The sequence below is a fragment of the Dreissena polymorpha genome, chromosome 14 (genome assembly GCF_020536995.1).
Source record: "Dreissena polymorpha isolate Duluth1 chromosome 14, UMN_Dpol_1.0, whole genome shotgun sequence".
Lineage (NCBI taxonomy): Eukaryota > Metazoa > Mollusca > Bivalvia > Myida > Dreissenidae > Dreissena > Dreissena polymorpha.
Genome location: NC_068368.1, coordinates 71,214,495 through 71,286,583, shown reverse-complemented (window position 1 = coordinate 71,286,583; position 72,089 = coordinate 71,214,495). Strand labels below are relative to the sequence as shown.

General features: G+C 33.2%; 2 protein-coding genes across 2 annotated transcripts; both read left to right on the top strand.

Annotated features, from left to right (window-relative positions):
- Positions 1-16,613: 16,613 nt before the first annotated feature.
- Positions 16,614-52,551, top strand: LOC127857467 (multiple epidermal growth factor-like domains protein 10). Its single transcript, XM_052393861.1, has 13 exons — positions 16,614-16,705; positions 18,252-18,337; positions 18,507-18,749; positions 25,769-25,972; positions 26,514-26,705; positions 27,088-27,303; positions 30,466-30,591; positions 31,004-31,153; positions 37,946-38,080; positions 38,245-38,379; positions 39,876-40,013; positions 40,288-40,425; positions 52,373-52,551. Exons 2-13 carry the CDS (start codon positions 18,277-18,279, stop codon positions 52,549-52,551), a joined length of 1,917 nt encoding a protein of 638 aa, XP_052249821.1. The 5' UTR covers positions 16,614-16,705; positions 18,252-18,276.
- A 187-nt stretch (positions 52,552-52,738) lies between these two features.
- LOC127857611 (receptor-type tyrosine-protein phosphatase kappa-like) lies at positions 52,739-61,848 on the top strand. Its single transcript, XM_052394093.1, has 18 exons — positions 52,739-52,854; positions 53,320-53,441; positions 53,689-53,810; positions 54,017-54,104; positions 54,444-54,517; positions 54,670-54,706; positions 54,923-55,020; positions 55,205-55,330; positions 55,754-55,902; positions 56,101-56,236; positions 56,418-56,567; positions 57,160-57,253; positions 57,431-57,504; positions 60,018-60,155; positions 60,254-60,379; positions 60,814-60,974; positions 61,291-61,429; positions 61,574-61,848. The coding sequence occupies exons 4-18, from the start codon at positions 54,095-54,097 to the stop codon at positions 61,643-61,645; spliced, it is 1,584 nt and encodes a 527-aa protein (XP_052250053.1). The 5' UTR covers positions 52,739-52,854; positions 53,320-53,441; positions 53,689-53,810; positions 54,017-54,094; the 3' UTR covers positions 61,646-61,848.
- The last annotated feature ends 10,241 nt before the right edge of the window (positions 61,849-72,089 follow it).

The following is a 72,089-nucleotide window of genomic DNA, read 5'->3' as shown; positions in this document are numbered from 1 at the left end:
CAGCTCTTGTTTGTATCATGTAAGCGGTATGTAGCAAATCAGGTTTAATCGAAATTGTCGACAAAATCATTATAAACGCTGTTTAAGTTTTGTTTTTTTTAATTGTTATTTTATGATTTTGATCAATCGATTTTTATTTGTTATATATTTCTTGCTGTTGTTTACTTTTCTTTTTAGAATGTATACATTTTCTTCTGAATCATTAACAATATTTAGTCGTTTTTCCAACCGTTGAAAAGATGAATTTTAAATAAAATTTTTTTAGTTGTTTGTTTAATTGTTTCTTGAAGTACAGAAATCAGATACTGCATAGGTGATTATTTATATTCAAAAAACAACAAAAAAAATACACGAATGTAAATGTTCAACATTTTGTATATTAACATATATTTTACATGCGAGTTGGGTGATACAAGAAATGTGCATCTAAAATAAGTAAAAACAACTGAAATATATAGTGTCCGAATTTCTGAGGTTTATTATGACAGAGCCTACATGGACACAATAATTGTATTGTAAATTCCAATGGCCGGAATTAGAAGCATCCTTTATTCTATTAAAATTAAAAAATGTGTTATAAATCTGTTATCATGTGTTGTTGCTACACAAGGTGCAATTGGAAAAAAATACGCAATGGTCGGTATATGTTTATGCCAGTATTGTTAGTTTGTCTACAATTTAAAATCAATAGAAAATCAATTCATGGCAAACATTCTATTGCCAGAAACGAACAGAACCTTTATTATCACCTGTCGCAAAATCAACAAGTAAATCATAGCATAATTCACAACTTAAATGGTTCTCACTCTAAATCGTGAACGCAACTCATGTGTAAGTATATGATATCAGTAAAAAACAAACAGAAATGTCACGCTGAAATTCCCCTTTTATCAAAAGGACATTTATCCAATTAAATATCTTACTTACGCAACGAGTTAAATATTTATTTAGCACGTTTCTCCGGCTTTTGATAAACACCCTACTTAAGCTAGATACGGCCTATTCCTGAATCACAATTCCTTTCTGAATAACATAAACACCAGCATTATGTCGTGTTCATTTCAATATTTCATGTCGTTGTTTGGTTTATATTGACTTTACAATACTTGAAATTTCACAGCATTTTAATCACTTTAAACGAGCTGTATGGCTATATATTCTGTATTTATTTATGTATCTTTCATATTTACAAAAACACACATGTTATTCATTTAAATGATAATACCCATAAGCTAATCTAGCCTGTACATCACGTATATTAAAGAGAGCCTATAATAACCTCGATATTTATCAGTTAACATAACAACTAAGAAATGTTAAAAAATCACTCGTAGAGTAAATATATCAAATTAGCCCAATATGTGGTTAAGCATATCATATCATCCTTTAACAAAAAGATTGCAGTACTTCAAAGTCAAATGTTAGAATAAAAATAATATCATCATCTAATATTTGCCTGTGGTGCATTCTGGGTCATAGGCCGCAAACCAGCTATCTTCACGCGTCTCGGTTCAGGTCGAATCTCTAAGGCTCACTTCAACTCCTTTTCATCTGTATCGCATCTGCATCCAGGTATTGGCACCAGTTGTTTCTAGGTTTAATTGCATTCGTCTTCATGCAGGCTTGCGACGGGTGTTGCCTATCCACACAAGCGTCTTTAAAGGATGTATTCTTTAACGAGCGGTTGCTATGTTCTTCTCCATAATTATTCGGTGATATTGTCTAATCTCGCAAAAAAATCGGAGGCATGTTTGATGAAGACCGGTTTTCTTCATAGTGACCATATTCGCTGGATTTATTATTGATGTGTTCCTGTTTTGAAATTACAAGTAAAACCAAAAACATATGACATTATCTGGTACGATGCAAACACTTTAGAATAAATAAAGAAAACAAAATCAAACTTCACCGAATAGTTTCATGTCATAATATGATGTACATCGTCAAGGTTTCAGAGAGGGGTGGTCTTTCATAACGTCTTAATATATTAGATTGATACAAACCACAACTGGCCATAATACTCAAGAATATAAGCCAAACGATTTTATAAATTGAAGTATCAATGACTCAAATGTATTTTTTTAAATTTCCTTGATAAGCGTATTATGCTTTTTAAGTGGACCATTTTAAACCTACTTATTTAAGCTCGATATCATGGAAAGACTAAAGCTTATTACAACACTCACGAGTCCGTTTACACGGTAGAAACCGTACTTGGTACTATTAAGAGTGATAAAAAACAGTGCCACGTAGAGGATCGAAGCTGTGACTTACCAGTCGCTAGGCGGGCACTAAAATCACTATGCTACTGCGACCTTTGTAGTGGTTATTCACAGATTCGAGAATAAAACATGCACTTTGTACTTGCAGTGTACATGCAATACAAAAAGTGAATTCTAAGGCATATCAGACATGTAAATATAACACATATACATTATATTTGGTTAAAATCCTCTAAGTTGGTGGTAAGCAAAATCTAGGGCAGTAAAGATATACAAATTTCATGATATAAAAATATGCTGCAGCGGAACAACTCGACAAACATAGCTAATATTATTACCCTTGAACGAAAAGTGTCACTTTCTTGTTCAGGTATGTCATCGTTCAAGATTGTCAATCGGATTAACAAGTCAAGCAGACTTTCGATACTACTTTCCAATTTATTGTGCGCTTTTATCAAATTTAAACATAATCAAGTGTCACAGGTATATGGGCATGGTTGTATTATTAACCTGCCATGGCAACTCTAACATCTATAAATATTTGAAAAGTTCGACTCGGACTCATCTTGTATTTTCACGTGATACAGTGTTAGATACGTACATATCCAAGTAAATCAGCTTTTGTTTCATACCTCGGAAATGAGGTCATATTAAGACCTGAGTCAACTAGTCACTGAGTCACTGCATTGGTCAATGGGCATCATTTAAATGTGCTATTAAAATTCCTTCTACTTCGTCGCATTTCCAGATTTTAATAGATCATAATGCAGACCAAAGCAAAATAAAACAACACTGGATTAGTTAGTGCGTAGCGCAAGCACTTTGCATAGCGAAAGTCATATAATAAATTGAAGGTCCACAGTAATTTAAAAAACTTGAACTGGGCAATTATACGAGCTTTGGTTTATGGTCAAGATCAAATAATTATACATAATGCTAATTTACAAACAAATTAACAAATAAAACACGTATTCACGTGTCTATTGAAATAGGGAACACTAGATTGAAGCTTTAGGATAGCCAAGCCGTTATACATACCCACAAACCGTTCAATAGTATTAAATGACCGCACTCGTCAGACAGCATGTTTTGCTGTTATTTCAGGTAAGATTTACAATCTTCCACAAATACATTGTTAACTCGGTATATTTATAGGAGGGCAAATTTCTGTTGTATATATTTGTATTTTATGTTTAAATAGATTGCCTATGCTTGAGAGTTAACGTCATCTGAACAGTAAAATTGTGTGTGAAGTATTCTATTCAAACGTCTCTTTTGGGTATTCTATTTTCATTTTCTGTCTGCATCGATACATTTAATCGGCATCATTTTAGACGTTCTTTGGATTTTAATTTATTGGGGACTATGTATGAGGTTCAGCCAGCCTTCAAACTGGTTTAGACCATCAATGCTTCGCATAGGGTATTCCAGGGCGGTGATAATACATTTTATCATTTTACGTTTGTGGTTTATATACTGATATAACAAGAACGTCTCTCCTCAAACATTTGTGTTTTATTTTATTGTATTAGATTTTGTGTTCATACTTCAAGAATCGGCTTGCATATGTTTTGGATAAGTACGACATTTATACTTGTCTGTATTTGCATATATATTATTTACTTCCTGATAGATTATGTCGGTATTTTTGTTTTAAACAATAGTCTATGCGAAGAACGATGTATTTATTATTATTGAAATATTATGTCAAAAGTGAAAATAATAAGTGATAAAAGTTATTTTAATATAATAAATATTAGTGAAATAAGTTATTCTATTGCAAAAATAATGTTAATTAAATATACTGTTTACGTTTATTATTCATAATTAGATTTTTGTAAAATACACCATGCTATTACACATTCTTCATGCGGATTTATATCATTTACTGTTTTGATGCATTATTAAGTGAATATTCAAAGAACAACATAAAATAAGAAGAAATATACATTTGAAATTATCTGTAGGTCACTATTATATATTATTTGATTAATCCAGGATTCTATTAAGTATGACATCGGTATAATAAGTTCGTTAATCTAACCCTTACAGAAACATCTCTTCACAACGTGTATCGTTCACTCCAAGCATTTGAAACGCAATCAACAAACATAATCTTTTAGATATAATTTATCATGGCTTAAATTCCCTGTCCTTAAATCACGTTTATTCAGAGAGATATCTGTATATGGACAACCATTCAACTATTTGTTTGGGTATCTCCTGCCTTTGATAAATATCCGTCTTTATCTAAGTTAGGTCTCTTCCTCAATCACTGTAAGGAATGTTTAAACGATGTAGTCCAATACGAAAATTTGCTTTGCTTATTTAATCCCTACGCCTGTCGATTTATGATTGTTAAAGTATTTATCATTTGTTAATGAAACACTCTCTCATAAGTACTACAGCTTAGTTTAAATTCATCTTTCGTTAGCCGCATGCTTTTTTATCTTCTCTTTATACGGTGTTAACTCCCGCAATGTGCAATCACTTGAAGTGTTTGGTAAACATAGAAATATTTTTGCAAATTAATCTGAAGGTTACACTCAATGAAACCACTGTGCATCGAAACATGAATTTGGTATACTTTCAAAAATATATAAAATAAACTTAAGTAGTTCTTGTTTCTAATATAACAACTAAGCATTTAAGGGACAGGTTAATAGTTATGCAACATGACACTTACTCTATCAAAATGACATTCCCTAAAAAAGAATGAACATTTAACATTCAAGCTTCGCTCACATTTGAATTTAAGATTGAGAAAATCGTGGTTTCTAGATTGGTATCGAGCTAAATGCTATAATTCGTAGGACGCAAACCTAGCCACTGGATCAGGTTTAAATTTGGGTGGCTGATTGTCATCGACCTGTGTGTTTTACCGAATTCCAAATCACATTTAGCGTTTTGAAGGGCATACATTACTCAGCACCGTACATAGACAAATTAATATAATTAGCATTCACAACATAAAGCAAAACATAAAATCACACACATCCAAATTGCAAGGTGTAATCATTATTTAAAACGGACAGGAGTATCCTCATGCAAATCATGTAACGCACGCCATTCAAGTTGCGGGGTAAGCTTAACGTCTTACAATATTGAGGAAGACAACTATAAAACAATATCCATCCAAAGTTTTCACCGTTTAAGGTTTGCAAAAATAGGCTGTTTCACATATATATAATTTCTAACAAAGTGCAATGTTTAGTTTAAACATGTTTATTTCTTTTGTCAAGTACAATATATCAAAATACACAATACAATAGATATCAGCAAAGGATTGAAACGAAAGAAATAATTCTTATATGGTTTCTCTCCTTGGAATTATGTTTACACATTATTGGCAGTGTATTAGAAACAATATAACTTAGTTGATGCTAGACATAGGAAATGTGAGTGATACATACACGTAGGTTTTGAACAAAAAGGAAGAAAACACACAAGAACTTAATAAGAGAAAAAATAAGGAAAAATAAGCAAATAGGCAAGTAAGGATGAAGGATTGTGAATGCGAGAACTATGGTAAAAAAACCAGCAACGACTAATCGTAAACGGATTGTTAAGAGAATCGCCGGGATTCTTTTATAAATTGTTGGACATGTAGAAACATTTCAGAGTTTTCAGTTTCTTTAAGATGTGTTTTACCAAAAAGGATAATATCAAGCTCAACATCGCTTGCTATTCCAGTGAAACTATTCATTAATCTAATACGTATAGAGGAAATACGACAGGAAAGTGGTGATTGGACTCAATATCTCCACAGGAGCACAATGGGGATGCGATGATATTTTTTGCGTAAAGGTGTTAATTAAGTGCACTCGATTTAGTCCTTAGCCGCGTATGAAGTATTTGGAGATAACGTTTTCCTACATAAAAGTACGATGGTGTTTTAATCAATTTTTTTTTAAGATTGGATTTAAATATATTCAACGATTCGCTATGTTTAATTTCTTCTGGTAATATATTTCATTTTCGAATGACTGCTGGTAGACAGGTATTATAGTAGAGCGTTGATCTTGATTCGGATGAGCGTAATTCATGTGCATTACGGAGATTATACCTAGTAGCAGCTCGGACATGTTGAGGTACAAGGTCGGTCAAATACTGAGGGGTAAGTGCATTTTGCATTTTGTAAAAAAGTATTAATTGATGTTTGTCGCGTCGATCTTGAAGCGGTTCCCAGTTAATTTATTTTTGCAATTCATTTAATGATACTAATTTAGATGCTCCACATGCAATTTGCGCTGCTTCGGTTTGAATTTTGTCAAGTTCATGTTTTTCTGCTTGAGTGCAGTTATCCCAAATTACGTCTAAATATTCTACCAACGGTCGTATAAATGACGTATAAATAGTTTCGAGTGATTTTCGATCAAGTTTAAATCTCAGTTGACGCATGATATTAAACCGACTCCATGCTTTATCTGTTATGTATTTTATATGGATGTGCCACTTACAATCGTTCGAAAGAAAAATTCCAAGGTGTTTGTGAGAGCTTACTTCCGGTATTGGCGTTGACAACATTGTGAATTGGTAGGTATTTGGTTGTTGCTTCCCGGAGAAAGTAAGTGTTTCAGATTTGGAAGGGTTAAATAAGACATGCCATTTTAGTGCCAAGTCAGATATTCGGTTTATATCGTTGTGAAATATTGACTTTGAAGTGTTTGGGTCTTCTATGATAATGTATAGGGATGTGTCGTCGGAAAAAAAAAGAATGTTACTTTGAATGTCGTTTACAATATAATTTATGAAAATAAGAAATAGAAGGGGACCTAATATAGAGCCCTGAGGAACGCCGGCCTCTAGTGAAGCCCAGTTTGAAACTGCGCCTGGAAGTACTACACGTTGACGTCTCCCATTAAGATACACGGATGCCAATAGCATTCAGTTAATGTAAAAGACCCAGGTGCCAGACTTTATCAAATGCTTTACTAATGTCGAAAAAGACAGCTTTAACTTCTAAACCGTTGTCGAGGGCTTTGCAAAATGTATCGTAAATATAAGTAAGTTGGCTTGCGGTTGAATCACCAGGCAAGAAGCCAGACTGAAATGGGGTTAAAATTTTGTTATTAATTAGAAGATTGTACACATGTTTAAATATTAATTTTCGAACACTTTTTCGATTGTAATAAGCAATGATATAGGACGGTAGTTAATCGCTAGTTTTGGGTCACCTTTTTTAAAAACTGCTTTGACATTCGCTTCTTTCCAACAGCTTTGCATTATACATTTGTTGATTGAAAAATTAAAGAAGTTACATAAGAAGGTGGACAATTCGACTCTACATTCTATTAATATACGGTTACTTATACCGTCAGGTCCTGATGCTTTATCTACAGAAAGTGTTTTGAGAATATCATGAACATTAGTAGGAGTGATAATGAAGGACTCAAGCAAGTTAGAAATCGGTACATAAGTGAGATCCAGTAAACTATCGTTATAAATGTCAGTTTTTGACTGACTTTGAAAGAAATTGTTAAAAATGTTCGCCTTTTCAACACAATCAGTTACAATTGAATTACCAGCAGGATTAACGAGTGCAATATTTGAGTTTTTAAAAGGTTTGTTGATAAATGACTTAAGAGGTCTCCACCAGTCCTTAGACATGTGGTTATTTTGTTTGAGATTTTCGCATTTGGTGGTCTATAATATAAACCAAATAAGACACGCGTTTTACTCTGCAAATTTGGTTCAATCCAAATACATTCTAATGAGATAGGTTCAAGATCAGATCTGCGTTCATAGTGGATAAAATCTTTTATGTATAGAATGACCCCGCCGTTGCTATCGTGTGTTCGATCTTTGCGCTCGGGGCGGTGATATTAGGGGATAAGTAGATCGTCATTTTCATTAGTGTTATTAAGCCATGTCTCAGTAAACGATGATACATCAAAATTCGATAGTTCTGCTGTAAGAATATCCATTTTGTTAAAAATACTTTGCACGTTATACTAAATAAATGAAAAATTATAAGGCATTGTCAATAAGTCAGTAAGTGTAGTTAACTCCGTGAAAGAGGAAGATTGGGAACTAATCGATACTGGGTCTGGATTTAGTTCGATATCCCCAGAAAGCAACATGGTTGTATTTAAGTGGTATTATGGGCATCTAACAGTTTATAGGTGCCTATCGCAACCGTTGTTTATTTTTGGAGTTTTCACTTCATATACACTTTTATTTGTTAATGCAGCATCAACATACTAAAACATAATCCCGGAAAGAGAAAATAATGTATTTGAATATCAACCGTACTTTCGTTTGACAACTGATCACGCATGTACAATGTGAACCTTAATTTAGTTTAAGTGTAGATTCGTTGATACGACACAAAGAAACCATTTTGTTTTACGGATCATTTCGGCTTACGAACTGGGTGGGTCACGTAAAATATATAATATAAAATATTTTTTTATACACAACTTGTAGCAAGATGAGTTGCAGATAATTGGTCAGTAACCATATTTTAACTTACTCTTTTGACCTGTTAATTCTTTTCAGCTCAATTCAACAGTTAAAAATGCCCATAATATCACTTTAAGCCATGTAACTATAAAGACTTTTAAAAGGACAAAAAGTGTTTTCCTTACAAATATAACATTAGAATAGGAGCATTTACTAACTATAGCGCGTGTATAAGGCAGTTGAATATGTCGGGAAAGTAAGGATTGACCGCTGATGTTTAGAATAGACGATCTAGAGCAATTTCGCCATTGTACAACGTTATTAAGACAAGTAAATTTAAAGTTGCGAAAAGCAATCCGATTGGTTTATATCTTGGTAAAATGTTATGTGTAATCATCATGACACATTGAGAAAGGTTAGTGCACTATAACAAGATTTACAAAAGTCCAAGACTCGTCAACATATCCTTCATCCTGAGAACAATGAAGTAAGAAAATATAGCAAATAAAATGGTTCTAGAGATGTAAGTGAGTTGGTAAGGGGTCATTTTGTAAAGAGAATGAAGTGTCGTATACATAAGTGGACGGTATAAGGTGCACTAATGCGTTGAAGACATAAATAAGTATGCTATAAGGGTATTGTACACTTACGATAAGCAGTGAAAGCACATAGTTACAAAAGCAGAACATACACAGCATGGATACAAACTCACGGCGAGACACAAGACAGAATATTTGGATTGCGTGCAACAAGCATAAAAAATATTGTAGTAGTTAGCCAATCAAACAGTTTTACAGTTAAAACAATGTAGTATGAGTAAGCCAATCGGACAGTTATTCAGTTGCAAACACATTAGCATACTTTTTTTTATTTATGTATTTATACATATTTATGAAGCGGAATTTATTTAATTTAAGTTGTTCATGTTTAAACAACAGAATGTAGTATGAATAAGCCCATCAAACATTAATTCAGTTACAAACACATTAGCATACAAATTTGTGAGACTTAATCAATATATTTGAAGTTGTTCATGTTTATTATATATTGTGTTAATAGTAGGATAATTTAATAAACATTTATTTACAAATAGTAGTATTTTAAGTACAAAAAAACAAGTGCAATGTATGTTTACTAAACACTTTTAAATGTATTAATAAATTTAATTTGATCATGCATAATGTATTGAAAAGTCGTAGTGATCAACTTCTTTGCTTACCGTACATAATTATAGTACATGTATATTAAATCTTGAATTACCATTGTATTATTATTTTACTGTTGTCTCTGACGCACTGGAAAAAGTAAGTCACTATATTCGATTTAAATAAACATGAATTACTGATAATAACAGAAACATCGCTTAAATTAAACCATTGCCATTCAATGACTCATCGGGCCGCGCAGTCGGTCACTTTTTTTTCAATCTCCACGCAGAGTTGTCGTTCCTTGCTCTCGCATACAATCTCTGCCATCACAAGAAAATCCTAGCAGATTTGTTTGGATTTTATTTTATTGGTTTAAGTATTATATAATGAAAAGTAGTATCATTTTCTTTTACATTTTGAAAATAGTGTATAAACTTAGGTTCATAAAAAAATACCTAAATGTAAAAAAAAAGTAAAAATTACAACGGTAAAATCAATGTACCGCGTGACTAGGTTATCATCACGCGGTTGGTTATGAAGGCAGCTATGCTGATTACCGTCAAATGTCTGCGCGGAGGTTGCTGTTTATTCGCAATCTATTATGGGAATATAATTGTTCACTTGACCGCGGATCAAACATATGACGAAATCAATAACACATATATGCGACTTAGAAAGCACATTATACATGTATACATGATGAATATGTGTTTTACAGACTTATATGCAATAAATGTAGTAAGAACTATCGGTATGTACCACATGTATTTTTTTGTTTAGATAATCTATTAACATGCCCGTCATATATGCAGATTTACCCAACGGACTTCCATCTGAATATTTAGTTTAATAAAATAAAAACTTAGAAAGAAACATCGAAGTTGAAACCTTTTACATGCAATTATGATATGTGACTCTGTCTTTATATAGAATAAAACACAAACAATCACATGAACACCTATCGCTGTTCAAGAAGGCTATAGTTTCGGACTTTTCCAGAACCTTGACGAATATCCCGCTCTCCGGATTATCAGCAGAAGGGAACTGGGAGGCGTTTGGAAGTCGTCTTTCAGTAAGCTTCACAATGGGATCATAGGAGACCTTCTTTCTAAACGGCTCAAACCAGAAGACGAATGTCTGCTTGGTCCCCTATGTCTCTAGCGTCGTAAAACCACCTGGCATCGTCTTTTTCTCGGAATGATCGCTGCTGTTTGTTTACATAACCTTATATTCGTCGTAAAGGAACCAGTTTTCGGAAATTCCGAGAGATTTAGAATTAGAAAAGTAATTAAACGTATCATGCTTACGGTGATGGTAATGGCGATAATTATGATGATTGTGTTTGGAGTTGTTGTGGAAGTGATTATATTTACGATGGTGTTTGTTATAATATTGATGCTGCTGATGATGATGATCATGATAATGATGAAGAAGAAGATGATGATGATGATGATGATCATCATCATCATCATCATGATTTATGGCATTTTATGGTCCAAAATAAGTATATATGTTTGCCCCCCATGTAAGACTGTAAAATAAGATGCGATAACATAGAAATTTTAATATCAACACTCGACTCAGACTGTAAGATTCTTCGTTAATTTATTTTTGAATATTTTTTTCCATGAAATAATAAAGTGAAGGCACAAAGTCGATAAATATTAAGCTAGGTAATCAACTTGAAAAAAGTAGTCCCTTATTTCGATAGTAATAAAGAATGGATTCCCTGAGAATATTCAAATCATTCATCACTTGTAATTAAATAGTAGTATATTCATTTTCATATCATTTGATTTTGAATATATAATTGAACATGTTGATCTGGGTTTGTTTTCAGAATAGTCCATTTTCTTTTAAAAACATAATATTAGCAATTACTTTATACTTTTCATATTACATAACATAATAAGAATTGTTGACTGTAATACACATCATTCAAAATGCAATATTGTACTTTTTGTTGTCTTAAATGGTTTTATTCTGGTATTCTAAAACTTTTAAATGGGTCCCGGCAACCTGTTTCATTAACTGCGGGACACGCCGTATATGATGTGTACTATAAGAACTGGAGCGGTTGACAAGTGTAGCAGATACAATGAAAACTGGAAGAATGACAAAATGGTGCAAAGATAAAGCTAAATGCCGAACAATTTGATGCGCTTATTGCTATGTTCTTTTTCCATATATTTTACCATGTAAATTAGTTGTATGTGATTTTATTTATTAAGTTGATGTTCATTTTGCTGGTAGGCTGGTGTTTTTGCCCGATAATGTTGTTTCGCAACAGCTAATGGCATGTAAGAGAGGTGCCGGGGTACGCCAAAAATAAGCAGGGGCAAGTATATATCATCTCTTTCACTTCGATAAGAATTGTGTCCACATGTGTCGCTTCTTAACTTACCTGTGTTGTTCTTCTCTGTTTATGATGGGAAGTACTATTTCATTTTGCGCCATTGTCTACTTGAGACGATTTCACTTGACACATGCAAAGTTCTATATAATGTCGTTAAGAAAGTAACTTATATACGATCGTTATCTACATCATTAAGTTCAGTTAAAAATAATAATCTTCCGCATTTGGTGAATAGACAAAGTCCACCGAAAATAGTAATTCTTGGTTTTGTCTTCGAGTGTTTTCAGTGAATGTAATGTTATCACGTTGAAACATCGCTTATTATGACAATAGAAGCCTCATTTAATTCTTCCACGGAATTTATTTAAGAGTATGCAAACACTTTTTAGAATGCAGCTTTAGTATTATATAATAAAGATTTTAGCAGAGATATTAGAAAACGTATTGTTTTCTTATCGCTATAAATAATATTAATATACGATAATATATATGTGTATGCCCCCCAATATACTGGAAGACATATTGTTTTGCCCTGTCTGTTTGTTGGTTGGTTTGTTAGCGTCAAACTTTAACATTAGCCATAACTTTTGCAACCTTGAAGATAGCAGCTTGATATTTGGCATGCACTGTATCTCATGCAGCTGCACATTTTGAGTGGCCAAAGGTCAAGGTCAATATCATCCTTCAAGGTCAAAGGTCTAATATATTGGGGACATAATAGTTTTACGGTCTGTGAGATAAAAAAAAATACACCTAGCGCTTTAACCACACACATCTGTGATCGCAAAAAAGTATTTCGTAACAAAATTGAAAAAATACATTACAAATGTACATTTACATGTTAACGTTTAACGGGTCTTAGCCGTAGTGTAGAAGTATTGTACAGGTTTTAAAATTAGGTTGTATTCTGAAAATTATAAAGTGGTTAACATATGGCGTCATCAGAATTGTTAGGCTATTAAAATGCTTTAACTTGATCAATAGAATCTCATGACATATGTTTTGTAACTACCTATAATCTTATGGAATAATGAGACCTAACGTAAACTAATTTTTATGAAACCATTATCTTGCGTACTTCCTGTTGTCTCCCTCCCTCAAACTTGAAATTGTAATATCAACTCAATTATCTCCTAGTACATGTAATCAAAGGTATTTGATAATGAAATATATACATTTATTTTAATTAACCATGTTATTCTATACCTGTCTACAGAAAACTTTGCAGTAAAAATGGGGTACTGAACTAAACGTCTCGATTATTATAAGAGCAATGTAAAAATTGTGGATTTAATTTAAAAAGAAATCAGAGTTAATATTTATAATTTTTCCTGACAATTGAAATCGACAGCTTTGCAGGCCTTTTATGAAAATATGCAATTTCGGGGAGTACGATATGTGTTAGTATATACTTTGTATGGCATTTTTCTCAAAATAAGATAATCGGTAAACACGTTTCGAAGTTTCAATAAGCGTCTCAATCTTAAACATGGTATCGTCATACAACTAAAAACTAAACACGAAAACACACTTTCACTAACTATTTGTCATGATTGTTATGAAATCGAGGATGCATTATATCCTCAGACGCGATCTAGCTTCAAGATTCGATTATAATTTCCGGAAATACCGCCTTGACATTATTATTCACAACCTTACTTAAAAAGAATGCTTTAAAGAATTGCTTTGCTAATCTAAGAAAAAAAAGTGGTGCTACAACGTCTTTGCTAGTTTAGTTTCTTAGATAATGTTGTTGCCAAAGTTTTTTTTTCTTTAACTAACAGCCTGTTATTACCTGTTCACTGCCAAAAGGTTCATCATTAGGCTGGTGACCGTCCGCTAAAAGGATATGGAATTACGCTTAGTTGGTATTGTAATTATTAATAGCTATCTTACATAATCCTTGCTCTTGTCATTTTATAACAGGTGTTTTATCGACAACAGGAGATATATAACATTTATCAGAATTAAGCGTTGATTGGTATTGAAACATGTGAACATAAACAATATCACAATCATTTCACAAATACGAAGGTATGTTTGTCGAATATGTAAGGCTTAACCGGTTTGAAATAAAGCGAACTAACGCATTAAATTGTCTTATTTTTTAATATGGTTTATTGTGTTTTTACTTTGGGTGAATGTTGCAATAAGCATAAGAGCAATGATTATTACTATCACAACCTTTTTTAATAGGTACAATTCAAAGGTGTTGAGTTCTGATAAAGAACAATGACTTTGTATTAAAGTTTTAGCACTCTAATACGACATTTTGATTTTCTGCCAATGCTAGTGCTATGGTATTCTGCATTCAAAATAAACGTTTAAGCAAATTTACCAAATAATTAAGGATCCTCATGCATTCTAAGATGAAATCCCTTTATCCTTTTACCCCTTTTTTATCATAACTACTTAAATACAAAATTACCACTTATGAATCCAAATATTAATAAAGCAAGACTAACTTGGTTTTTTAATTGTGTTAAATATGTAGCAAATGATGACAAATGATTTATAAAAAGTGGCAGAAATAAATATAAGCAACCAAGAGTTGACATCAGTTTCACCTGTCACATTTTAAAATCAAGCTTTACTTGCAAGGGTTCCCATGCTTGACCATATCAATATGTCATAATGATTGTGCAATTAAGAATTTTAAATATTACATACATTTATTCAACGTGTTTATATACGATTATTTTTTACTGCTTACATGTTTGAAAAACATTTAGTACATTATTTGTAAATAATAGCTATCGGGACTAAAATTGTTGTTTTTTTCTCATTACCTACGCTTCTATTTTTCTCCTCTTATCGCACTAATCCCATTTTTATTCGAACTATTAGTTAACCAACTATGTGCGCTTAAAATATGCAACTTAATATAACCTCTATGGATAAGAACTCGATAAGACGAAGTCTTCCGTTCTTATCCACATCAAACGTGTTTGTATACAAATGTTGTATGTTTTGTACATACGTATATATGTATTCTTGTTTGAATAAATATGTTTAAACTAAAATGGTTGATCAGTTTATATTGCTCGTCTACACATTGATACTCAGAATAACATAGTTTCCAGAATAGTTTAATTGAACATTTATTTTGATTTGTGAAAATGATGGATAATGCACTATCAACTCGTATTGTAAAAAAAAACCAATTCGTTTACATGGGACCTTCACAAATCAAGAAGAAATTAATCATCAAAACCTTGGCATTAAAAAAACTTTTTCTTAAAAGACAGAGCGAATTTTGACTTTTTAAATAAATGTACGTGTTCACACTTTGTGGTTGTTGCTTTTTTAAGTCATTGCATGTATTTATTTATAACACTATGCCATTTTGAATAGCCTAACAAAAGCATGATAGCAAAAACAAAACACTTGTATAAAAATAGTTTACCGCTCAGGAGAATCTAGCCTGGGACTGTTAGAACGTAAAAACGTAAATTTCACATCTACAGCAAAGAGCTCTTTGACATCGTGAGGTAAATATTTGCAGAAATATCTTGTTTTGATTTTTACCAAATTATCGAGTTCTAATGCACAAACTCGGAAGCCGTTCGGGGTAATGGAAATTTACGAAAAACGCTATATTTCACGAAGTTCATTAACGGTTTAAAACCTTAAGAAAATGTTTGTTTCTACCGTTTATTCAGGCTTGCGTTTGATAAAGTGTACATTTACTGCTTTATGATTTATAGGATTGTGTTTATTTAAAGGGGCCTTTTCACAGATTTTGGCATGTATTGACGGTTGTCATTAAATGCTTTATATTGATCAATGTAAACATTGAATCTATAAAGCTCCAGTAAAAAAACACAATAACAAAAATTAAAGTAAGAAAAAAGGTAACCCTCAACGGGGCTCGACCCACTGAACCCTGGAGTCCTGGAGTTAAAGTCAACCACTTAGACCACTCGGCCATCCGTGCTCATACCATGAATGATGTATTTTATACTTTATATATGCAATCCTCGTAGTATCACACAATAAAAAGAAAACAATAGAACTCTCCAAATTATTCAATCGTTCCGCGTTGCAACGCTTTATAATTTTTCAAGAATATTGATCGGCAAAAGATGCACATAATGGATATCTTAGAGCATGGTAAATGTTCACTATTACTATTTCCTCACAAATATCATTACTACAACGAAAATGTGCGAATCTGAAACATTTTTTTTATTTTTGTCGATTTACCAAAACGTGAAAGGCACCTTTAATTATCATATACTAAAAGACTAATAAAAACAATACCCCGCGTTATGAGAACAGTAGGTACGCAACCAACACTTAAAACTATCAGAGCAATGGTTCAATAATTTTGCATTCACATCCTTCAAAGGTTCTTCAACTTCAAGTACTACGATATAATTAATACAGCTCGTAACGTGTGAATATTGACTTAGAGATAGCTTATCTGCTCTTAAACTTCCTTGTTATTTTCGAGGTCGTATATTTTGAACATTGGTAACAAAACTATCGGACAGTATATACGGATGTGTTTAAGACAGTGTTTGTTTTTGAATTATGGGACTTATCGGAGCTATTTGACATGTAAAACACAGGTAATTACTTTAATAAATTCAATTATATAATAATTAAATAATAAAAAAATATATTAAATGTAAAAAAAAATATAATATATACTATTATTTATATGTATAAATATAAATATAAATTATATTATATTTTTTATTACAAACAAATAATTATTATGTTTGCGAGTTCGCAAGTTCGATGCGCACCTTAGCCTTTTTTAACATGATTGTAATTTGAGGACATAATCCCTACTCTTACTACATTGTATTTTAAATGGTTATAACATATACAGTTGCAATATGTTAGTTTATACATTGTATACGCCGAGCGAACGCGAGATTGGCTTCTGGCAGCTCATGAGAACTATGTTTTGCTTCCGACGCTGCCCGATTCCAATCTCGCGTTCGGTCGTAAATGTTCGGATATCGTCGCGGGAAACTCACATTGAATGCATTGTCAGACAAATAATAAAAACGAGCATTTTGTATCTCATAATATTTTGTTACCATACCAAATCTAGCGTTGACATTTTGGCTATTGCTATAAGGAGCACGTATTGTGTATGGGTTAACTTTATTTTACAACATTTTTAACAAAATATTCGTTGATTTTGAGTGTTTGTGGGGCTTTAATATTATGTTGGCATAGTGTCATTATTACATATGTCTGAATTTATTCAAACGTCTAATCATACGGTTATATACAATGGTGCTAAGGCATGTTTCAAGTTTTATATTTGCTGGCTTTAGTGTGCAGTGAAGTTGATTCATATGCAAATTTGTGTATTTTAAATTAATATTCGCCAAGAACAAACATGTGTCAAACATGCAAAACTTTAAATTTTATTTTGTCGTTACAGCAACCATTTTTTCATGTTCGGAATCTTTTTAATATTTTTTGAAGAGGGCCATACGATATAACTTTGTGTGAAATTATAAACAAATCTAACAAAAGTGTTATATAAACGTTGTTTCGCCACATTTACATTTTTGAGCTATGTTGGCATTTTGCATAATTGTATGAAAGGCAAACATGTGTGTCAATTTATTTTCAACTATGACCATTTTTTAAGCAACTGACGGTGAATAGATGGTAAGCAGAACCGTATGTACATAAATGTTGGGATGATTGCCCTTCAATGAAATTGTATGTACATTGTTATGGTGATTGGCCAATAACAATAGGAGATACGTCTCTTCATTCAGACATTTAATGCAATGGAGCAAACACTTTCGAATAGTTATAACAAGCGGCCATCTTATGACCATTGTTGTTAAATTATTTTCAAAGCTTTAGATCTGGTTTAAAAAATTGTGTTTATACATATTTCTATAAAATTGCAGCCATATTGTGAAGTCAAGCAGATGTATTTGCAAGTGTTTGGTAAAGGAGTTTGTTCGTTTTCAAATGAGATTTGGCAAGAATATTGAATCGCCTGTGCATGTTTAGATAAAAAAAGTAGACATTGAGTAAGCGTAAATTATGTATGTTCTAAAATTAATTTTGTTATTTAATGTGTGGATTATACATCTTGAACCTAACTATCTTAATCCTACCTTTATTTTTATTCAGTTTATTCACCAAAACAATTGCTGAAATGAACAACTTCGCAACAGTCATTATCATATTCGGGTGTGTTTTAGTGTGGGCATATGCAGGTATTTTATCATTTTATCGTTTTGTTTAACTTTAACATTATTGATTGTGTACAGTAATTTAGTCACCATGCAAACATTTCATGTTTAAGTCAACACCTCAAGTAGTATCAATGATTGCAATATCCTTGCCATTGTTCGCTAGTTTTTCAAGCGAATTCATTATCTGCAGATCGCGAATTGATACAATACTTAAGGTCAAGCGGCAATGAAATTACTATCACAAACGGCGGGGACGTGCTTTTATACGGTAACAAAAAATGGGAATCGAATCGAGTTATAGATGGAAGTATTGGCGATGCAGCCGACTGCAGCTGTTGCGCTGCTTTACATCGCCCAGCTTGGATCAGCATAGATTTCCACAAGCCTCATTCATTTTCCCAAATAGTAGTGTATGGTAGAAATGACGCATCAAGTAAGTATGAATCGTTCAGTTGTGCTTCTGTTTCGTTTGTGAAAAGGAAACAAACAACAAAAATTGTGTTGTTTATTCTTACACGATACGAATATTGTTTTTTATATACAAAGCAAATTTATCATGCGATAATGACTTGCGGGGAAGAATGAATATATAACGATACGATATAATAATATAATTAAACACAGCGTAAAATTTAAAAATCGTTCAGTAATACCTATGTTTGTCAGTTTGTTACATTTACTATAGTATTGACGCCGTATTAGATCTTTGATTTTCATAAATAGATCTGACGTCCTTCGCTCATTTCTATGATTGTTCTAGACTTAGGATTAAGAGTTTTGTTAGACGGTAATATGCAATTTTGATTGTTACACATAAATCTGACATTATTCGGTCATTAATATGATTATTATCGACGCCATGTATTTTTTTTATTATTAGATAAGTAAAGATTAATGTTAAAAAGTAACTCGTGTTTCGCACTCGTTATTGAATTTCATCTAAATTCCTGACCGTGGGTTATTCGACAAAAACTGTTATACAATGTATTTCTTCTAAACATCGAAAATATTAACAGAACAGAACAGAGCATAAAAGTTTTTTTTTATTTTAGCATGACTTAAAATGTAAAGTGCATCCTCATGTACATGCATATCCCATCCTAAACAGCATGTTTGTGAAGTACATGTGTGTGTATACAAAACATGCATCATTTCGGAGATCAATTTACATAAATACGAAATAAACAGGTTTTCATGCAACTGTTGTATTGATGAGGTGAATACATAGTGGACACATAATGTCAAAAGTATTGTAATAATTGTAGCAGTATACTACATTATTATGTACCTTATTTCTGTAGTGAAATAATATAATTATTTCAAACTACATTTATAAGGTATTTTTATACATTTTCAACATGAATTAATAGAAAAATTCATAAATATTATATCAGGATACATATAATTAAATAAATCAAACGTTGTGGCTGTATTTTCATTCGAAATTAAATAATTTGAGAAATATAGAATTGGGAAATGCTAATTGTGTAAAGGCTATAAGATATAAAAGAATACAGCTACCTTTGTTATATTTATTGTTTAAGTATAATCCCAATGAAGACCATCTTAAGGAAAACGAAACCATAGTTGATATATGGGGATATGTTTCCTTGGTGGAACATATTATTTAGAAAGCAATCCATAAGGTCTTAATGTAATATATCTAAATGTATATACAAGCGATAATCATAACACAAAGTCGAACATCTATGCAAAAAAAAGTATAAATGTTATATAGAGATATAATTGCACGTAGATAATTAATTTATATTTTACGATTTATACAACAAATGCGACAAAAAACTTATTAAACAATTATAAATGACTTTAATATTTAAATAACAAAATACAACAACAAAAAACATACACATACAAATTACAATGCATATTTAACAAGGCTATGGTACAATTTATTTAGGCATAGCTTCAGTATTTCGTTTGCATGACTCGCCAAAATATTTCGAAATAATTTCTAGTTGCACAATTAATTTGGAAAACCTTTGATTATAATTTTGATTTAAAGGGTACGAAGGGAGTAGTATGCCATGCGACATTTGAAGACAATTTATAATGGTTTTGTACTGCCACAACCTAAAAGGAGCCATGGACAATACAAAACATATTAACATTTTTCTAATTTTCTACGCATGTTTGTATAGATATGTATGTTATAATTGAACCTATATTCGAGTTATTTTATAATACGGAAGTTCCCCATGTAAAGAAAGATGGTCGCAAAAGCAACAAAACAACTGCCCAAAATGTCGACAGCTATATATAAGCGTGTTAATTTACTGTATAACTTACAAACGCCTTGAATATTTTAACAATCTATATTACAGAATAACATGCTTATCGATCAAAATGAAATAAAAAATGTTATTATCAACAATGATCATATTGCCGGGTTTAAAAAGAAATAAGGTAAGAGCGATAATCATCATATGGCAGTTAATCATACACAAGTCAAATGTGCGTAGTCTCACCTTTTAGCCAATTGTCCAGTTTAGTGCATATCTGTTTGGTCACATTTTTTCATTATTCAAAACCTACATTCAATCTTATAGAATGTGTTATAAATATTAGTTTTGCTTAATGATTATATCATTGACTCAAACTTATCACAGTTTTAATTATAAGCCGATATGAATGACCAAGTGGCCTTGGCCATCTTTACCTAATAAGGTCATCACCTGAGTCAAGGTAATTTTGTCTAACGAAACAGGATTGAGCAGACGTTTTATATCGAACGAATCAGACCGTATAATATATTCAGCATGGTTAAAGATAGGTCCTGTTGAATTTATAAAAACATATACAAATATATTAATACAAAGTCAGCTTGACAAGACATACTTAATTATAAAAGTAATATTCTACAGCATTATCATTCCTATTTACTATAGTATGTGAATAAGAATTTTTTAAATTAAAAGCAACCAATGAATTATCAAAAATTATTACCGTTTATGAGGATGAACATACGATTCTTAACTAATTTTCCGTATTTAAAAGTGATTTTATTTGAACAAATTCGTCTTTAACAAACGCATTTTTGTATTTAAGCGTTCATTTGTGTCTTTATTTGTAAATACATATATACCGACGGATGCTTGTACTAAAACAGTTGTGACTACACTGTTTATATCCGAGCAATATCTAAATACGCATATGCATTGATACTAATCTTCATTATCTTCAATATTAAAACACAAATACTACCTTTCTTTAATAACTATATTTATAATATATAGTACAGTGTGTATTCTAAGAGTTAGCACACTGACTGAATGCCAGTTTGCTAAAAATATACACAAACCATACATGGGAACTTTGTCAAAGTTTAGTTACTACGACATTATAAATGAAACATAAGTACAAAATAAATAAATAGTTGAACAGATGCTGAAAAAATAAGGCAGTGTATTTTGACACAATTAAGAAGGAGGCCTTTGGCTTATACAATCTTCTGTCAATTGTTAATAAGACGATAATTAATACGCAGATAACGTGCAAAAACATAACTCCATAAAACTGTCACGTGATGTCAAAAAGAAAACATGGATTTTGCAATACACTTGGTGCAATAAGATCAGGACAGTTGGATATAATATTTGAGGTTACGGTTAAAGAATCATGTATTGCGTATACATAGTTAAGTAGAGTATATACTAATTGGTACGTGTACAGTTAGGAAACAATTATGAAAAATAAACATGGTTTACGAGAAAAAGAGAATACAATGGACAACAATAAATACTCAAGATATGGCCCTTCAGAAAAATATGATAAAATCAATGAAAATGATTAACGTATAAATGGACATATTCAGATAGTGTTAAATTATGTTTATTTGTTTCGTCTTTAAGAACAAAGAGATTGAGTTTAATTGTTATGGGTCGGAATTAAGACAGGTAATCAAATAAACTAACTATGTAATCACAATTGAAAGCTTACGGGAAGGAAACATGATATTTATGTTCGATTTCACCACATTGACTATAACGGGTTTTCATGATATTCTTCGAATACAAGTGCTAAGTTACGCTGCTTCAATGCATCATAAGTCGTGCATTATAAATATTAAATGTTCAATACCAGTTATGCCTTTTGGGGCGTTTCTATTTAAGGTTTGAAATTTAAAAAAGTGACGTCATTTTTGCTGAAAGGAACTGACATACGATGCTATGGTGTTCGCTAATGAAAATCAGTTCTATTTCGGAAGGGATAAATGAAATCAAAATATAAAGATGTACAAAAGTATACATTTAATGCAAATGTTTTTATTTTTTCGAATGTTTTTTTTCATGACTTTAAAATGCATGCAGTTAAATTGAAGGATTTGATTTGCAATCGGAGATTCTGAAACACTGGACTCTGTCGTTAGATAGTCATATAAACTGCCTGAACTCTGCTAAGACAAATTTCATACATTTATTAGTAATCCATATTAAAACCTTATGAACTGTCACAAATTAGATCATCTTTACTTATTTGCAAAGTTCTCTTAGCTTGACAGATTTATTTCTGTATAGCGACTAAATTGAACACACCAAATTGGAAAGATGCGGTATATTTGTATTTTTGTTGCCAAATAATTATATAAATATATGTATGTAATATTCTTTCAACAAAGTAACTCCAATTGTACCTGATGATTTATGTCGTGTTAATCAGATTTTGTAAACAAATCGCACACATAGTGTTTGTTTGTGTTTTTCGAGTTTTTTGTGTTTGTACTTTGATAGAATATATCAAATATTGTCTTTAAATTATATGCGTCTCGCGTAGATTTGAATTAGTAAATAGTTATTTTTAAAAAGATTTTAGAATGATAGCTTTGTAAACAGGCGAGTCGTTCATATCTTCATTGTAAATGAAAGGAGGCATCGAATAAACTAAGATGATGAGATAGTCTGTACACATACTCTCCTAGAAAGAGTATTAAGGTAAACTTTCTTAACTGATTTTATCAGAAAGAAACAAAATGGTGCTGAAGACAAATGCGCAAGTGATTGACCATATTTATTAGCTTAGATGTCTTGTATGCTGTTTTCGATCACTTAGGCCACTATAAACCAAGTAAAATAATTTGTTCGAATGGTAACATTTGAAGTTTGACTATTTATATAAAAGTAGTTATATGCTGTTTGAATTGTGTAGTATATACCTATATAAGCATTAAAAACAGTGTTCAAGGTAAATGGTGCCCTTGGTCACTTATAAATATTATCATTATTTATAATGAAAACTTCGATTTTTACACTGAAAAATTGATCGAGAAACCCTTTAATATTAAAATAAAGCAAATGGAATATTAAAAGCTTTCTGATTGTTTAAAAAATGGGTCGCCGACTCCGACAAAACGCTAATAGACGATCATTCGATGATAAGATCGATTTTAGTTCCACTGGTTTCTGTTCTGCAGTTCAGTGATCAGTGGACCGATCTGTTAAAGTTTTGCTTTTTCAAGGATTTCTAAATATATCGAGGTTACAATCGCCGCTGATAATAATGTCATTATCAAAAGCAAGAAAAACGCAAGTACAACACGAAGATGCTCTTCATATTAACATTTAGGCACACATTTGGCGCTGGCTCAATGCGTGTCATAACATTGTCGAATAAGAAAATAAGGATCTCGCGTTTGGTATATTAAGCCAAGCAGGCTCAACAATAGGCACGATAGCTATCTTACGGAGCATTCCAAACATAGGTTATGAAAAACGATTGTAGAATAATTTGCATAGTGCAAGATTTGTTATATAATAAACCTTAAATTAAAAGTTGAAATATTTGAGAAAAAACATTTTTATTTAAAAATAGCCTTAAATTATAGTGTCGTTTGTTTTCTATCATGTGACAGATTAAATAGTAAGCAAAATACAAAGACCAAGATTGTAAGGAACATTAACACATTTTAAAGAAAGGAACATTTCCTCACGCATATAATTAACAATGTCTAGTAAATTTCACAAACATGAATGTTTAATCACAAACAAAACAGAAAAGAGCAAAACAATAGAAGATGTAACCACTTATTTTATTTTAATAAATACCGCGAGTCAAGTGATGTCGCAATACAACTATTGTCGAGATATACATACAAGTATCCTCTTTCTCTGACATTGCGTCCCATTCTATGAGCAAGTATATGACGCAGTGGCATACTTCACATTCAGTGACAAGACCGGTCCTAAATAAAATGAAATTTTGATTACTGTAAAACCGTTAAATCCGTGTGGTACGAATTTTCGTGGATTTCGTTGGTCCACTGAACCACGAATTTAAGTAACAACGATTATTTATACATTTTTAATCCGAAATCGGTCATTTCCGAACGTCATTTCCGACATTTTCTTGTGTTGTCAGTTATCCGAGATATTTGATTTTGTAATAGTTATTTCACTTCAGTAGGTCACATTATACTATATCTATCAGTTTTTCTTTTTTTTTATTCATCATCGTTAATGTACGTTTTATTAATCATGGTAAATAAATATAATAAATAGCATTACCAATGTAAAGAAAAACAAATTTCTTTTACGTGACGTCGTAAAATAAACAATTTGCAGATTTATCATATATGTCAATATGCGCAAATTAAATTTAAAAGAGACATAACGGTTTTCACACATGTATTTTGGGGACCTTATCACTCAAGTGTTTCTACTAGGGGACCGATTGCGCTGAGAAGTGCAAATATTCTCAAAACAACATCGATGGCAATTAGCTAGCTGGGACCCACAAATGCGCCGCTTTATCGCTCTTATCGACAATTATCGGCAACACTGTCATGCTTCAGTGCACATTAACCTCAAGTTTTGCTGTCAACACAGATTAGCAGATTATGCTTCGTTATTACTCTGGTTGTTTTAATAAAAGTATAATTATTGCGACGGGCAGTCTTCCCCGAAAATTTGAAATCCACGAAATTACGTGTCAACGAATTAGTTGTTTTTCATTAAACCACGAAATTTCATACCGACGAATTTCTATACGTTTACAGTATTCAAATTTCTCTTGTTAAATGTGTAAATAGGCTATTCAATATTAAACTGCGTGACAAATTGCAATTACGTTTTCTTTTTCTTGTTCGAAGCAAACACATAATGTTACAACAACTTTACCCTATATAATGTGTGATCATGCCGTTGCTATAAAAGTGTGATCATATCGTTACTATAGATCGATGATTATGGTAGAGTATTAATACACACATCAAAACAAATTTTTACCAATCGAGTATTTATCTGATACATACAAATAGGAAATGCCATATGAAACGAGTTTTAAACCCTCATAAAACGGTTTGGTTTCGTTGCTGGTGATGGTAGTGGTGGTAATTTGTATTTAGTGGCCTACACATGTGCTTGCGCCATGTATGGACTTATTGTATTGCTATTGTTTCATGTTGATTGAATTGAACTTTCTATTTACATAAAATTTCAGTCACCCAATCACAAAATCTACAAATTACCATCGATGATGGCTTCGTGACGTTTCAACAATCAATTGATGTCAATACTACAGGAGTATTTGTGTTAAATGCGTCTGAGTCGCATCAAATTGTTCAATCAATCAATATTTCTTCGTACAGTAATGGCGTCAGTGAAACCATCATGACCGTTTGCGAAGTAAAGGTTTTTCAAACAGGTAAGGGACCTTTTGTCATCATAATGTTCTTATCATAAATTGAATGTTGAGATAGGCAGACAATCAAATCGCCCAAATGAATTGTATGCATTTTTCCATTCTATAAAATATATAGAAATCCGTTCCAAATATCTTTTCATTTGGTACCATGTTGGAAATTCAGTATCTGATTTGTATTCATAAATGGGATAAACTAATGAAAAAATTAATCATGAATCATAACTTTTGTATACCATCTGTTAAACAAAATCAATTCCTAATTTTGCTGTTATATGTATATCTATTTAAAAGTATAATAAATAAGGGTACTTGTAGTTACAATGAAACTATGTGATTGTATATTGTGTGTGTATATTGTGTGTTTTGGGGTCGGTTGCCTTTACTAACTTGAATAACAGTGTTTGAGTTTGAGTAAGATAATTCAGAACATTTTAGTTGTACAATTCATTTTCTGAATGTGTAAATAACCGATAGAAGTAAAGTTATTTTTAAGTATATGAGCATGAATTTACAGTGTGAGTGTAAATGGTTTATTCGACAGTCAATAAAACAACACAGTCATCAACGTATGGAGAGTGTTATGCAAACAATGCCCTTAACAACATAACGTTTTCCACCCTCGGGGAGATATGTAAAGCGTGTGCCGTGACAGACGGCTCACAAATACCTTGGTGGGAACTTGATCTTGGCGATGCACATTTACTCAGAGAATTCAGGATTCTTGGACGAACTGGTAAAATAATTTGTGTACGTAATAGTTGAATAATCAAGAAAGTATACATAATAAATGAAGCAAATGAAGCCGAAAATATAATTCTTTGTTGTTACAACATTTTAGTCGTATAAACGAGATAACTCTCATAAAGTCAGGGTTTCGACATAGCTTCCTACTAGTGACCATATTCTCTTGTATACTAGCAACTTGCAACCTAACCTGATGCTTTATATTGACCTAGCTATTACGATGATCTAAATTGTATTCATTTTATGTTTTTGGCATAAGTGTTGTTATATAGGTAGTGAGTAAGAACATACTTCCTCTCTTGAGAAAGTTTAACTGAATACCATATACTGAATACCATATTTTGTATAAGTATAATAATTATTTGTTACAGATCAAATTAATTCTGGACAGAGCACAGACCTTAATATTTACATCAGTAATAAAACACTGAAAGGGCTAATTGACAACTCATATGACAATCTTCATTGTGAAGACACCCCGTGTACAGTTCATTTTGATCAACCGAGAGTCGCCCGTTTTATTACAGTCAACCATCCAAGTAATTATCCTGTAATTACACTTTGCGAGGTTTACATAGATGCTGGATGTAAGTTGTTCTTAATTGCGTAGGAAATGTTGTTTGATGTTCCGTTTGTATTCTAGAAATTACTTTACATATAATAATAAAATAATATATATGTGTATATATTATTTATAAATCATTTTCATAAATATTGCATGGGAATTATATTGTAAACGAAAATTAGCTGCACGAGTGAATGATTCCTAGCGTGTTTAACATTTAATTTTGAATAATTGATCTCGTCTAATAGCGTGCAAGAGTCTCGATGATGTTGGTTGAATAACGTGTTGAGCATCTTCCCTTCTTTTAATAAAACTGAATTGAACGTTAGCAATACCACAAAAAGGGTGTACATCCAGTTATACATATCAACGTATGCGTAAACGTTTAGCCAGATGAGATGTTTGATTCACTATAAAATTCGTTTTTATTTATCTAAGAATTCAGTGTATAAGCGTTTAAGCTTACATAAATAATAAAATATAAAAATAATTTAACTTGATGCTTCTGATTTTGTAACGCATTTAAAATTCAAAAGCCAATTTTGAATGTTAACTTTAAAGAAAAAATATTTATATTACATTTGATTACCGAATATCCCACGTAAGAATTACGTCATGCGTGCGAATAACGAGTGTTTTGATAGCAAAAGCATATTTAATCCTGATCGTGGTTAATTCAACAAGTACTAATGATAGAAAAAATATTATAATTTCGATTTTAACACTAAAGTATTGTTCATTTTCTGTATATTTGAAGTAAAGACAAAAGAACCATATTTATCGTTAATCCAAGCACACTCCTGATCTCGTTAAAGTTGCAGCGGTTTCTTTGAAGAACAGACACTCCAGATATATTAATTTTAATGACAGGATATATTGACATATACAAATATGTTAAGTGTTTTTCGACGTCCGGTTACTGCAATGATTGGTTCAAACGTTGCTCAGCTTAACTTGGTCAATAAAAGTTCCAAAGAGAATGATTACTTGTCGCGATAGTGGTCTGGTAAGATTTCCTTAAGATTCTTCGGCTTTTCCCAAAAGCCCAAGACCTGAGTACATATGAAACTCCTTTTAAATAAACTTAAAATATGGCCATTACCTCTTTATTTAAATAAAAAGCCCCAACTATCGTCAGTCTAGTAAGTTAATTCGTTAAGAGTGTTGGGGAAAATGCGGAATTACTTCATTATCCCCACGCTTTTAAACGCTAGGAGATATTGTATTGATCTCCACTTTCTTAATCGTCAGTTCGGCCACCAACTCCTTCTACACTATTAGCACCAGAACCTTAAAACTTACACACATGGTAGCTATGAGCATATGTGACGGTGACGGCGACGGAATTTCGATCTGACCCCTGGGTCAAAAGTTATGGGTAAATAAATGGGTAAAATGGGTAAAACAAATACTCCTTTTACTAACAACATGCGACGCACATGATAATAACTTTTGACCGAGGGGTCAGATCAAAATACCAAATAGTGCACCGTCGCCCATATGCTTATAGCTACCATGTGTGTACGTTTCAAGGTTCTAGTGCTAATAGTGTAGGAGGAGAACCAGTTGAGAACCACACCCACCCAGAATTTAGTTTTAACATAACTTCTTCATTTATTCTCCAATTGACTTCAAATTAATACTGAAAATCTCTTATGACAACAAGGTCTATCTCAACCATCCATGTCCACATTATCCACCCCGGGCCCCAGCAACATAAGCGTTGCCCACCCAAAATTGCCTTTTAATATACCATCTATGCGGCGAGGGGATACGCGTCGGCCTCTGCCGCGCCACTTCTAGTTAATTTTGAAATAAACTCGAAGTTGCTAACCAACTTTATGGCATGTATCCTCAGTTGTCCTGTCCGTGTAAAACGCTATTATATTGTGTGATGTCTACTTAAAGTATTCTATAAAATATCTATTACGCAGCCTTGTTCTAATGATTTTAGAAGATTTTAATATTATTCTACTTCATTAAGAAAATTTACATACAAAATATCCATCAGCCATTAAATTCTGTTTAATATTTCTATAAACAAAATAACATGTAATTTGTATCGGCTATATGATAATGATAATAACTACAGCGGTAATAATAACATTATTGTTAGAAAAACAACATTCGAATGTATGGGCAACAGCAATAACTGTCAAGTGTTCATTACTTTTGAAATGGGGTTTCGAACTTTAAACAGGCATATCTAAGAAAAGATAACTACGCTTTTTCTGGAAGGGGAGAGAGCCAAACCAGTCACGTCAACAAGTATTGCTTAAGAGCGCATTAGCATAGTCTCCCGAGACTCAGCTATGACAACAACAACGTTAAATTTTAAACACAAAATAACATTTTCGTCGGTTTTAAGCTGTTCTGGTAAAAGTGCCACAGACATATTTTAAATATATATGTGAAAAGGGATATTTTTACTGCAATAACAATTTGGGCAGTAGCGTTTGCATGAACTCATTACTTTAACTGCTGTGATACGAGCACAATCCACGTAGTTTGTAAAGTATTAATGAAGCTTTTAAATGAGAAGGCCAAAGTTATGCCAATGTCAACGCCACACAGCTTGTTCAACGTTTGGTATAGTTTGACACTTAACATCCGTTTTCATTTCAAATATATAATATAATATTTATGTCGGTTCGTCAATTATTCAGGGACCTATGTTTTCATGAGCACACTGCTATAACTTGACCTTTGTATTGAGGATGAATTATTCTACAAAATATGTTTATCTGCGCGCAACAACTAATCCATTAAAAAATAGGCATCAAATTTGCAAAATTCGTTGCTACAATTATTTGATCCATTATGTCGGCGATGTTATCGATTTTGCAGTGAATGTAGCATGCTGATTAACACAGATAACATAAAAAAGGTTCATAACGTATGTGTTACGTTCATGTATGTAATTAAAAAATTAAAAAAACAACATAATTTTAATGGAATACGTTATAACAGAACTGTGCGTGTGTATAGTACTTGAAACGTGTTTAAATGGGTTAATTTTACTGTACAAATTTTAAAAACATTAGGATCCGTCCATACTGGTAATTATCGGCGAAATACCCACATTTGATTTCCTTCTTTTTCGATGTAATTATTGTAAAAATTGTATTAAGTGTTGTATTTACCAAACATGTATGTAAACGGACTTCTTTGTTGTTTATCTCAGATTGTCCACATAATAAATTCGGCGATAAATGCTCTCGCACTTGTCATTGTACGCAAACGTGTGACGATTTAACAGGATATTGTAACACATGTAGTCCTGGATGGATGTCTGCAACTTGCGAACAAGGTAGTGCGACTTCGTTTCTACACAATATTGCAGATACATTACGCGGAAGTGTTCATACTTTAACAAAGATATCAATGAACAAGTTAATGGTCACAACTATTCTGAACGTACAATTCTGTGTGTGTGTGTGTGTGTGTGTGTGTGTGTGTGTTTTTTTTTAAAGTTCTCTCTATATGACACCTGGTGTTATATGTATCCGGTCATTTCTAAAACAAAACCTATTTATTTAAACAAAATGGTTTTATTGTGGCTCAAATGATTGAATTTATCTACTTAAATCGCGTGAGAAATATCATTTTTATGTTCACAAAGTTTTTTTGTTGTATATGTTATAAAAACATTTAACATACAAATATTAATTATAATGCAGTAAGCATTTGATAGTGCTAAGTGGATCTACTTATTTTAACAGCTTGTCCTAACGGAAAATACGGTATAAACTGCCTCATGAACTGCAGCAAACAGTGTCGGAAACCAGGTGTCTGCCTCAATTCAAACGGCAGCTGTATGAGCGGTTGTACAGAAGGATACAATTACACTGCATCACCATTGTGCGATAAAGGTAAGAATTGATGTCCATATTTAATATTAACAGCTTTTTTCAGCTATAGATAAACTTTCAGATGACTTATTGAGATGTATTGATCGTTCTAAGGAAAACTGTACATATTTGAATACATTATATATAGGGTTATTGTTGCGTTGGGTTAAAGGGGCCTTTTCACAGATTTTTGCATGTTTTGAAGTTTGTCATTAAATGCTTTATATTGATAATTGTAAACGTTGGAACTAAAAAGCTCCAGTACAAAATCGAGAATACAATTTAAAAAAAAGAAAAAAAGTAACCCTTAACTTGGCTCGAACCTCTGACCCCTGGAGTCCTGGAGTAAAAGTATGTACCATGTAGACCACTCGGCCATCCGCGCTCACACAATGTACAAATTATGTTATACTTTATATAAGCAATCCTCGTAGTTTCACAAAATATAACGACTACAACAGAACGCTCCAAATTATTCAATCGTTTCGCGTGGCAACGCTTTATAACTTTCAGGTGTTTAAACCGTCAAAGATGCATATATTGGCTATTTTAGAGCATGGTAAATGTTCAGTATTACTTTTTCCTGATAAATATCATAACTAAAACGAAAATTTGCGAATCTGAAACAACTTTTTTTTAATTTTGTCAATTTACCAAAGCGTGAAAAAATATGTATCCAGAAACAAGAGTGAATTTGTTTTATTTACCGAACGCAACAGCTTTCTCCTTATGTTTTCGTTTAGAACATATAAAACAATAAAACAACACTCGAGATAAGCTCCTCCGCCATGCATTCTAATTTGTATTTGGATGCCATACACATGCCAATATATATTATTATAACGATTCTTCTATAATGTGAAGTGGCAAAATTTTGAGCTTTTTTGTTTATAAAATTTATGAATTCAGAGACTAAGATTTTTGCATTTTTATGTTAGAAAGCATTTAAATGTGTTTAAGAAATAACTTATACAAGTAGAAAGTACAGGTTTTTTGTGAAAAGATTGTTGCGTTTGTTCGTTATTCAGTACAACACATTTTTGGTTCAGAATCTAGTTTACGTGGAAGTTTAAATATGTATTTGCATTTGCTTTCAATTCTTTGTTACAGTATGTTTATCATGGTATAAACATGATCACAATAAAACGTAATAAATGTATTCCAACCGTTATAGAATGCTATCGTGTTTACCTCACTTGAGCTCAACGTGCTCATGGTGAGCTATTTGAGTACCTTGAGTTCCATCTTTTCTTCAATCTACATATTTTAATAACATATGCGCAGAAAGAAATTTATGAAACTTAATAATAAGGTTTTATAGTTGTTTCCCATGAACAATATTCAAATGATTTCGTTCTTTTGCTTAAAAATATCACGGTCCCAAAATGGGGTTTGGAAATAGAAACTTAAACAATCTTGTCCAATGAAACTGCAAGAACCAGAGGTTTCATTTGTGATGGCTTTGAATTTCGGTCACTTCATAGCTTTTTTAAGATCTTTCCTAATAGTCGAAAGTGGCCTTGAACTTATTTCCTGGACTTTTATATGGAATACCATACAAAATGTCTTGGCTGCTACTGCAAAGCCCGAGACTTTCGTATTTGGTTTGTTGCATCATTTGGAGATTGTCTACAATGTTTGTTTCTTTCAAATTATGACGTTAATGTAATCACCGGATGTCATCAGTTTTACCTTTAACGTTGAAGTGGAATCTTGTAAAGTTTTCTTGTGTTAAGCCATGTCATTTACGTTATGTAGTACCATCATCTTAAGATTCTCGAAAAATAAAAATAAAGCCATTTTTGAAAGCTTACATCAACCCACTGTTCATATTCATAATACAAACAAGCAGCAAACTCAATTTGTAATATGCGCTCTGAAACGATAATTCTCAGGGCTTTGCTATCTAATATTAAATATAAGACAGTTGCCTTCCACAAAAGTGTTCCAAATTATGCCTCTGGAGTTGAAACTTGCCACGAACCAAGAGAATAATTTTTATATAGACTTATAGAGCAAATTATTTTTTATACTACGCTTTTATAACAAGTCTAAGAGTTGCACATATTGGTAGGTAACATCGTTTAGTGGATCTCGAGTAAAAAACAATCAGCTACAGTTTCTCAGCAGAGCTTTCGATGATTCTAAGTGTCGTGTGTTTGGTTTCAGTCACGTAATTTTAATTTTAATACTTAACTAATTTATGAATGCATATTGATTACTTGTTAGAGTCAAGTAATTATTTATTTATTTGTTTTTGGTATATGACACTTGACATATTGTACTAACCATGCGATGCTTATAAAAGTTCTGAGAGTCGCAACGGGTATTATATATTTTATATTGTTTAATATTGCAGAATGTTCTGGTCATTTTGGACTAGATTGTGCATATGCATGTCACTGCAAAAATTTAACGGAACGATGCGATCATCTCACTGGCATTTGCAACTCCGGATGCACTGAAGGATGGGGTGGTGCCAACTGTAGCATCGGTAAATTTGTGTTCATATATGAAATAATTTATAATTAATTCACTTTATAAATAAACTCCAAAAGAGGAGTTTTGTTTAATATCTTTTTATTTTTCTGATTCGCATATTGTGTTAGTCATGTAATTTTTACTGTGTATTAAATAATTATTGACAATAATATACTAACGACTTTCTTTTCGGTTTCATCTATAGATCTCAACATAATACCTTCCGGAAAATACGTGGTCAGTGTAAATCAATCAAGCACATATAGCGATTGTCATGCTGATAATGCAATCAACGGGCAGTTTGGCAGCAAAGTCATGTCCGAAACTGAATTATGTGAACAATGCAGCGCAACATTTGGTAAAGAGGCTCCGTGGTGGTATTTACAATTTAACAAACCGATTCTTGGTAATAGCGTGAGGGTGTTTGGAAGAACAGGTGAGTATAACGCGTACCAACGATTAATTGCATGATAAATCATTCCTTAGTGGAATTCGTATAATATTTCATGTAACCTAGGCGATCTACAACGCCAGATCGCGATGTGTTATGCTTTCTGAATTATATCATCCATTGTAATGTAACGTTACCTAAGAACAACGTGATCCAGGCGAGCTATTGGGATACCGTGATGTCCGTCGTCTGCCCGTGAGTCCGTCTATGCGTCCGTAATATTTTTCTTCAATATATAACTCCATCTTCTGAACCGCTGTGTACAAAAGTAACGAAACAGCACAGAAATGTGTATGGTGACTTCTATCAAAATTCTTCGGTCCGTTGTTTTATAAGGTAATGGTTATCATAACAATTTGAAAAAAAAACTTCGGCTCTTTTTTCCAGTAAAACTGAACCTCCAATATTTTCAATATATTTGGTTGTTAGCATGGTATTGAGGTCTTTTTAACGAAATTTTAATCCAATCCCTTTTTAAACCGGTCCGGGGTACATTTTTGACATCGAGATATGTATTTTTAAAGTATTAAATAGGAGATAACCTTCAAACATCATCTTTTCTAAAACAACACAACCAAATGGTTTCATAGTTGGTATCTAGCATTATCATCTAGAGGTATTTTACAAAGTGTGTTCAAATTATACGAATAAATAAACTCGCCCATTTTTACAAATTGTACAGGGAATTAATTAGTAAATTGTCTAGTCTGAACCGTTGTGGTTTTATACATTGCATGAAGCGCCATTAGAGGCCCTCAAACATTCGTTTTATTTATGCAACACGGAATATACATGGCCTTGTACCGAAGACCACCAGCTTTAATTGACTTATATATAGCCTACTTGTGCAATATTCGTGTGTGAAACGACCAAACGACCATGGGTTGCCCTTTTTGCACGTGTTGTCATCTAAGGGACTACTTTGAAGTCTGTTTAAATTATGCACATGGCGTTTAAACTCACCTCGCCCCTTGGGTCATCAATTTTCAATTAAATGTTGTGTGCACAACCTTGATGCATATTCTTGTCTTAAATTTCTATCCCATGGGATTTATAGTTAGTATGAAGCATAATCTAATGTGGTATCAAGTATAGGTACCGAACTTAAATATGTTCACATTCAATTTAAACTGCGGTCGTAAACTAGCTTTGCCAGGGGACTGTCAATTGTGTAGGCAATATCTTTGAAAATGTTCTTGTCTGGTACCGCAAAGATCAATTTTTATTTATTGGGTATTTAACATAATCTCCATGCCCTGATTGATATTTTTCATATTATGCATCTGGGGTCAACATTGGAACGCCCCGGAGGAAAACTTGTTTACACATACGTTTTGGGGAAAACTTTTTTTTAAAAAGCTGCTTGCATTATGCGGCCAATCCCATATTTCGTATGTTGGGTCATCTTGCGATCCTCTATGAATTGTGTTCAAAAGTGGTCTTTCGCGATGGGTCACCAGTTGTTCGTTAGGCTATTTTGGGAAAACACTGACATCGGCATTAATATCCGTTATGCACCATAAACTTAAAGTATCTTACACATAGTTTTAAGATTCACTCATAAAGGAGCAATGTAATAAAATCATTTTTTTAGAAACAGAAATGCTCATGGCTTTCACATTTGAAATGAAGCCCAATCTAGAGGTACACGGTTTTTGTAAGAAATCAATCCCTTAGGATTAAACCTGACCACGCCCCACGGTCCACAATTTAATTATTGGAATATAGTAACATACATGTTAAGATTTTCTCAGATACAACACTTGCCAGAGACGTAAAATTTAGTGCGGAACAGAAAATTATTATTACAGACGATAAACATTTAAAAAAGCAACAAATATAAAGACCAAAGGTTAATTATTATGCTTACAATGATTCATAGCAATATATTTATAAAATATTTGTGAGGTTACAACTTCATGAAAATTACCCACGACTCAACAAGCATAAAGCATATTGGTCATCTATAATGGCTGTTTCAGTTATATCTTCTGTATTCAAATGCAGCCCCTAACCAGGTTTCCCAAAACGTATCATTCTGGACTACAGTTTCTTTTAAGAGCGTTTGATTATCAACCTCTTATTTTAAGTGCACCATTATGTAATTGTATATAAATGTATATCGATATAAGTATATACTCTCCTGTATGTATATTTCATTGAATTAAGCGCATCGACAATGTGTGAAGATTTTGTAAAGGCTGAAAGGCACATGCATAGCATTTTTATTCGGACAGCTTATGATTTTGGTTAGAACTTAAGTTGTGGAAGTGGATATATCCTATTGTTCAATCCAAATATACGTAGGGGCACTCTACTATGTCTTGTGATTATGCCTAATGCTGGTCGTTTCTGGGTTGGACCCGGCTTGAATATGTCAACACTTGAAAACAAATCAACTAATATTCACAAAAAGGAAGCATACAACACTTTTAATTATAAGTGAAACCTGTATTATAAACCTAAAATAAGACACTGCATGACATTTTTCACTTTCCAGATAGAGGATTTTCAATAAATTTCTAAAATTGGACGCCCTTTTAAATGTGTTGCCATAATGCGTTCAGAGCTTGGACTATTTATATTCGCATTTAAATGCAAGTTGACATGACACATATCCTGCATTTATATCGGCCTTTGATCGGCTTCACTAAACATGCAAGAACTGATATGTAGTTACATTTCTTCTCAATTTCCATGTTTCCCTATTTGTTAAACATTTCTACCTTGAACATGAGAACGTTTTGCTGAAACTGTGTACTGCTAATATACATTGTACAGTAAGAATATTGCTTCAAAGCCAGCATTTTATTGTTTTCTGATTCTCTTTATACTTGTCAATATTAACTGGATTACATAAAGACAGATTTTAAGTTAGATATAAGATATATTATTTCAGACGGGTTGCTTTATCTTTCAGATGGGGACAAAGATCAAAGCGAGAATTTACTTGTATATATCAACAATGGAACATTTACGAACAACAATGAATCGTTTGTCGGAACTATACATATGTCAAACACTGACGGGGCAGAATCACTTTTCCTCCACAAACGCGTGTTTCAGTACTTGCGCATTAGTAGATGGAATCCAAGTATAATGACAATATGCGAGGTGCAATTGTTTTTGGCAGGTATGACAAATAAGAACCATTTTCATTTGGTTTGTATTTGACATATTTTATCATAAAAATACATATGTATCACACAGGTATGAAATAAGATTATTCAATTATAAATAAAATCGCAATGACAGTATTTATATACTTTTTTAAACTCATCTTTAAACTGCCATTAACTCTTTTGTTTTATTGCATATGAAAGAATGCGACATCGGCAGCTTTGGTGATGAGTGCGGTCATCGTTGCAACTGTGTGGACGGCAAACACTGCGACACAATCACTGGAGAATGTAGTCAGCCAGGCTGTAAAGACGGGTGGAAAGGAGAGGCATGCGATCAATGTAATACGAAACGATTTTATGGACGCCTGTAAATTAGAGTGCATCAAAAGTGTACATGAGAATCGCATGTTGTCTTTAGATTAAACTACGGCGCTTTAAAGTTTGTGTTCGCTAAAAGTTAGTGAATACTATTTTAGGTCATGTTCAAGACGCCTTAGCATTTCCATCTAATACGCCTGTAGCTTTCGTTGTTGTTTTTTCTATTTAAACATTCTAAAGTCCTTGTAAGATGACAAATTTATTAGCTGAACTCAAATCGATGTTAAAAAGGTTCTTCCATTTTAATATTTATTCTTTTAATTAAATGACATACTGAATGTTTTCAGGACTACAAACTGTCTTGTCAATGTGTCTTTTTATATCCAATTTTACTTGTATGTTTAACACAAATGCATAAATTCCTTCTTTACTTGTACCCAGCATGCGATCATAATCATTATGGGTCAAACTGCAATTTAACCTGCAATTGTAATGGAAATGATGATTGTAACAAATCTACTGGAGTTTGTCCAGGACAGTGTGAGAAAGGGTGGAAAGGAAACAGCTGCTCAGAAAGTATATACACGCTTTTAGTTTATTACTTTGTATATGCATTATAAAGTTGTAATTTTATTCTGGGAAAACTATCATACGAAATAACTCATTGTATATATAAAACTATGACATTGTGGACATAATAGTTGTATGATATTTGTATGACATTTATTTGTATTTACTAGAGTGTGATCAACAAAGGTTCGGTCAAAATTGTAGTCAGCGATGTTATTGTGCTGATAATGTCATGTGTGACCATGTGAACGGAGCATGTCCAGGCGTGTGCCAACCAGGCTGGACGGGGAAAAGTTGTTCAAAAGGTAGAAAAAACATAGACATAATGTCGTTCATTAAAATGTGTTAGTACCCATTAGTAAAAACAATATTTGTAACAATTTTTATCATTTGTAAGCACATAAACAATGCAAACGTGTTTGTTTTTGTCCACAACTATTTACAAAGCCTATCGATGTGTTGCTAAACGAAAAACTATAAGTCGCGAATGTAATATCACATATTTCGTTGTGTCTTCAATAAATCAATAATGCAGTGGAGAAAAAGGAAGAAACGCTTTCGGTGAGCATAACAAATATCAACTGCATTAACGAAAAGTATCATATAATTTGTATGCATTTATGACCGTGTGTCCATCAACCACAGAAATACGCTTTAAATGCAAACAACAGATAGTTACAAGTTATTTACAACGTTAAAATTTGTCTCGTACTAAAAGAAATCTAAAATAAAGTAAGATTTTGTTAATTGGACTTCTATCTATTCGCAAAAAAAAACATTTGAAAAAATCAGTGTTTGAATATTGTAAATTGCAAACAATAATATAACACGTCTTCAATACTGACTTAAAAACCTTTCTAAGAAAGACTCTTTCAGTTATGTATGTATTTGGATTGCATTCGTTATTATTGACTGTTTATTCGAATGTTGATATAACTGTATTGCCGTATTAATCATGCGGATGTTATTATGGTTGATGACTGTATTTATTACGACCGTTGATTGTAACAAATGCAAAGATTTGAATATCGTGAGTAATTATAAGCGCGCATATCGATGAAACCAGTGTCCAATGCGGGATATCCATACATTCTTTTTGCGAGCTGAAGAAATTTACAATTTAAACGAAATATACGGTATTACTTAGTTTGTGTCAACAAGTGGACTCGAGAATCGAAAATGGTTGGTACATTTCGCCAATTGTTAGTAAAACAAATGCCGAATGGTTATAACAGCTGTAAAGCGCTTGCGACCCTTTTAAATTGTATTTAAACCAGATAGTTTTCGAATTTGATGATCATTGTGTGACATTGGTGACATTTAGTCTTTCATGTTTTTTCATATAGATCTATGTGATAATAGATTTAATTCATTTATTTATAAAATCAATAAATGATTTTCAATTGATGCATATGATGGGTGCGTTTCATATATAACAAAACATCGAGTTTTGTTTCAATCTAATGTTCATGAAGTTCTTTGTACAGTGTTTCCAATGATCCGTTTGTTTTAGAATCTGCATCTTTTTCAATATTTTGCGAAGAAAATTATGCTTTAAATATCAAATGAAATTTAAAAGCAATGTGTTTTATTTTTTATGTTCTGCCTTACACCTTTAAAACATATAATAACAATGTACTAATTGAAAAAGGATAGTGCAGACGGCTAAAACTTATAAATACAACAACTGGTTAGTCTGCGAATGTATTAATGAAAATAAGCTGAGACGAAATGTTATCCATGCTTAATGTTTCGGTCGAAACAAATTAATATGTATGTATGTGTGTCTTTTTGGTTTCAGAATGTGAAAAGGGATTATATGGTCAAAACTGTTCATCAGAATGTCATTGTCAGGACGGCGTAGATTGCGATCATGTCCTTGGTAATTGCTCTGATAAACTCTGTGCACCAGGCTGGTTGAGTTTTGACTGCAGTCAAGGTACGCCATCCGACATAAGACACATATTAATTAGCTTTTTTAACTAACAATATTCACGACCTTTTAAGTAAGGCGCAGAGATTTCCATTGTCCTAAATTAATGCGCCAATCTCTTACCATATTATTAAAGGCATTAAAACCATTAAAATGCAATAGAACAACATAAACTTTGAATTCATTATATATAAATCTACATGTTTTAGGAAAATGTTTAATCAATTAAAAACATTCTTCAGTACTTTTGATAAGTTAAGTAAAATATTATACTCCTTAGCATGTGAATATGGTATCTATGGAATGAACTGCACGGGCACGTGTCACTGTCAACATGGTGACCAATGCGATCACGTACATGGCAACTGTTCTGACCACCAATGCGCTGCAGGATGGACGTCTTATGACTGCAGTCAAGGTTTGTTTCCTTCTATTCCCCGCTCTTTATTTTATACGTGTTTTGTTCCCTCGTTGGACTTTTTTTTAAACGTCGGTATGTTATAAACGATTTATTCATATTTTCATAGTTACATCGTTACATAAATAATAATAATTTCAAATGTATATATATTCTTGATATGTACTCACATCAGGGGTTCACCATGTGGACATCAAATTCTAATGCAACTGAAAATTATTCAATCGTTGATTCTCAATATTAATTTCTCGGCAAAATATAGGAATTGCAAATCTCCACTTAAAACCATTATAATCGTGACCAGCCACGAAGCTGCAAACTGCATATGAACCTACACCTCTGGCTTCGATTCATATTCAATTTGGCGCTACCTGAATGGTCACTTTTATAATATTTGGCTGTTAACTGATGTTTCAATTTCTTAAATAGTGTTATCTACGAATACGTGAAAGTATGCCATTACATACATTATTTGCATTTTACATAGTTTTAGTCAAATATAATAACAATAATAATTTAAAAGCCTGAAATCATAAGGTCTACGTTTAACGTTTGTGTTAGTGATGTGATTCGCTACATAGAATATGAGGATGGTTTTTATGGAATAATCTTCACTACGGAGTGTCACTGTGAACATGCCGACTTATAAATGCGATGTTTTAAATCAGTGGCCATTACATTGAAATTATTTCCCTGAATTTATTTCTGTGAAATAATTGTTTTCGTTCAATGGTCGCAATTTTCTCGATATTTTTTGCACAAACGCCGAATTTACGTAACAAACGCGAGCGATTAATTTCACGGATTGTTTTCGTTTGCTTTCAACCGGTTGATTGAACGCTTATGATCTACTGTTTCCATAAAGCATGTGAGTAATATGTCTTTCTTTTCGTACGAAACGTGTGGTTAATTGATTGATGTTTTATTTAAGTCATACTTTCTTGCTCATAGTCGCCGATTAAAATATTCATGCTTGACCTAATTATCACAAGTTATGCAGCATTTCGATGGAATAGCCTGATGAAAATTTTTATTTTATTCCATTTCTTGGGAACGAATCCGATTCTGCGTCTTTAAAAAAAAGATGAATCGTTGAAGTTTCAAATCGAAGTTCTCTTCAATAACGCTTTGTGTATACGATTTCGTCGAACATGATGCAACAAATGTTTTTGCCATTTTTGACTACGTAATTAAACAGTTTAGCGATGTTACGAACTATGGATGGAAATCATGCGTGATTTTCGTTTTCTATTAACTAAAAAAGGTAAAAGATCTGTTTATTTCGCGATTTGCTTATTTTCTGCATAAACATCGAAAACGAACAACTTTCTGTCAAATTATTTTCGGATAAATGATTTAATTCATCAAAGAAGACTTGTTTGATATGTAGTTTGTTTTGCAAGAACGTAATTGGAAGTTCACACGTTACCTACACAAATACATTAGCGTATGAACGATCAATTAAAGTAAACTAACAAGAAGAAAAAGAACGAACGAGTTTTCCTATTCCTGACTGGACGTGTAACACCCCTAGTGATAAATGTGAAACAATTATGGTGTTCCGTTTAGGCTCTGACTAAGATGTAGTTATTATGCCATCCGCAAAAAAGCATATTGGTAACAAAACAATTTTAAAAAATCAGCCATTTTACCTCTTGGAAAGAATATTTAGAAATGACAAAAGAGTTTCTGATAAAAGTGTATGCAAAAAACTGGCTTTCTTGCTCAATTGATGGAACACTGGATTACGAATCCATGGATTTTTGGTTCGATCACCGGTCCGGCTGCATGACTTATTTGATGTTTTGTAATTTAATCGTCCCAAAGTATACTGACTTTCTCCGAATACTTATGATTCAAGTTTGGCAATTTAGAAGTAACTTTCATAATTATGATCATTATACTTTGTAAACCAACATTAATAGACAAAGTATGCGCATTTTAATCTGCAGTGTTTTATCAAAGGTACTTTTATGTCGAGCCCTTCTTTAATAATACAAGTTTTCACAATTTACAGTATGATTAACGAATTAATTATTAAACAAAACCCAATGTTTTGACATAAGACATACGCATGTGGATTAATCAGTTATTTTCAATAACATTGCATTCAGTCACGTACTCGTATAACTCCTTGTCATACAAATACAATATTCTTTTTCGATCCGTTGAAAAACATGACCGTCATGGGCCGGGGCAGTTTTCATTATATGGTTATAGAGAAACTGTGGGAAAATGTAGAATTCACTCGGTGGCAATATTGATAAAATTAGATATAACAGCATTTGCTCCATTTATATTTTCGAAAGGTTCTTAAACAATTATGGTGTGCTGCAAAACATGACTGTCAGGGATCGGGCGCACTGCATTTGCGGGGGGGTGGGGGGGATAAACGAAAACAATGATTACAATCGTACATCGACATGGCTTAACTATAGCATTCATGATACCATTGAATTAAGCATCCTTTATCTTTCGCGAAATGGTGCGATTATTAGATATGTGACAGTCCGCACAACTGCATATTCAAATTCAGTTGTTCATTGAATAATTATAGAACAAAATAACCATCCTCTAGAAAAACATAACGCTTAACTTTGCATGTTTTTACTGAAGCTTGCTAACGTGAGCATACTTTACCTAATGTATAATAGTATTATGGTGGCAACAAATGATCAACTCTACACTGTGCTAAATATAGCTCATTAAATCAACATCATCTGTGCGAAATTGTTCAATCGTCCCTATGCACTTCTAATGCAGTCGTATCAGCTCCGCATTATTTTTTCATTATTACGTATTTGGGAAAAACGAGTGCTTATCACTTCGATACATACACACTGACATTCCCAATGCTGAATACCATTCTAGATGAAGATGAACAAATTGAAAGTGATACAAACACACGTTTATTTTAAGCATTTTATATACATATTAAATCTAATGAATTATTTGAAACGAAGAAGTATGTCAATGTGGAAAAAATGCACTTTATACAGTATAAGATCTCTATCTAACAGTTTCAAGTCATGTATGTATAATAAAACACATGACTGCCACTAAGAGTACTGTTACATAAGTGCATTTATTTTATTCTTTCCGGTGGTTTATAGAGAAATATCAGTGAAATAAAACTGATATTTCACTGTTTCAAACAGTGAAAAATTACAGTGAAAAATATCGATATTTTTCATAATTAAATAACTGTATACTGTTTTAGTGTGAAATGACGTCATTTTTTCGACGAAATGACGTCAAAAATCCAGCTTAAGTATCCAGTTAAACTCTTTTTCAATGTAAATAGAATCTAAACGGTGAAAAAAAGCATAAAATAAAAAGAAAATTTGTTGGATTCGGTGGAATGTCGATTTTAATTCAGTCGTGAACATAGAAAAAAAAGTTGTATGATAACTTGTGAAATAAAATCGATATTCCGCCGAATCCTCTCTATTAGGACAAATACGTTGGCATCAAAGTTAATGACAATGAGAAGAGATTTAAATTTAAAAAAAATGTTAGTGTATTCTAGGTCACAAGAGTACACATTATCAATACACCTAAATGTATGCTAACTTGTAATTCTAAACATAAATCTTAAACAAAATCAACATATGAATATTATTTTTAACTAAAAAAAACAAAAAGAAAGGCTTATTATAACTGGTCTTTTATTTGATAGAAGTCGCTCTGATTTACCTCGCAATATTATGTAGTTAAATCATTTTACTTTGAAATATATTCCTTACGGCAATGATTATCTATATTCATGTAATGTTTGGGACAGTTAACTCTATTGAATTAATTTCACTACTGATAATGATATAATTTAATGTTTACAATTGTTTGTTAAATCTTAAAGAGATACTAAAGGTACATTAATTGTCTCAAGTGTACGAACAAACTCATATAATTGTGTTGCAAGTAATTATAGAATTTATACAAAATACCTGTAAATTTAAATTGGGTTTCTTTAAGTTTCATTTAAAACATGACAATCAAGTCCTGATAATGTTAATATTTGCTTAAAAGAACCACACGGTAAATTTGGAGAGTATATTTCGAACATTTAGTAGAATTTTGTCAGTTTTTCCCAATGTAAATTGAAAGCTTAATGTGCATTGATTTTTAATCAGTATCATTATAAATGCATCGAAGCATAATATATTTTGTTGTTTTTGAAATGACAATTTATGTTTTCATTACATAAAGTACGATTTTTGGTTTCCTATTTGGCTTCATTGCGTTGTACCAATCACAAATCACTGCGTGTGCCCTATATTTCATTGAGGTCCCAGGTTAGCGACCTAGGATCATTTTTTATCAATATTGTTCGTAAACTTTGTTATTTGTGTTACATTTAACGAAGATGCCAAGTGTAAGGACAATTGCTCTCTTTTTCTTCAATATTCTAAAAGGTTATGTCATGTGTTAAATGTTCATGTACCAAGCATAACAAAGAAGTATTTCAATGTTCATTACAATAAAACTTCAAATATTGATAGAGGACATTGAAAAGAAGGTGCAGGAGACAAGAACCGTAACTTTTTTTATATATGCATTAGCTCCTCATGCAAAACATGATCACATTATGTTATTTTCTTTTGCAAGGAAACTCAAAATAGCACAATGATTCAAATGATATCCAATATATTGATAATAGTTTTAGGGGGAGGGTCAAACTAAAAGTACCTTAACTCTTTCGTCAATATTTACAGACTAATCTATCTATGTTGTTTTTCATCATCAATCTAAATGTCGATTAAGATTTAAGGACAACACGTAACAGATGTAGCTCGAATGTTTGGTTAGTTTGGAGTGCAAGAACAATTGCTTACTTTCTTTTTTTGGAGTTATCAACTCTTTATATTCCTTATACAGAGTCAAAATACATAGTTGATTTTTTCTTGTCTAGATCACAACTCAAGAAGAATAAAACAAATAATATGAACAGTCATACACTGATTTAGTCATACACGTCTGTTTCTCCCACTATGAAGGTCTGTATCACACATTTTGGTTAAAAGAATACTTTGAAGGAGATCGGCACGTTTAAGTTGCAGCGCTTGTTAAACAAACACTGTAATTGTAACACGTAATTCACTTGTTTTCGTTGTTGTTGTTTGCATAAAAGCCTAACATCACTGCATAAAAGCTCATCTTTTATTTCTTTTTATTTCTTATTTTATTTCTTTTCTTTTTTTGGAGTTATCAACTCTTTATATTCCTTATACAGAGTCAAAATACATAGTTGATTTTTTCTTGTCTAGATCACAACTCAAGAAGAATAAAACAAATAATATGAACAGTCATACACTGATTTAAGACATTGATAGGTTTTAGTACAAGAACCATATCTAAATAGTTGTTATTTATCAAGTTATTGCCCTGTGTTTAATTGCATTATTTCAAGCATACCGCAGTTAACGTTTTGATGGTAGTTTAAATGTATACATATTTAGAAGAAACTGATAATTCTCTTTCTCAATAACACGTCTGTTTCTCCCACTATGAAGGTCTGTATCACACATTTTGGTTAAAAGAATACTTTGAAGGAGATCGGCACGTTTAAGTTGCAGCGCTTGTTAAACAAACACTGTAATTGTAACACGTAATTCACTTGTTTTCGTTGTTGTTGTTTGCATAAAAGCCTAACATCACTGCATAAAAGCTCATAATTTAAGAATAAAATTCAAAATCCTGCATTTATTGTCAGTGACTAAGGTGTATGATGTGTGTAAATTACTCTGAGTGATAGATCTAATCTGTATAAACATACCATCCTAATGATGAGCCTTGTCATCATCTTACACATCGCATTAGTACTTTTATCATAGTTGAAAATGTGTGTGTGTGTGTGTGTGTGTGTGTGTGTGTGTGTGTGTGTGTGTGTGTGTGTGTGTGTGTGTGTGTGTGTGTGTGTGTGTGTGTGTGTGTGTGGTGTGTGTGTGTGTGTGTGTGTGTGTGTGTGTGTGTGTGTGTGTGTGTGTGTGTGTGTGTGTGTGTGTGTGTGTGTGTGTGTGTGTGTGTGTGTGTGTGTGTGTGTGTGTGTGTGTGTGTGTGTGTGTGTGTGTGTGTGTGTGTGTGTGTGTGTGTGTGTGTGTGTGTGTGTGCGTGCGTGCGTGCGTGCGTGCGTGCCTGCGTGCGTGCGTGCGTGCAAGCGTACGCGTATGTGTGTGTTTGTGTGTGTGTGTGTGTGTGTGTGTATTTTGAGAGTCATTGGGTCCTTTCTTAGCATGATGCTACATTATTTGCGGACCCGGAGTGTGCCCCAGCACTCATACCTAATCAAGTTACTAGACTCAAGAAAATTGGGAATAATTTTGAATTATAGCTGGCTGCAATATCCAGCAATCTGGTTGTTACTGAACAATTTTCAATTTTGGTGTGGTTTCTTGTGTTGTGGGCGGAAGCCGGAGTACCCAGAGATCCCACCTGTCCGGTATGGTGACCACCAACCAAACTCACATGCTGCTGGGAACGGGAATTGAAACCAGGTCACCTATTTGAGAAGCGAGTGTAACAACCACTGCGCTAGTCAGACATCCTTCTTAAACTGTATAATTATAATACATTGAAATGCAGCTTTTTTTAAAGGTACATTATCAAAATAGTAATTGACATTTGTGACTTTAATTGATTTCTTTTTCACGGTATAGCCTGTAAAAAGGTCATTTTGGCATGGATTGCTCATCTCCATGCCATTGTCGAGAAGATGCAGAACGTGACCACGAGTCTGGTAACTGTTCTGACGACCAGTGCTCTCCAGGATGGATAGGCCATAATTGCAGTACAAGTAAATACTGTATATTTTGTTTGGAAACCAGAAGGCCATCTCGTTTCGATCTTAAGCGATGTCAGCGCGTTGATTTTCAAACGGATATATTAAGCAAATCCATATAATAATAATGATTCATTCCCGTTTGCATGTTAACAAATTAAACTAAATAATGAAAGAAGATGTCAAATGCATTTCGTTTGGATACATTATACAAATATTTTATTGATATGTCTGAATCGGTCGAAAGTGTGTTCCCGCGAAAGGGATGACCTGTGAACTGTTTACACGGGAAACGTAGGCTAAATCGTGCAGTTCAAAATGCAATCCCCGGACACAAATTAACCAAAGCTTTTACTTGTCCACAAATATCCATTTTATAGGTGGTTAACTACATAATGGATTGTATATATTATATAAAAGAAATGTGATTTTCCGGTGTATCGCACGACTTATAGTAGTATGACATGAAAACACGAAAGGTGAATATTGTCTCACTACACAGAAAATACTTGCACACAGATATTATCATGATGTGCACATTAACGTGTCTGATTTGTCGTACTTATTCCAGCCATTGAAAAAATCTTATAAGCAAATACTGGAATTGTATATGGTTATGAGTTTGTCATACCGAAAATATAATAGTAATTAATTCGGATTTTAAATATTTTGATCGACCGGAATACAGTATACCGAATACTAACGAGCGTTTGTTTCTATCTAAATTAGGCAGTCAGAAATTCAAAAGGTTGAGCATTAAGAAGTTCGCAGCGTAACTCCATTTGCGAAACTATGCGAACACCAGAATTGTCGATATAAAGGTTAAAGTGACGTAGACCTTTTTAATTATGATTTAGGCAGTGATTTTTATTGAGTTCTGTTCACTGTATAGCCTGTGAAAAAACGTTATTTTGGCATGGACTGCTCATCTCCCTGTCATTGTCGAGAATATGCAAAATGTGACCACGTTGCTGGTAACTGTTCTGATGAACAGTGTTCTCCAGGATGGGCAGGCCATAATTGCAGTACACGTACTAGTGTATCATTGTTTAGAAACCGAAAGGCAATCTTGTTTAGATCTTTAAGCGTTTTCAGCCTTTTGATTTTCACACTGAGCATATTAAGCCAATAAACATAATATAATTATTCGTGAACTATAATATCTTGTGCGTACTTACATATTAGACTAAATAATAAGGACACTTTCAGATGCAGGTTTTTTTTTTAAGTTTTATTATACGAATATGTTTTGGCATGTGTGAATTGGTGCAACTGTGATCGCGCAATAAGGTCTGACCATTGAACTGTTAATCCGGGGAACGTAGGCAAAAAGTAACCGTTAAAAATGCAACCCCTGACACCAATAAACACAAGTTTTAAATGTGCCTTACATATCCATTATATAAATTGCTAAATGCCTAATGTATTTTATATATTATATGTCGTACATCGCACGACTTTTAATGTATGACATGAAGCACGTATATTCGATATTGTTGCACTACACAAACTATTCTTGACAACATATTATGTCAGTATGATGTGCTCATTAACGGGTCTTTCAGTGTCCGTTCTTATTTCCGTAAATGAATAAAAAAGCGTTTCATATATGGAAATACGTGAATTGTATATGACCATGCGTTTGCTATGCCATAAACTTAAAAAGTAATTTAGTAGCATTATCGATATGTTCATGTATATCGACCGCAATATACCTAATACTAGAGAGCGTTTCTTACGGAAACACTCAAAACGCATGCAGTCCCATATTCAACATGTTAAGCGGTTAACCGTTCGCAATGCAACTACATGTGCGAACATATTCGAATATCAGGATTAATGAGAAAACAGTAATGTGACGTATAAATATTTAAATTATGAGTTGGGCAGTGAGTTAAATTGATTTCTTTTTCACGGTATAGCCTGTAAAAAAGGTAATTTTGGCATGGATTGCTCATCTCCATGCCATTGTCGAGAAGATGCAGAATGTGACCACGAGTCTGGTAACTGTTCTGACGACCAGTGCTCTCCAGGATGGACAGGCCATAATTGTAGTTTAAGTAAGTACTGTATATTTTGTTTGGAAACCGGAGGGCAATCTCATTTTGTCTGCGCTTTGATTTTCAAACTGGGCATATTTAGCCAATACATACAATATAATGATTCATGGGCTCTATTATCTTTTACATGCTTACCAATTAAACTAATTGATTAAATATTATTTCAAATGCAGGTTTTTAAGGTTTATTATAAAAAATATTTATTGGCATGTGTGAATTGGTCAAGACTGTGATCCCGTTATGAGGGAAGACTTCAACGCATGACCCGGGAAACGTAGGCAAAAAGTAACCATTCAAAATGCTATCCCCTACACCATCAAACCAATGGTTTGACTGTTCAAAAATATATTTTATATAAGTTTTGAAATGGCCTATGAATTATATATATTATAAGTCGTTAATTATTGAACAACGTGAAAACAAGTTTATTAAATATTTTTGCACTTCACATACTATTCTTGACAACAGACGTAAACATGATGTGCACATTGAAGTCATTGATTGTTCGTTCTTATACCATGAAATGAATTCAAAAGCGTAATATGTAAGGAAATACGGGAAGAGTATATGGTATATGTATATTATCACTTCCCCTATGCAATTTGAACATTCTATTGAACTGAAAAGAAGTCGTATACTACAAATTAAAACATTCACTGACTAAAATTAGCAATGCATTTGTATATATTATAGTTGAATTTCAATAAACCTAGTTAACTCAATAAAACAATGTATCACCTTTCATCCGATTTCAAATAATTTTCCGGTTCAGATGTCTGCCTTATTTACTTAATTTGTTGATGTTTATCCTGATTAATCCTTATTCGAACTCATTAATTCGACTTCAACTCGACATTGTATATTTATGTTAAATGGATTATTCAAAGCGCTGATATACGAGTTCGCCGTCTGTTATCACATATATTTTCGCTCGCCCCTCTCTATTTCATAAGTATAAGGATTTATATAATTGTAGCAAGGGGTCGCTTTCTAAATTCACATATTGTTTAAAGTTAACGTAAACATTTTGGAATTAATCATTTAAACATAAAACTAATTAGATCTTAAAGAAATTATAATTTATTTAGAGTGATGATATTTCATTTGAACAATCGTTATTTCGACGTAGTTTTCGCTAATCCGAGGATTTCTAGATAACATGGTTTAATTGGATGATATACTGTGTGACGGAATGTAACTTTTATGTATTTTGACAAACTAGTTATATGCAATTAACTTTTTGATTCACTGAATGTCGCATTTAGGAAAGGTACTTATAACATATAGTTATTTTTCAATTTTAGCCTGTGATTATGGTTATTTTGGAGTGAAATGCGCATCGGATTGTCACTGTCAAAAACATGCAGTATGTGACCACGTTTCTGGTAACTGCTCTGACTTTGAGTGTTCCCCGGGATGGACTGGCCATAACTGCAGCATAGGTCTGCAGCGTTACTCTATTTTGGTACCCAAAAGCAAGTGAAATATGACTTGAATATAAACATTTGACTAAATTTGTTTTCAGGTCAGATTTTAGTTCAGCGTATCAGCATCAGATTTTAGTTCAGTGTATTAGCATCAGATTTTAGTTCATTGCACTTCAGGAACATTACGATTTCTAATAGCATTGCTGATGTATTATATTTGTATTGGTTATGTTTTTCCAGATAATTTTATTTTATAAACATATAGAAAAAACGTATGCTAGTTGAGTAATAACGTTTCTGTATTACATATTCCGACATAATGTTTTATTTAATGTGAATGTAGCGCATACGCATCACATAACTGTTCTCTTGAATTCAAAGTTTCACGAGTTTGTGTTATGTTCTTTGAGTTATTTTAGTATGTTTGTGGTATCAGGGACATGGCATTTGAATTTCTGAGAAGTACGGGATCCCATCGCAAATTGTATTACATATAACATCTAGATCATAAAGCCCTTGTCTAACGCAAAATAAAAGAATGACTCCTTAAGGGTAACGGTAATAATACACTAAAATGACGTTTATAAAATAGAAGTCAGTTCTGTTGCAAAACATGTCTGTTTGAAAACGCGTCGGCCTTTGCATAATATACCTTACAATGCGTTTTTTACTGGGGTGTTGATGTTCTTTTGTTTATGCGGACAAATACAGAGACGGACGTACAAACAGGAAAATGAGTTGGCTGACAGACAAAATAATCGATCAATAATCAGCGTGATACAAAAAAATAGTCCACACAATCCATGCATACAATACATGTGTATTTCGTAATAGTCTCAGTTGACAACCAATTGAATGTTTTATGTATGTATTGTACGAAACTATGTGTGTAACAGATAAAATGGTGGACCAATGGTAATAAAATAACAGTATAACTTTATATATACTATGATATACCTAAAGGGCTTGTGAAGAGTAGAATTTAGTTCATGCATTATATATCGTCTGTGTAGAATGCAAGCAAGGCTACTTTGGAAAGAATTGCGAGTCACAATGTCGTTGTATAAAAAAAACGCAGTGTGTGACCGTATCAACGGTCGCTGTTCAGATAATTTGTGTGCAAGCGGCTGGAGAAACGATAATTGCAGTATCGGTAAAAAAAAACTTTAATATTAACCTTAAACTAATTATTTGATAAAGCAAATACGAAAAATAAAAAATACAATTAAATTTATAATGTAACTTTAAATAAACATGTCACGTTTCAAATATCCATTGTATATAATATGCTTATGAATCCTTTTGTAATATGTTTGCATTACATGCTTTCAGATACGTAGCGCAAATCTACCCAACCTCACCAAATGTGCTCACGTTTATGTTGAACCACCTGTGCCTCGTTTATCAAATAGTACCGTTTACACTACCTACTGCACTGCATGCTAGAAAACCTCGTTTTAAATGCACATAATTTTTATATGGTTTTTAAATGTAGCTTTATAACCTGTTCGAACTGCAGCTGAATAAAAGTAAAAAAAATCGTCCATGTTTGTGGTCAAACGCCTGTACATGTTCAACATATGTGCTGGATACCGCCAGTATAGTTCAGTTGCCATGACATTTATTAAAGCCAGTAAGTTTTCCTCACATATGCCATTTGATATTTAATTTATCTGTTTTAGCCTGCGCATCTGGGTATTACGGGGAAAACTGTTCCATGGACTGCCATTGTGATCAATGCCATAACGTCAATGGCTCGTGTGCCTTGTATTCAACCCTGTGTCAAAGAGGATTCAGACTAACAGGCGAATTTTGTACACGTAAGTACTTCCTGTCAGCTCTTTCGGGTAAAACCTATTAAAAGTTTTTACAGATTTGTATACATTTCTTAATTTGATTAAATCTCATTATATACAATTTATAAATGTCGATAGTTTTTAATGGTAAATGATCATGCTCTTTCTTTGTAATAATTTTTGCTTCAGGTTAAAACTGATATATTGTGCTAGGACCTGATTTAGTTAAATTACCAAGTTTCGATTGTTTAAGCTGAGGTCAGCAAACCTACGTCGGCAGCAGCGATTGGTGGTGGAGTGGGAGGTGCAATAGTGGTAATACTTGGGATTGCCGCCGGCCTATGGTTCTTTAAAAGACGAAACAACAAGTACGTGAAGCTTTTTTACGTGTTTAAATGTTCTTGGGTGGCCGTTACCGTATGTAAATAACTTTTGTTGATAAACACGATTAGTCTCATACGTATTAACATTGCCAGCCTGCCTGCTCTACTATTCTTATCATCATTTTTTATATGAGACAAATTCTGTTTAAAAATCTGAGCAATAATTTTAAAAGAATCTTCATACCTCGTCAAGTATATACTTTCAATTTTTTAGACGTATAATCTAAGAATATATAACTTAATAATGCTATGACAGTACAATGTTGTCTTTAAACCGATATAGCTTATTGGTAATTTGTGTGTGCTTTGGTCTTCTGTTTAATGGAAACTTTATAACAAAATGCATGCATGTTCTTGCATCTAAGTCTAGTCTTTACCTCGAATGACATACATTGAATTAGTCCACACGCGTCTATGTATTTTATAATTATAACAAACTTTCCATTGCAGAAACACGCATCGCTCGAGTGATTCTACGGAACTCAGAGATATATCAAAAGTGCAATTGCATGCAAATGCCCATGAAAATGCCAAGTATGCAGATTATGATGCGAATGCAAAAGTATACGCAAGTATGGTTAACGATGCGGTACATTAGTTAAACAAACTATGCTTTTACATTGTTGACAGTTTAATTTGATTCACAAGTTCAAGTATAGTATTATGACAAATGCATTGGTGTTTGCATGTTTATAACTGGCTCTATATGTACACTGAATGAAGAACAAAGCTCCAAACGCGTCTCAAAACAATATAATAACAATGTGTAAAGCTTTCAAAATTTACATTAGACTAAAGTGTGCTTTATTTTTATTCTAGACACAGATAGCGATTATTACAGTTACAATGACGTTGTCCCGGGAATCAAGATACATTTATTGTGGGACTACATTCGCGAAAAGACAAAGCCTGGATCATCGTTTTTTGATGAAGAATTTGCCGTGCGTGTGTTTCAAATCAAACTTTTTGCAAACTTAATGGTTAATTAAAATACTAAATGACACCAATTTACTTAACTAAGGCATGTGCCTAAATACTTCCTTTCATTAAATCAATTTTTCGACATGGATGCATGTTCATGTTTAAGCCATAATACATGCAATTAAACTCAACTCATAACTCAAATTTGTGTTTTTCTTTCCTTCAGAAACTACCGGCAGGTTTAATCCATAAACACGACTTAGCTGCCGCCGTAGAAAACCGAGGCAAAACCCGCTACCGGGAGATGTTTGCTTGTATGTTACCTATGGCTCAAGTTTTATATTAGCTTTCCAACAATACTTCACCTAATCTCTTTAAGGATTCACATATTAATAAGCTGATATGTTCTCGCCGTTAATACTCTTGCGATCTATTAAAATTTAAAACGCAATTGATTTGTTTCTGGCATTCATACTCGTGTACTCAATTAGAATTCAAAATGCGCTTATTGTCTTGCACACTATAAGAATTTAAAAAAACGCGCTTGATTTGTAGTTGCTTGCTTTAAGAATTCGAAACCCTTTAGCGTTGTTTCCGGATTTTATTATTGAATTGTTCGCGAAAACGTTTCAAAACTATTATTGATATTGTAGACGACCACTCTAGAGTTCCTTTGGATAAGGAAAAGCCAAACGACTCCGAATATATAAATGCCAGCTTCATTCACGTAAGCAATTATGCTATTTGTATTTGCTTCGGAATCGGACACATACAAAATGCTCCGATGTCGTTTTCATTTTTTTATCAGGTGTTATAAATAACTGACGTTCAATGCATCTGTGTTTGCTATAAAACAGTTATTATACTTTTTTATTTTAGGGATTTGGAAAAGTGACTAAGTTCATTGCATCCCAAGGTCAGTTTTGTTTTGTTTTATCATTTGTTAAGCTTATGAGTTCATTTAACTCGTTGAGTATCACTCTATTGAATTCCAATAATTTAAGACACATATGTATATGTACAAGTGTTAACTAAGCCAACATGGGATGTTTCGTAGATCGTTCTTTACTTTGTAAAGTTTGTCTTTAAATTCATGCAGCATCATGTTGTTCAATTATTTTTCCACAATAAGGTCCGACGGAGAAAATGATCGACGATTTCTGGCGCATGATTTGGCAGCATCGTGTGGACAAGATTGCAATGCTTACAAATGTTATTGAAATGGGAACGGTATTAGTACTATTAATCAATTGATCTTAAAGATGTGTGATCAGATTTCATTTTTTGGCTAAAAAATATGCATTGAACTATCAAAACACTATTCCAATAAGTGACAAATATTATTTAATAAAGCATAAAGTGCAAACCATATTTTAAAAAAATTGTAACTAAACACTTTTTTAACAAACTATAGTTAAAATGCCTGCAATACTGGCCAGAGGAATTGAATGGTGTATGCACGTACGGTGGTGTGGAAATAAAGTATGCAGCTTTAGATGAGACGTTTGACTACAATATCAGATCTTTTGACATACGTAGGGTATGTTGACTGTTTGCAGCATAGGGACACACTTTTGGAATTACAATGTACTGTTTGAATATGTTTTTTTATGTAAATAACAATGTATCTTGATTGGCCTCATTTAATTAGCCAATTGTGCTGAATACTATTGAATACTGCGATGTAAGGTATCAATCATATATCATATAATGTTTAGTTTTTGCATTAATTAAAACAACATCATTAAAGTTTAAAGTGTAGTCTTAAATCTAAGAATTGCGATTAATTGTACGGATAGTATATGTACGGATATTTGAAAAAAAAGTGGTATAACTACACAACAGTTTTAATATCGTGACGTGTTGTCGTACTCACACTTAAGTAATTTGCAGAAGCACACAACTGTGTATTTTGTATTTATAAATATCATGATATTTAGTTTTTAATTCATTTGAATTTCAGGGGAAGGAATCACGACGTGTAAAACAGTTGCACTTTAAGACATGGCCCGACAAGGACGTTCCCGAAACAACCTGGAGTCTGGTCGATTTCTGGAGAGCCGTTGATACTAGTGATGCGGCTAACGTTTCGCCAATTGTCGTACACTGCAGGTACACGTTTTAGACGTTGTGGTTTGCCTCGATAAGTGACAAAAATGCTTATTCTGTATTAATCTGGATTATGAAAATAAAGCTTTACAAACGTATTAAGTACTATTGAAACTCCAATACTATTATCAGTAGAAAAATGCGTGTTACTACATTATGATACTATACGTAAAAACTTTCAATTGTGTCTCTTTAATACAGCGCGGGTGTTGGTCGGACGGGAACATTTATCGCCATTGACATATTAATTTCGCAGGCAAGGATGGAAGGTTCTATTCGACCACTTCAAATGGTCGAGGCGCTGCGTCAGCAAAGGGTCAATATGGTTCAAACAAAGGTTGTGACCGTTGAAAAATGTCATGCATATCAAGGCGAATTTTACTTCAGGATTCGTACATGTAGTAAAAGTTGTATTTCGCACAGTTTTCATTTGCATATACACATATGCTCACATTGTGTATTGTATTGCGTTATCGTAGTTTTTTATTTGAGTTTTTCTTTTTCATCTATAAATAAAGGAGCAATACAAATATCTTTACGAAGCCGTGGCTGAAGCCCTACTGATTGGGACACATCCTGTTCTTACAAGGCAGTTCGCAAGCGTCGTCGACTATATGATGGGCAAAGAGAGGGAATCTAGGACTACGAGACTTGAAGAACAATTTAATGTATGTATGATGTTTATTCTATGTATGTATGAAATTTATTCTATAGCATATAGTAAATAACATGTTATTGGATCGACTTTGTCTATGCTAAGTCTCAAGATAAATTTCACAAACATTTGCAAGCGATCTTTTTCTGATATAATACAATAACCATTCAACTTTCAAACAGATTTAATCAAATGTTATATATATACGCTTCTGTATTTTAATTTGTTAAATTATAATGAACTACTTGGTATAAAATTGGTATTTTTCTGGGGGGGGGTGTTGAATCTGATCCATTTCTAACAACAATGATAAATTTATTATCTATTACCGGTAATTTGACGCATTTACAAACATCTTTGTATCGGGCCAATATCAGCGTATTTGTGTGATAAATTCGTATTTAATTAACTGCGTAATATACGTGCAAATAACAATAACTAGTATTTCTGTTCGTTGTAATTATACCTTTCGTTCGGTACCTATATTTGAATGAATCTAGCTAAAACATATTTCACATTGTGCTAAAACATTTGTTCAATGGAACGATTACGCGACCGTCTTCGAATGTCTTGAATAAAGAATGAGCACATCGAACTATTTTCAGTTAATTGTCAAAAGTGTCCAAGAGGTACCTGAATCGGCTGAAGAACAATCGTCGGGTCCAACATATGGGAATATGGAGACAGTCTTGTCGGAAAGTGCGCGTTGTCTATTAATAAAAACACATTTAACATGTTGATTACACTTTCAATAATTATTCTGATATTTTATATGGATAATCTTTATTGTTGTGATGTTGGTTCAGTTCAGTCATATCTAACGGCGCATTAAGTAGACGTTTAACTGGTTTGTCACATATATTTGTTATTATCCAGTACACGCATACCGACCGCAACTGCAAAAGCGAGGTTCGAAGTTCATCCAGCGACTGGGAGCCATTTTCCTTCCGGTATAATTGTTTTATCTTTAGTGTTAAGTTTTGCTTTTAACGATGTTTAATTGTATTATATCATGTAAGAAAGCTGTGGCGCATAAGACGTTCTGATTTCATAAACTTGTTTCCTTTGAATAACGTTTTCTGTAATAGTCAGATAAATATTTTTAAAGCCTTAACAAAAATAAATATGTTATGTGGTCGGTATATTGACATTAATTACATAAGTGCAAATAATTAACGCATGACAAACGTTATTTTCCGCTAAAAAGCACAGTTAATATAGAGAATACTAGGTTAGCGTTGAATACAGAGAAGTTTATGTTGCGAGGCTTAGAACGCCGGAAGCGCGAGCCTTGGCGAGCGCTTTCGGTGTTCGAGCCGAGCAACATAAACTTCTCTGTATTCAACGCTAATCCTAGTATTCTATTTATCCCATTTGATTTTTTCTGTGTGACATTTAACATAAATAGATCTAATAACCTTAACAATAATTTTAATTCAGTCATAAAAGCGCTTAAAATCTAACAAATGTAACCATGCGTAGTGATATACATGTATTTGTTCTGGTACGCAAAATAGTCTTTAAAAAATTCACACACAAACTGTAAAACAAGTAAAAATATTACCATATGCCTTCATTCAATTTTACGCAGTATGCGAATTTAACACATTACGACCGCGAAAAGAAGATTTTACTTTACTATAATTCATTTTATTTTCGAAAGAAAATGATCAAAATCCAATATGGCGGCGATTGCTCCTGACAAAATGCTGTCGATGTCAACATACATGTACACCATCGACGGCCTAGTTCTGGCTACCATAACTTTAAATGTCGCTTTTTATGATTTTTGACTGGCGCGACTTTGTACAGGTCTGTCAATACTAAATAAACTGTACACTGAAGTTTCTTTAGCTATCGAAGACCTTGACAATTTTGACGAGTAAACAGACAATTGCAGCGACTGACACTTTATTTGACAAAATATACAGGGCAATACGTTTTCCGACTTCGGACGACGAATTTAAGGACGCGCAGAACGTGTTTTTTTTATATAATGTTATGGGTATGCCGTGTGTGATCCGATGCATCAATGGCGCCCATGTTAAAATCATTTCCCCGAGAACAGGGAACGACAAAAGTACAAACAAAAATCAAAACACGTAAGAAGTTGAACTAGTATCTTACCTTTAATTATCATTTAAAATCCATCTAATAATCCATTTAACTCAATAATTGACGATTTTGCATCTAGGGTCTTTAATAATTATTTTAGCATAGTTAAATAAAGACCCTTATGCCATTCTATCACTTTATTCAAATGAGTTTATGAACGCGATAAACTTTCTTCTACGTCACACGCTACGTCATGTACTCTATATTACTGCTGTTCAAATGAACCGGAGCAGTTTATCTAATAATAGCCGTTGGTAAACTCGGTTGCATTTGCAGATTTCTGCAAACAAACATAATTATGTTTAAACTTGCACAATGTTTTATTTATCTTTGGTAAATGCCCTTATTGTACGAGAAAATAATTTAATATATAAATACACAAAGAATGGAAAACACTCCAGTACACAACAGATAAATGAGTAGAAAATACCCGTGTACAAAATGGGACGTTCCCAATTCCAGTGTGGTGCTATTTTAACCATCTTATACTTTACACAGCTCTATGCCTAACGTGAATTAAATAGGAAAGAAAACATAGCAGATTATTCATGAACTGTGCGATATGTGTATGGCTTGTTGTACATTCTTAATATTAAAGTTAAATGTCAAAAGTATATGCTTTGGTTATAAACAATGCACATTACACGAAATAAGGAAAATGTGATCAATTGACAATTCAGATATGACGACATACAGTACATGTAGAAAACATGTAAAATAAGTCGCGTTTATAATAAATCGTCAAAAAAAATGGGAAAATGACGCAATAAGTATGCCATTTTATGACGCCATCAATCAGCTGATTCATTATACGGATGGCGAAAAATTATGTCATATGACTAGATTTAAAGGTTGAAGGTCGTATAATTTTGAAGCTTAAGTTTTGTCGACTTTGTTTCTTATGAAAAATCATTCAGTGGTAAAGTAAATATAAATTAAAAAAATAACAAAACAAAAACCGTGTAATTTTATATTTTATTTCAACATTTCTTTTGGTGAATATGTCATAAATATATATTTTTCTGCAAAATATGCACATTTTCTTCTAATGGGTGACCTTATAATTCGATCAATGAACCAAACAATATCGACCTAATTTTAGCGCATATCGCATGACGTCATTTAAAAAGTAGTCCGTGCACGCGACAGGTATATTCCACAGTGTTGAATACAAGCAAGTATATTCCACAACGTGTTATACCGTCAATGTCGCGGTGAAAATGGGATAAAATTAAATTGTTATCGTTTCCAGTGAATACATATCGCTTTATCCCATAGATAGCAAGCAAGTAACCGCAACGTACACATGACCTTCAATAATACAGGTACACATCATGGTTTGTTTCAGACTGTTGGCAATACGAATGCACTGCTAGTGTGCATGTCACCCACCGACCAACACATGGAAGAGTTCTGGTCCTTAGTCGACGAACATCATGTAACCACGGTAATCAGCCTGGCTTCACCCGGCAGTGCGACATATGAGGTAACGTAGAAAGTACTCATAATACCTAGTAACAATATTATGAATTAGCTACAAGCATTATGTATAAATTAACATGCTTCAATTGAATGACCTTTTAGACCTGTCAGTATTTGGGTGCTCGAGGAAGCGGTCGGGTTGGACAGTTTTCTGTCAATTACATTCATGAAAAGAAAAACAAAGGCAGTGTTGAAAGAACTTTCTCGTTTAGAGATGAGAATCACGAGGTAAGCATCGATATAACGATACAGAATAATAGTATATAAATATTTGTATCAATAGAACACCATTGTTTAACTTCATTGTATAGATATTTGGTACATAAGCTAGTGTATCCGCATATGAATCTGTTCAACATGGTGCATATCATCACTCATGTGTTCCACGTTGAGAGTGTGTTTGCATTTATTGCGCCTGTTTGCACTGTGGACTCCGTTATCGGTACAATACGACCATATTGTGTTGCGTTGCTCCACAAACACCAACAAAATAACAAACGAACAACTAAGAAACTATAGTATACACATAAATGACATTAAAAGAATAGCTGGAATTAGTTTTCTGTAACATAACATGTTTGTCGATGAGCCTCGTTTAATATCATCAGGGGCCAAATTTATTACTCAAATATGTGTAAAGCTTGAGCATACTATCTAAACAGGATGAGGACTACCTGACCACACTAAAGCAGTTCCAGTTAACCTCCTGGCTGGAGGGACATGACACACCTTCAGATATGCAGTCATTCCTTGATCTGATTGAGGAGTTACTGAAGTGGCAGCCACACCTTTCCGACAAAAGACCAATTCTGATCCATTGCCAGTGAGTTTCATAGCCATATGAATAATATTGACGAGTATGCCTTTGTGACTGCTTAAATGTGTGATCATGCAAATTTATGTATATTAATATGATTATCAAAGTACTTGTATTTATTCATAATAACGCTGCTCTTCGTGTGAACAATTACATTGTTTTACGATACGAAATGATGGTGAAAATGAGTTGACAGCTCGAGAAGTAATATGTGTAGTGATTGTTCGGTGTTGATGTTGTATTTGTTATAGTAATGCTTAATTATCTGTTAAAATACTATAGTATCACCGGTTAGGTTGACTATGTTTATTTATGCATCTAGAACTGGTTTCATGCGCTGCGGACCTACCGCGTTGGTCCTGAACGAGATACAACGCATCAGAAAAGAAAATGGGCAAATTAACATCGTGGAATCTTTCAAAACTATGAAAACCAGGTGTCGTGATTTGGTTCACAACAAGGTAAATGCAGATATTTTATCGTGTTTGCCTAAACAGGTTTTCGTTTTAATGCTTTAAAGTACCTTCATAACTGTTGGCTATTAAAACACGTTTTGTATTTTAAAAAAAGATATTTGTATGTGCACGCTTTTTGTTTACCTTCAGACACAGTACAGATTTTGTTATGAAGCCATTTTGACCTACATAACGAACTCGGGAACCTACCAGAACCTGTAAACCAGTCAATGCATACTTTTGACATACTTCAAAAACATACGCAATGCCATATGTGGAGGAAAATGATTAGGAAGTGTGCGTTGTAAATTGATTTAACAAACATTTTCTCATTACTTATTGCATAGATTATTAGTGCGTGAATAATTTTAAAGTAATCACGTTGCGCGCACATATATGTAAAATCGGAATGTATGTTATTTCAAAAAACGCATTAGAAAAGAAATGGGCAAATTAACATCGTGCAATCTTTCAAAACTATGAAAACCATGTGTCGTCATTTGGTTCACAATAAGGTAAATGCAGATATTTTATCGTGTTTGCCTTAACAGGTTTTCGATTTAATGCTTTAAAATACCTTCATCACTGTTGGCTATTAAAACACGTTTTGCATTTAAAAAATTATATATGTATGTGCACGTTTTTTGTTCACCCTCAGACACAGTACAGATTTTGTTATGAAGCCATTTTGACCTACATAACGAACTCTGGAGAAAAATGATTAGGAAGTGTGCGTTGTAAATTGATTTAACAAACATTTTCTCATTACTTATTGCAAAGATTATTAGTGCATGAATTGATTTAAAGTAATCACGTTGTGTGCACATATATGTAAATCGGAATGTATGTTATTTGAAAAACTTTTTAGAAATTGAAGTGAACAAATCAGATATTATTGAACAATTTGTCTTTTCTATTTAAATTATCTCGACAATTAAGTATGTTTAACGCGCAAAACCAATATAAAAAAAGTTATTGGATCACTTCACCCATTCATGGAAAGTTACATATTTGCATTAATCAACTGTTCATTTTGGGGGCGATAATTAGTTGGGAAATTAAGGATGCCTAGTTACTGTGTTTCTTTTTTATGTGAATAAAAAAAATTGTTGAAAGCAAAAAAAACATATTGCGATCGCATCTTTTGCAAATTATTTTCTCACTTACAAATTACACATGCATGGTTTACAGTTGATCGATGTGGGCCATTACATTTTCTTCACGATTTCGTTTTTTGTCTAAATACAAATTCTATTTTAGATAGGATTGTTTGTTAACAAAAAAATTATTCAAGATTAACAGCTTTGTAAATGGGAAACTATCGGTTCTTACTTATTCTCAAAGGTGTTCCTATCTTTGCAAATATATGTTTTATTAATCACATACTTTCTTAGTGCTTTATATGCATTACATTTTAATCAGAATTTGTTTTATAAATAGAGAGTTAATAATATGCAGAAAATAGTTTCTTATAAATAGGATACAATTTTCGTTAATACATGTACATATCTTTTGTTGTTAAAATGCATCGTTGAATATTGCTTAATACAGATTAAACTATGTACATATTCATGTAAAATAACGTCATACTGATATTTCTAAAGACATTATTTGTTTATTAATTCGGCTTTAAAAACATCCTAGATTAGTGACTTTGGGACTATATTTGATGTCTTTTCATTGTTCATATTTTTAAATGCGCAAACAATTTATTTATTTATTGTATTGCGTTTTAATATGCATTTATACTTAATACCGATTCAATACGTTTCTAAATAAAATTTAAGAAATCATAAAAAAATTGAACAATGTTCTTTTACTTCTATAAAACGTGTATTAATAACATTCATCCGACTGGAACGATTGTGTTGTTATATTCAGTATATAAGATCATTTTTTCTACATGGATTACTCCAATTTGGCAATTATTTGTCTCCTAAGCCAACACTGTGCATTAAGAACAACATTGACAATGAAATTTAAAAAGTCTGACATTTACTTTGGATTGGATTAGAAACAATGGTCTTCAATAATGATACAAATCTTCCTGATTTAGATTGATATTGTTTAAAAGATATAGTCTATCTATTAAATTGATTAATGTTTCGTTTAGTATATCAATACATTTTATAATATGTCATATTAAATATGTAATGACCAACTGGGCAAAACTGTAAGGTATATATAATTTTAATGTTTTAGCATTATACTGTTTAGCATGCATACGTTCTATGGTATTGTTGGTTACGGGAAATTACTATCGTGCATAATTATGTGTTGTATTAGTTGATGCTTTAGATACGAATAAAGCATACGTACTCGCTAATAAGTGTGTAACTTGTTATGTTTTGATTGATACAACAGTAGTAAAAACAAAAGGGTCATAATAGCCTTCAAAGCTTAACTTGATTATAGCCATTAGGGTTTACCTGAATTAACCCAAATTAAAACAATGATTTAATATTATCAATATAAAAATGTGAACAATGTTTCATCAAGATTGTGTAATAAGTAAGGCATAAGCAAGAGTGTTTTTAAGTGTTTAAAAGATTTGATCCGGTAACTTATCATTGGACGCATATTACCCAGTTACGAGCTTGTCCTACATCAAGATTACAGTCTAAAAAAGTGTTCTCAAGACTGAGTTATGAATGCTGCTTCTTGAGCGGTAAGAATGTTTGATATTTTAACGGTTGACCTGGTTTTGCGACATACTTGACCCAGATTCCACATGTTTTAATAAATTGGCAAGATATTCTTATTAATAATGTTCATAACGATTTATTAATTAATGTGGCGTCTAGATTGCTTACAAGTTTTTTTTTCTAGGATTTGTCCTTTTAATTTCGTTGTTTGTCAAACATGACCCTGATTTGACTTTATCACAGGTAATTTTAAGAATCAAGAATTAGATTATATTTTGTTCAATACGTATCGAAAGTGATATTGCAAGCAGAAATGTTACATGTTCATACCTCATATACCTTTAATGAGATTGACACAGTACGGTGTATATGATTTCTTATATATGAAACAAAAAGATTTTTAAAAACGTCCGTATCAACTGAAATGTTTGGAAACATGAGTAAATCAAACATACCGTAAATGTGAATCTTTTATAACGTAGTTTCGACCGTTTAAACTGACATATTTGTAAGTCTACGCTTATCAAATATATTCAGAGAAAACTCTACTATCTGCAATCTTTTGTAACAAATGTCCCAAATATCAAAATAGCTTTAATTTCAAACGTGGCATGCCGAATGATGTCACTTTAAATGAAGTAGTACAATCAAATGCGTTTGATGTAGTTCATAGCATGCAAGTTATTACTTTATATGCATGGTGTTAATGCCATCAATATTTTATATAATTCAATTTCGATGAACGGTTACCCATAGTCAAGTCAACCAGTACCCGGTCCAGTGTTATAATGTTAATCAAACTACATTGTTATGCTACATAAAACAATACGCGACTTAAAATCTCGTTAAAAATATCGGATATGTCTTCAAGTACAATGTCACTCACCAGATAACAACAACATACATTTACTTAAATGTGTGCCTTCTGGCTACATGTCCATCATATTTCACAACAGCAACATTCAGCATTGTTTTTGTTTTTTTCCATCAGTTCATTGATGATGTCTTATCACATTTTTGCACTTTCCATAAAAATGTTTTCGATGTTTTCAAGACAATAAGATACACTGCTATAATGCTACAGAAACCGGTCGTCCGGCCGTTATGCTTCTTTCTAAAACAGCATCTTATATATGATATCGCTGATGGATAACCTTGCATTTTATTTCGTTGATCTCATGCTATACGTGATATGACAGATTTATATAATTCGCGGACTTCGTGATATAACACTTTGTTCACGGTCAAGTTATATATGCGATAGCACACTTGTTGAATATACGCTTTTCATGATTTAACACACTTGCACCACACTTATTCTTATCGCTAGTGCAATAAAGCGTTATCTCCTATATATCAAACACCAATTATTAAAATACATCCGTATCAATAGATTTCGTATAGTTTGAAAACAAAACTTAAGCAAACATACCGTTAATGTGTCTTTAATAATTGTTTCCAAACGTATAAAGTGGAATTTTTGAATGTCTACGTTGATCACAACTGTACTTAAAAAACATACTATCTGCACTCGTTTGTAACAAATGGCCTGTTTACTGAAATACATTTAGTTTCAAACTTTGCATGCTGAGTTATTACACTTTAAGTATTATACGAAAACGCTATGTATGTAGTTCATGACGTGAAAGTTATTACTTTCTATGAATGTTGTTCGTGCCATCAATAGTTTATATATTATACTTTATAATTCAATTTCAAGAAACGCTTCCACATACGCAGGTCAACCAGTTTCTGTGAAAACGCGACTTAAAATCTCGTTAAAAACATACGTATACTCGTATGCATACACGTACTTAACTGTGTGTCTTCTTGCTAAATGCACAGCATTTTAACAGCAACATTCAGCTTTTTTTTCAGCAATAAACATTAATATATTGTTTGCTGAAGTTTTATCAAACCCGAACATTCGCCACAAAATGCTATCGAAACAATAAGATACCGTGGTGTTTTATTGTGTCTTAAATCCTGTTATGTAACAAATAAAATGACACATGTTTCAAATTAAAACGAACCATCTCCTAAACATAATGCTTCAGTAACCGGTCTGCTGGTCGGCACGTTGTTTTCTTTCTAAATCAGCATCTAATATATGATATCGCTGATGAATAACCATTCATTTTATTTCGTTGATCTCCAGCTGTACATGAAATGACATACTATAATAATGCGCGGGATTCGTGGTATAACACATTTTCAACTTTATAATTATATATACGATAGCAAACTTGTAGAATTCACGCTTTACATGTTATAACACACTTATACCATGAACGCTTTACATTATATAACACATTTGCAGCATTGACGCTTGATTTATTAAACAAGCTGGATACATGCACAATTTGCATGCTATAGATAACTTTCACAATGGACGCTTTACATGTAGGTATGACGCTACACATAATACGAACCCCTTGTAGCAAGCACGCTATACATGATATGACGTACGTGCAGTATACACGCTATACATGATAAAACATAATTGTAGCACGCATGCTATGCCTTTTTAAGCATCCTTGTAGTATGCTCATTGTACTTTATATGACCGACTTGTAGCATACACGCTGTACAAGATATGACGTACATGTAGCATGCATGTTATACATAGTGTTACATACTTTTAGCATGTACTCTATAGGTGAAATAACACACGTGTAGCATTAAAGCATAACATGATAGGACACTTTTGTGGCATTCAAGCTTTACATGATAGGACACTATTGCAGCATGCACGCTATACATGATCTGACATAGGTGTAGCATGCACGCTATACATGATGTGACATAATTGAAGCATTCACACTATACATAATCTTACGTAAGTGTAGCATTCACGCTTTACATGATATGACACACTTGTAGCACGCTCACTATACATAATTTGACGTAATTGTAGCATTCACGCTTTACATGATATGACACACTTGTAGCACGCACACTATACTAATACATAATCTGACGTAAGTGTAGCATTCACGCTTTACATGATATGACACACTTGTAGCATGAACACTATACATAATCTGACGTAAGTGTAGCATTCACGCTTTACATGATATGACACACTTGTAGCACGCACGCTGTACTCGAAAGTACATACTTGTACCATGCATGCCGTGCTGTATATGCTATTGATGTAGCATGCACGCTTTTCATGATATGATACTCTTTTATCATCCACACGTTACATGCTATAGCACTTTTAGCATGCACGCTTTACACGGTATGACATACTTGTAGCATGCACACTATACATGATATGACATACTTGTAGTATGCACACTATACATGATATGACATACTTGTAGCATGCACGCAATACATGATATGACATACTTGTAGCATACAAGCTATACATGATAATTATGATACTCTTGTAGCATGCACACTATACATGATATGACACTCTTGTAGCATGCATGCTATACATGAGCTGACATACTTGTAGTATGCATGCTATACATGATATGACATACTTGTAGCCTGCATGCTATACATGATATGACATACTTGTAGCATGCATGCTGTACATGATATGACATACTTGTAACATGCACGCTACACATGATAGGAAACTCTTTATCATGCACGCTATACACGATATAGACAGGTTATACAGTGGGGTTAGGGATTTTGTTACGCAAATTAGGGTTTAGTTTAAACCTATTTATTTTAGCTCGATTGCATAGAAAGTAATTCCTACTTATTTGAAATGCTCTCGAGTCCGTTTCCTGGGCCTAGAACCAGTACTTGGTGTCTATATGGGAGATCGAAAGAACGCTCCCACAGCGGGGATCGAACCCGTGACCTCCCGGTCGCTAGGCGGACACCATATCCATTACACCACGGCGACCTTAATTAGGGGTTGCTTAGGGATGAAAATTTTTGGGGATTAATCTCTAACAATCCCTTGTAGGAATTTTTTAGGTTGAAAACGGATTATTTGGGATTGTTTGGGAAGCTAGCACTCTGCGCATGCGTGCGGCTTAAAAGGCGGAGTTTAGAAAGTGAGCTTTTGCTATGACTGCGCATGCGCAGTACTTAAATGTATTAAAGCGACGATCTATAAATAAACAAAGATTGGAAACATCAATTCGGACAACTAGAAAGTATCCGGAATGCGCGCAACGAAAACGAAATCAATATCACGTGACATCAATCGAGCAGACGCTAGTCTCACTATGTTATCTGCCTTTATCATTTGCTACTGCATCGTGTCTGCCCGCTTGATTCCAATACACAACATGTCATTACTTCGCACAATAGAACTGAAAACATTTTAATCATGAACAAGTTCCGATATTTGAAGCAGCGTTGATAAATTTAACGTGATTTTAAACAAAACATAATAGATTTGAAACCGTATCAGTCTCTGAACCAATATTATGTAATGAAACGTAAAAATTGTATTTTAGGCCGAGTTAGCTTTTTTTACAAGTACAACTTTCAATTGCCTTAAACTTCATCATTTCTTTCTGGAACTAATGATTTAAGAATAAATATAAGAGTGATCTCAATATCTCCAGTCTTTAACTTTAATATTTTCGTGGGTATTAAATAACAATACTTTGAGAGATTATAGGCCGAGTTAAAGTATTTAAAGGCATGTAAATACTTCTCATGAACATAAAAATTTAACGGTATTTTAAAATGTACAAGGCTAAGTTTTTTTTATTTTAGCGTGTTCGGTCTCAGAGATATTCATAACCGACGCATGTTTTTCTTACTGAAAAGTACATATCCGCCTTTGCCTAAAACTTTCATATTTCAAAATTAACATTCTATGTTAAAACAATTAGATTTAATATTAAAAAGCTATGGCCGAAAATAAAAAGATAAATTTCTGTTTTAAATTTTCCAAATAAAGTGTTAATTTTAGAATAAACTTTACAACAGGAAACAAATATATTGATTTTAGTTTCGTTTATAACGTAAAAACAATATTAGCAAAAAATAAACATTTTGAATACACTACGCTTACAGGGTGTTATGTCTGTGACACCACATGTCTACGCATGTGTTGATAAGATTATCACGATAAGATGATTAAAATCTCGTCGCCGGGCGTGAACATTCAATAACACTAATCTTTGTTTATTTATAAATCTTTGATCATCATCACACTTTTTTACTGCAAACATTTGCTGTAAACAAAATGTGTAACATTGTTACTTGTGACAATTTGCTCATAGTTTATCATCATCATCCTATTAAGATCATTATCATTATCGTTTTCAAATAATAACCAAAACAAAGTAGGAGTGATTGATTGTAATTGACAGGACTTAAAAATGCAAAAAAAAACTATTATTCTGACACATGTATGTGTTCCATTTTCAACGGAGATCGACCTCAATATCACCGCTCAGTTTATGAATCGCGAGACGACTTTAGACGGGGTAACATCCTTGCTCAGATGTCTAAAGAACCGAAACGATAATATGTAATGATGAAGGGCATATACTTATGCGCACAAGTATGGCATGTAAAAAGTACAAATATTTTTATAACAATTGGGCGGAAAGTATATAACTAAAATCATGAGTTAAGCCCAAGTCTCACTATTGCTGGTAGAGCCCCGGTCCATCCCGGTTTGCTATCGCCGGTCGACCGGCGAGAACCGGGATGATAAATATAAATTATATAACGCGGTCACACTATTTCCCGGTGCCGCCCCCGTTGAAGCCGGTCAACAGCCCGGCAGAGTCCCGGTCAACCCCGGACTGGCTACGGTTCATCCCGGTTAAGCCCCGGCAGAGCCCCGGTTGTCGCCGGGTATGCCCCGGTTGAGCCCCGGTGAAAGCGGACAGCTTCCCGGTAGAGCAAAGACAGCGTCACGGCAGAGCCCCGGTATACCGTAACTCCGCCGGCACTCACCGGGGCTATACCGGCATTAGACCCCATCAACGCTACGGCAACGCCCCGGTTTAAACCCCGGTCGTCGCCGGTAATATCCCGGTGGAGCCCCGGTGAATGCCGGTTAACTATGTACGGTTGCTATATCAGGACTATGCCGGCATTCACCAGGGCGTTGCCGTAGCTATGACGAGGTCCGCATGGGCCCCGTTTGTTCCCGTTGCCACGCCGGTCGTTGCCGGTCCTTGCCGGAGACTCCCGGTTCATCCCGGAGGTATTTAACATTTTAAAACTTTCTCGTTGAAGCCCCGGTTCAACCCGGTAGAGCCACTGTTCATCCCGGAAGATGCCTAAGGCACCGGGGCTCCGCCGGCGTCATAGTGAAACTGGGCCTTTACGGTTTGAATAAACTGATCCCCGCCGATGCCCAAAGTGCACACAGGACGCCCCCAACGGCCATCAATCACGTTGAGTTGCTTAAATATGATAAATTTAGAATTGTTAAACATTAATTTGTTTTAAGAAGCTGCTATTATCTGCAAGATTCATCCACCACCACCAATGAAGAGAAGTTTACATGACTTTACGTACACCCCATACAATAATCGGAAATAATGAATGATTCAGGTAAAAGCGCGAGCGGGATACGCAACCCTAACTGCATATGACGAAACAATTTTAACAGCTATACTTAAAGTCACTATCACGCTCACCAATACATACGGCTACTGTATTATGCTATATATAAACATTCGACAACAAGTAGTACCATACGATGGTTAATTACAATAGGAAGACCCTAAAAACAAGTAGCATTGATGTAAAAGCGTTATATTACAAGCATTCGGCAAGTTTTAAGCATCTAAATATCTAAATATCGTTCCACAATGTAATCTACTTTCGCTTTCGAGTCAGGATCGGATTCATTCGGGTTGCGTTCATTTGCATAATTTATACAAGCCATTTTCGCATTCGCTAAGTTCCAGTTACCCAGAAATCATTTTGATTTCACATAATGATTATTCATGAGAGCTACGTCATGCTTCCGACGCTTACCGTACCCAATCTCGTGTTCGCCCGTAAATGTTCGGATATTTCACGGGAGATATAAATGGAATTATTTGTGGCCACAAAAAAAATAGAAACGAGCATTTTGTATCTCGTTTAATCAATTCTACCAGACAACATCTAACGTTGAAATTTTGCATTTTGCTAAAAGGAACATTGATTTTTTTTATGGGTTAGCTTTATTTAACGAAATATTCGATATGTTTGAACGTGATTGTTACTTTAACCGACGTCAAAATCTTATCAGTCACACCATAACGAAATAATAAGTTATCGTAAAATAAGCATAATATTTTTAAATTAAACGTGTATTACGTAAGCAAACAAACAAGTATAATACTGACATTTAAACATACCAAAATTTCAATAATTATGCTGGAAGTTCTCTCCAGGAAGTGTGACAATATACAATACATATAAACAATATGAATTAAAAAAAATAATCAAAATAATCAAGAAAACTTAGCTGCCTCAGACTGAAATGAAAATACACCCTTAGACTTGTTATGTTAATAAATCGACATACCGGTTCGGAATCTTTTTTAAACTTATTGGCGGGTGCACACAGCAGCGGATAAGCCAGGTTAAAAATAGATTTTACATCCGGTGATGCGAATTTTGACACCCGACGCATATATACACGTCGCTCTTGGTTACAGAAAAAATCCCACGCACGGATTTCAACCGTCTTTGTTTACAATCAATTAAGTGCACGAGTACTGGAATTGGTATAGCGTTTTTAAAGGCGTATGTCCAGGCGTGTGCCGGGAAAACAGGGCTTAATGTATTTTTTTATTCAGCTCTATAATATTTATATCATTTATATCAAATATATATGAAACAATGTCGGTGAACATTAATCCGGTGTTAATTTTTGAAAATATTGAGGCGTTCATTAATTATGGTTATAAAACGGAGCATTAATCCGAATAAAAAAAAACACCGGGTGTATTGCATGTTAGTTCGGAGACTTGACTCCCAAATGACCAACAGCTGTTTAATATGTAAACGAGATACCTACCTATCTATAATAAAGTTTATATGCGTACTTCAATATTATAGTTTTATAGCATTGT

Bases quoted from the DNA above. Each gene is read 5' to 3' on its own strand.
- LOC127857467 (XM_052393861.1), top strand. From the start codon at position 18,277: ATGAACAACTTCGCAACAGTCATTATCATATTCGGGTGTGTTTTAGTG. The intron at 30,592-31,003 runs GTAGTGCGACTT...TTATTTTAACAG, and splicing joins GTCTGCAACTTGCGAACAAG to CTTGTCCTAACGGAAAATAC. The intron at 31,154-37,945 runs GTAAGAATTGAT...ACTTGTACCCAG, and splicing joins ATCACCATTGTGCGATAAAG to CATGCGATCATAATCATTAT.
- LOC127857611 (XM_052394093.1), top strand. The intron at 55,021-55,204 runs GTATTAGTACTA...AACAAACTATAG, and splicing joins ATGTTATTGAAATGGGAACG to TTAAAATGCCTGCAATACTG. The intron at 55,331-55,753 runs GTATGTTGACTG...TTTGAATTTCAG, and splicing joins GATCTTTTGACATACGTAGG to GGGAAGGAATCACGACGTGT.